Source organism: Dromaius novaehollandiae, chromosome 2 (genome assembly GCF_036370855.1).
Source record: "Dromaius novaehollandiae isolate bDroNov1 chromosome 2, bDroNov1.hap1, whole genome shotgun sequence".
Classification (NCBI taxonomy): Eukaryota; Metazoa; Chordata; class Aves; order Casuariiformes; family Dromaiidae; genus Dromaius; species Dromaius novaehollandiae.
This window is the reverse complement of record NC_088099.1, coordinates 126,227,140-126,299,228: the sequence shown is the minus strand read 5'-3', so window position 1 is coordinate 126,299,228 and position 72,089 is coordinate 126,227,140. Positions and strand designations below refer to the sequence as shown.

At 35.2% G+C, this 72,089-nt stretch overlaps 1 long non-coding RNA gene across 1 annotated transcript; it reads left to right on the top strand.

Annotated features, from left to right (window-relative positions):
- The first annotated feature begins 34,095 nt into the window (after positions 1-34,095).
- Positions 34,096-51,608, top strand: LOC135327349 (uncharacterized). The gene is made up of 3 exons (XR_010387464.1): positions 34,096-34,178; positions 34,453-34,598; positions 51,482-51,608. It is a non-coding gene; the product is annotated as an uncharacterized LOC135327349 (long non-coding RNA).
- Positions 51,609-72,089: the final 20,481 nt, after the last annotated feature.

Genomic DNA, 72,089 nt, shown 5'->3' with positions numbered 1-72,089 from the left:
ATAGCCCCACAACTGCACACAGATCTCTACTTCCTCCTGTTTGTTGCACATGCTTCAACATTTGTGTACCGGCACTTCAGAGAGGTGTCCGAGCATGCTGATTTCCCAGAAGGGGTGCAAGAGGTTTCCCCATACTCTTGTCTTGTAGGTACTTCCTTAGCTGCATGCAATTGCTTGAGGTATCCCCACCTGAGCTCTGTTTTGCTGACTGCGTGGTCTCTATAACTCTCCCCTTCCCCGTCTTTCCTGGTTTAAAGCCCTGCTTACCAGGTTAGCCAGCCTGTTGGCAAAGATGCATGTGCCTTGTTTAGTGACATGGATCCCACCTCTCCCAAGCAGTTGTCAATCTTCAAACAGAGTCCCATGGTCTTAGAAACCAAAACCCTGCTGCTGACAGGCCAGTTGTTTACTTGCAGTATCCGTCTACTCCTCCTCTCATCTTTCCCCCTCACTGGCAGGGTGAAGGAGAAAATGATCTGAGCCCCCACACCTCTGACCACTGTCTGCAGAGCTGCGTAATCCCATTTGATACTTTTCAGGTTGCCCTTGGCGGTATCATTGGTGCCCTTCCTAAAGTTTTCCAGTATTAGACAGAATCTAGTTTAGAGCCAGGTAAGCACTAAATACCTAAGTATGCAAAATGTTAAGTGCTAAGGCATGTCAGCACATAAAGCCTGAAGGGCTGAAATACTTAACTGATTCAGCTGTATGTCATTTTCTACTGATCCAAACTTAATGGAGCTGAATAGTGTGAGGGGCAGCTTTGTTATCTCAGTGCCTTGAAGATCTTTGTGATCCCAAAGCTAAATGGCTGCTTTGACTTCTTCATGTTCTGTATATTTACTAAATTCTGAGGTGCAGGGATGCACTAACTGAAGAATTATCATTTAGTTTTTATTTGCTTTGAAAAAACACACACCTATATTATTTACATTATTGTTATGTTTTAGGGGAGAAACTGGAGTGTGATGCTATTGAGTTCATTTCTGCAAAGTGCTGAATGCTTTTTGATGATGCCATCAAAGATTGAGGCCCTGACTAGAAAGTTAATTAAAGAATCTGAAGGTATGGCTTTCAGTTACTGATGAACACACTATCTGTAGAAGTTACTTATCTCTCTGATATAGATTAATGTTGAATGTTTTTGGATGGAGTAATATATGTTGCTTTTAGAACAATGTATTTCAAGCAGTCTTCAGAATAAGAATACATTTTTGTGAATTAAAAATATATAAAATATATTTTGTGAATTAAAATTTAAAAAATGCAGTTTTATGTTAAAAATGCTTCTTGAGTGAAGTTCTAATCAGAGTAACAGTAAATTCAAATTTCACTGTATCGTAGAATTTAAACATCCGGTGATTGGACTATATATGTCAGTTGTAGCATCTATACTTTGAAATCTTTAAATAGCTTCATGGGAATGAAAACTGCTTCCAATTTCTCATAAAATTATGGCAAATGAAATAAAACCCCTATGCATTTTGCAAATATTGAGCTGCATCATATGTATACATTCATGTGATATGTAGGTCTCTAATCATATAATTACTGAATGTATTCAGATGTAGAGATGCGCATATTAAAAGTATTCCAAAGTAACCACCCTAAGCTAGAAAACAATTCTCAGGAGAAACTTTTCACAGATTGAGGGTTTATCCTTTACATTCTTGATTATTATCTACTGTGTTGATAGGCTTCTGCTATAATAGAAAGTATAATTGCTGTGATTTTGATTGACATCTTGGATGCTCCTGTGAAATGCAAAATAGATAATGATGGTGATAGAGACCTTGGAAAAATTCTAACAGAATTAAGGCTAGAATTAAGTACTGAATCTTCAAGGATAATGGACTGTTTAACCACTTAAAGCTCAAGTTGTGATTTGATTTTATAAGTTTGAATACTGCAGTTTCTAGTGTAAGGTAAAAATATTCTGGTAGATGTTTCCTCCTTTTCTTTATACTGCTAAGCAAATTCTGACAGGGTTGACTTCGATCGCTAGCTCAGTTTTGTCTGTGAAATATCCCAGACCACATGGAAAGTAGTTCTGAAATTTTCCCCAATAGAGAAATACTCCTGGATCCACTTTGGTACACCTGGAAACCTCATTTCCTTCTTGTAATATTATGTAATATTTTCTGAGAGATTCCATAGACATTGTCTGGTTTGCTTGAACCTTGATTTAATAGCATAGAGTTTAAGGACTATGTAGTGAACAATTGCATTACAGACGGTTTGAATTGAGTTTGCAGCTATGAATCAAGTCTCATGAAAAAAGGAGCTTTATAAAAGGGAGTCAGGGTATTAAATAGAAGGAATATCATGAAATAAAATTGGTATGCTTATGCAAATGACCTAGCTATGACTTCATGATTTGTAATGGTATTCAGTTTGGCAGTGTTTACACTTGTTAATGACTTCCTTTATGAGTGATAATTGATCTGGCTCATTATCATATTAAATCCTTGATCATATGTCATTAGTTGGGAATGTAATAAATGGTCTATTTGATTTTTAGTGTAATGAACTAATTAGACTAATTAAAATCAATATGTGTGCCAATATTAGACTTTGAATCCAAGTGCTACTGCTGTCTGCTGGCTAAAAATCAGCAACTCAGTAAAAAAGTGGCCTAATGCTGATTTATGAGCACTTGATGAACATGAGGTAGAATAAATTGCTTGTAGTGGTAGAGACAGCATTAGTGAAGTGGAAGATACTAAGTGCATTGTAAGGTCAGCAATAAAGGCATACTTACATGTGTAGTTATGCGGCACCTTTAAACCTTCCTAGTAATTAGATCATCCTATAGAAATTATTCAGTTTAACTATTGTAAAGTGTACTAATCTATAATCATTTATAGATATAATATGCTATGCATGTGTCTGTATGTACACACAGTATGTTGGTGTCTGGGTGCGTGCATATGTGTTTATATATATTAACACATTTTGTAAATTTTACATTTTGTACTGCACTTTTATTTCTGTTGTAGTCTATAAATAAAACAAATAGGTAGCACCTTCCAATTTAGTAATCTGCTGTTACTACCATGTGTTATTCAACCACAGTATCACTTTTATCTGTATGAGGTTTGTATTTGTAAAACCTGTGAGAGACAGGAACACCTCCTATAACTCTGTAATGACCTTTTGGGGAAGAAGGGACTGACTACTGGGAAGGGAGAGGGAATATTATAAAATTCAGGATGTTGTTAGTTTAAGCAGCGAAAGATTAGTGGAAATCCTTTTTACTCCAAGAAGAGATGCAAGGTGATGGGAAGAAATATGCCACATTGTTATTTTCAATAAGAATACTGCTTAGAGGAAAATTTTTGTATGTCAAAGTTTTAAATATAAATTAATATATTTTGGAATGTCCATATTTTTAAAAGATCTGCTTAGATATTTCATAGGTTCTTTGTGAAGCTTCTGATATTTTCAAAATGAAATATAATATATCTGTTAATGGTATGTGTTAGACAGATGCATGCTTTATTTTGCCAGTCTTCCACTATTGATTTTGTAGTAATTGTATATTTATTTTGTCATCAAGAAAGCTGAAAGGATATTTGCTTCCTTTTTTATTTGTTGGTTTTGGTTTTGGTTTGGTTTTGGTGGGACACAAAGAGACATTCAGAATTAGGGAGGTCCTCATCCTTTTCTCCCACCTCTCCCACCACACCCTTGCTTGCACAGGATGGTACTGAAGAGAGTACAGAATGACAGAGGAGAATTTGGTACATTGATTCTTATGCCTTCAGGCTATTATTATTGAGTTGTCATTACCCCAATGAGTAAAGCATAATAAACGATATACACCTAATTTGTAACTAAATAATGCCAATGCTAAGTACAAAAATAATAATAATAATAATAATAATGCCAGTAAAATAGAGGAAATAGAACTCAGAATCTTATGGCTCCCAGGCCTAGACTTAATCTACTAGATTATGTGGCTTTCAAGCAAGTACAGCTTCCACTTAATTCACTGAAAATGTGGGTGTTCAGACACTAAATTTCAAGCTTTGTAGGAATAATCCCTTAATCATCTGACCTAATTTTGATGATGAATATTTTAAAATAGTGGTGACTTATTTATAAGGATTTCAGAAATGCATGATTTGGAATAGGTATCAACTCTAATTTAAACAAGTACTTGAAGAAAATCTACAGCATTAATGTAGACTTAAATTAATGGTAGCCATTGAAAGTTCATTTTTTTTCTTCAACTTATAGACAGAAGAGAAGGTTTCATATTCAGAATAAGTACTGTACAGTGAGAATTATATCTCTTAAAATGGTTCACCTTTTTAATGGTTGCTGTTAGACAAAGTTTTGGCACAATTCTTTAAGTGTTTAGTAAAGATAATTACTAATTGTCAGATACAGTAAAATCAGTAATTATTAATAGGAATTGCTTGACTAATCATCATTGCCCATGCTGTTTAAAATTCTAGTCTTTGGATGAGATCTGAAAAGAAGCTTGAAAATTTTATGTGGCAATCTACATATGGCAGACTGTAGGTTTTGATCAGCAACTTCTTTACCGTTAGAATTATGTACACTCTCTCAGATGCAGTGAACATACATTGCAACAACAGATTCTACTTCGGGGAGTATACGCAGCTTGAATCCCTGAGTAAGTACTTTGTTTTGTGCCTGAAGCAGTATACCCTGAGAACACAAACGAGATCCTTTATGTTTGTGATGCATTCAGTATGCATATTATCAACCCTCTGATCCAAAGCACATAACCAATGTCCTTGTTTTGTATAAATGTATTGATGCCCTGAGGAACAGTGTGAGTTTGAAACATCTGACAGTTGTTTATGAGGTGGCACGAATTCAAGTACCTTTGTTAGCAACAAAGGGGGAAAAAAAAACTTTTTCTAGGGTTTTCAAATCAATTTTTTGTCCTTCATTTACCAAAGTTGAGAAAGAAACTTGTTTAAAATGCAATGTCTCTCCATTACTTTGATAACGACTCCACCCTATCTTTCTTTTTGTATGATAGACAATAAAAAGACATCTTATGTACAGTTTAGTTGAATTTTGGCCCAATAGAAGACAACAGAAATTTAACCCTTTATTTAGTTTTGCTAGGCTATTAGCCAAGAGGTATATACGCTACTGAATCATTACTTGTGCTATTACAAAGTTAAATGTCTAATTCTGAACTTTGACTTTTTTAAAGTACTTTTGTAGATAAAAGGATACTATCTTTGATATTATTTTCTTTGCTATTACTTTTTGCTATGATAAAAAGAAATGTTTCTGAGAACTCTTTTTTTAATCAGGGTTACTTTAATTCCTTTTTTCTTTTAACGGTATTTCTACTCATCTGTGAAATAATAGTTCACTGACCTAAATCTCGAACCTAATGTGAGGATGTTTATCTAATTATAATAATTTCAGCATTTTTTTATTTCATATATATGGCATATATTGCCCTTGCATAATACCCTCCTTTTTGGAGAGATGGGGGATTTGCCTGGTCAAAATAAAAAGGATGGGAACAGGGGTAAGAGCTGTATCAAAATGAGTCAGTGCTGCTCCCTCTTTGGCTGGGGGAGCTAGCTGTGAGATTAATGTTTAAAGGGAAAAAGCAGGAGGGATTATTGTGTCCTGGCTCACCTGGGGACTAATTCATCTGGCCCCTGAAGCCATGCAAATCAGCAGTGACCAAATTAGTAGAAGGAAGTTAAAGGAAAGCAAGATGCTTGAAGTAACAGATGCTTTTTTTTCTTTTGGGGCAGGGGGGTGATTTGTCCAGTCAGAATTTCTGCCTTCATAGAATCAGGAAAACTAAATCCATCAGGTTCAAATACTAATCACATTTTGTCTCAGCTCAGGGAACGTGTTGACTGTGAAGTGAGCAAGTTAGCAAGTGAGTTAGTGCTTCCAAATATTAATCTCAACCAGATCTAAGAGTTATTGTATCAGTCAGATGAACCATGATTGAGGCCTGCCCATAACAGGATACATGCCGATGGACACAGAATTTTAGGAAGGACCTTTTGATAAAGTAGCTAGGTCTTTGTCCAGCTTGCATCAAAAATTGACAAGGGATTCGAGTGTTTCCAGCCATGGGATATAGAAAGCATCATATTTGGGAACATATTTTTATTAAAAACAGAGCTGTAGCCTGACACCTAAACTAGCATCATACATCTGTGTCATGCTTGTGTATATGAAGTAGTGAGAAGTCTTTGCTGAGTGTCTATTATGTTGTTTAAATCTTGGTCCTGGAGGATTAATTTGATATCTAAGAAAGTCTTACAAATACCTCAAAATATTCCTTCAATTATTTAACAAATACGTCAAAATATTCCTTCAATTATTTAACACTTTACATACAACAACAGCAAATTTGATCTACCATTATGCTACCTTGTACTGTCTCTCTGAAATTCCTCGGATTTTTTGGTAGTCGTCTTCTAATCCGGAGTTTGGAGCTAGATGGTACCTGAGCTGGTTATTGAATTCAGTTCTAACAAAACAGGCAACTTTCTTAAAGAGTACAGAATGTTATTTGCTGGTGCTGAAAAAATGAAGACCCCAAATGAACAACAAGAGATGCTGTTTTTGTGTCCAAGGCCAACTGGTGCTTCATCAGGGAAGCAGCCTAGGGGACATTAGTGCAGGTTGCCCTGCATTCGCAGTGTTCGATGCTAGTGCACTCTGGAATGGACTTTCTGCAGTGCACATTATTAAAGAACAAACCATAGCTCACTCACACACTACTCTAGCACTGTATGCATACCTTTTCCACCCTCTTGCCTGCTCCATAACTGTTATTTTGAATAATAATATAAACACAATTCCATACATATTAAAAGGAAGCAATGCTGCTGCACACCTCTAGACTGTCTAGAATTTTTTATAAGCAAAGATTTTTCTGTTCTTTTCACCTCTTTTTGCTGCTACTGCTACTTCTGCTCTTCAGCTAATGATGGCAGAGACACTGTAGGGAAAATCTTACACTGATGCATGGTTCCAGATGAGTACAGGTTTTAAGGAGGAGTTGTGCCTTTACTATTACTCCTATAGACCTTCAGTTCATGGTCCATTGCCTCAGCTTCCTGTTTCACAAATCAGTTTCACAGTCATAAATCAGGTTGATCTGATGAGGAGGCAGAAAAGACATTTAGGTGGCAACTGTTCACCACCACAGTTTTCTGCTGAGATCTGTTGCACCTACTTTGGCAGCAGCTCACAAAGATTGAGATGCTCATTTTTATGGAGCATGGCAGTACTAAACTCCCTCTAATCAGTTAGCAATCAATCAAAGATTGATCCACTATAAGTATTCTGGTCATAGAGATCTGCAGTGTTGTGTTGCGGATCTCCTACTGTCTGTAGGAGATGTGCCCAGACAGCACAAACAGGGACCTCAGAGGCTTTCAGCCGGATCGTGTACTCGTGCAGTGTAGTGGTGCTTTGTCAGCCTAGCATAGAACACAGGCTCTCAGACAGCCCAGTAAGCAAGAGGGTGTCAACACTGAGATCATGTAAGAGTCATTGCTATTTTACTAACAAAATCTCTGTAGGGAAGCTGCCAAACCTTTCATTCTGGATTTCTTGCAGTGTGCCTGGCTACTCCTGTGTCTAACAGAACTGTAGTCTGCAACAGAAGTAATATATAAAGATATATAAGTATACAATGCTATCTGCACATGCAGGTTAATCATAGCTTGACAAATAACATCTGAGCCTTCATGGCCACAGTGACAGCTACCTGCAAGCACCATGTACACCATATCAACAAGGTCTTCTACTAAATTCTTCTCATATCCACATAAAGCAGAAAGAAGAACTCCACCTATCTTAAACTCCCTTCTCACATTCCCAAAAGAAATAATACACCCTCAAAAATAATACTTGAGGACTCCAACAAACATCTCTCCTCACCAAATCTAGCACAGGCAATAGCTCAGTAAAGCTTCCTGACATGAAAAAGGGAGGTGAGTCAGGACTCCTCAGGTCTTTTGGCAAGGCTGAAGTGCTTTGGACTGATAGCTATCCTCAGATATAAATTGTACTGTGGTCACTGAAGACAAGTAATGCCTGTTGTAGAATGGTCTTGCAACTTTGGGCAGTTTATCCTTGATAGTTGTTAATAGTTTATAAAGCTGGAGTTCCTGTATCTGACAAGATTGTGGTGTACGTATTCTTATCAAAAACTGTTTTCTGCAGCACAAAGTGCCTCAGAACTTCTGAAATTTTAGTATATGTTTTCATCAGTAAAAAAAAGGGTTGAGCTGTCTCTAGCAAACTCCAATATTTCTGAAGAGATAGCAAAATAAAATCTGATAGTTTGCCCTTTGTATTAAAATAATACAATATGCTCTCCCCCTGAATAGTTCTAGCAACAAAAATATTGTCTTTTTAGTGCACATGAAGTCTACATGAAACTTCTGGCTCCAGAAGTGCAGTGAATGACTAGCAATCTGATGAAGTATATACAACATTTATTTCTTCCTAAGGTAACACCCTCCCAAAGTTTGTACACTACGTACTCACATGTGGAAAGTAAACTAATCTAAAACAGAAGGGATCTAATATTAAAATATGCAATCAATTAGTTTCTTGTTAACATAACATAAACTATATATGAATTCAAACAAATTAAAACAAAGGCATTTTTTTCCTTTATGCTAACAGCCTATACTAAATATAAACAACACAAATATTAACATATACCTGTCCTATGCACATGGACTGATAGGACAAGTAACTTGGATAGTGAATATGAATATATGAAATATATATTCAGAGAAAAAAGAAATTGATATAAGTGGACACATCTCACTGGATTAAACTGATTTTTATAATTTGTAATTTTTACATCTTACTTTTCTTAGTTCTAACCTTATATATCTCCTTTTTAACATACTTCATACAACAAGAACGTCCTTTTTTTAGCATTTGTTATCAACCATTGGGATTTAGTTTTAACAGTGGAGAATATTTGTTGCCGACATCAGTTAAAAGTCAGGCTAGATAACTGAAGTCCAAATGTGACATACTGCATTTTATATTGTTATTTTTTAACCAAGTTTAAGCCTGACTTTCAGTTTCTATAGAAATTGTAAGGACAATGTTTTATATCTTTGTGTACATTCAAGAAAAATTATGAATGTTGCTCATATTTCTATAAATCAAAAAGTTATGCTTTAGTATGATACCGAATAAATTTGCTATTTTTCCCTAGAAACTCCTAGGGAAGGCAAAGTTATTTGCTGCAGGTTTTCTAATTTGTGGACTGTTTTGTTTACAGGCATTAATATAACCATATTAACAAATTGTAAAGCAAATATATATTCAAGCTGTATATGTAATAGAATGCGATTCTTTTGTATTCGGTCATGATTACCTTTTTTATTGAAGAACATGTTCTTATCCTATAGCTGAACCATTCAGTTACATATCTAAGTATATCAGAAAAAATAACTTTCAATTTTTAGTTATTTCTAAAGAGTGGAGTTGTATTTTAATTGTCAAAATTTTTATGCGAGAATCTCCTAAAGAAATACTAAAAAAGTACTTATTTTATCTTTATGCATCTACAAAGAACATGAGAGATCATTTCTTACTGTGCAGAAATGTACCTTTCTTCTCATTGTATTTTTCAAATTTTTCAAAGATTGAAAGCCAAAGTGGATTTTCTAAAATCAAAGAGAGATTTAAGTAACGAAACTATAATTACAAGAGTTAAAATTTGCATGAGAAATTATGATTCACACCACAAAATGTGCTGGAATCTTTCATTCACATATTTCTGGTGTATAATGTTCTAGCTTTCCCAAAAGATGAAGTTTATACCCCATTAAATTGATAATTCAAAGTATTGGACCAGGCACTGAATGAATTTGGATACATTCTGATTTTTGAAACTTTATCTTAATTGCTTTGCCTCCCATAATACTAAAAAAAAAATCAACGAAATTGAAATATATTGGACAAATAATGTGTGAATATTGCTCATGCTATCTGGATTTGAAGCATTCAGTTCAAATCTTAGTTTTCTTCTACAAAAGCTTTCATATTCCAGTGTATGAATATCCAAAGTAACGCTTGCTAATATGATGTGTCATCATATAACATTACTTTAAATGTACCCTGAATCGAAAAAAAAAATAGATTTCAAAGAAAACATTAAGAAATGTTTTTCTCTTTCTTCTATTCTTTCTTTACAGTTGTACAGAATTGGCTAGTAAAGCAGTTTTACCTTTATTGACTTTTGTTATCGTTTTTAATTTGCAGCTTACTGCTTGATGGCCTCACTTGGTTGGTACAGTATGACAACAGGTAATAGATACAATAACAGTAAAACAGTCATCATCACTGCTGGGACTGGAAACCCCCACCACTGCTTTTTTAGCTTTCCTCAGCTGGAAAGTTTTGACATCTGCTGGTTTGGGACATAGCTGAACAGCTGTCAGCAGTGGGGTAGCTGCTTTCAGCAGCAGTTGGCAGGATGGCAGGGTGCCAGCTTGTACCATCTGTGCGCCTGACATTTCATTCTAATTAACAGTAGGGTTAATTGTTCTGGCAGGCTCAAATGTAGTGTCTAACATTACCCAAGGGAAACATGTACAAGTGCAGGAGTGGCTGGGAGCTGGGGACAATGTTGCTAACAAACCTATTGAGGGAGAATGGTTAACAACTACTGATGATTTTACTAGCTGGCCACATGCAATAAGGCTGAGGTATTTTTTTTATTCTGATGAATTATGCCAAGCCTGTAATGATGTAGAAGAAATCAAGCTTTGAAAGGCTGAGTCTGCTGCCTTGGGGCAATTGAGAGGGAACAATTTGCATGTTATTACTGCATATTCATACCTAATTGTGTTAGGCTTTGCTAATAGAGCAGAATGACAGTATGAAAAATCGAGCAACTGCTTTATAGCCAACAAAGCTAGTGTCTTTTTCCCTACACTGTGAGTGCTGAATGATCATTTAGACATTTAGTTGTTCAATATGACAAGTCTACCATTTGTTAGCTTGACATATAGTAATTTATAAAGTATTTTAATTTTACTTTTAGTTTATTCGCATTTTATACAGTATTGATGATAGCAATTTGAATGGAGATATTCATAGGTATTGTGAATAGTTGTGATTCAAATAAAACTATTTTGTATTAGGTATTTCTATTGTTTTATGATGTATTAATATTGTTTAAATAGCTTTATTAGATGTTAATATAACTTAAACCAGGAGTTGATGAGAAATCCCTATTATAATCATATTGATACATACTGATTTAGCTAATGTTTTTACATCCCATTATGACCCCTATTTCTAGAGTGTTGGGGGTTGTAGGTTGGGTTAAGAACTTGTCAAGCAATACTATGCCAAATCTCTAAATTATAAATACAAAAATACTGATATATTCAATTTAGGCTGAGTTACAATCCAGCGTGTAAGTGTAAATATCATAAAACATCAAATATAATGCATTTTTGTCATATATATATTTATGCACCAGTGCAGAATTTGCCTTTTAAAAATTAACTTAGCTCTTCAGGAGAATTGCACCCTAATTTCAGTTCCACCATGTGTTATTAATGGCTTACCCTTCAAATTTATACAGTCTTGTTTCTTACTCCCTTCTTTCATACTGTTCCATAGACATGACTTATACTCAACATTGTCATAGATTATGTGCATTACTTAAAAAACTTAGTGGCATCTGAATATTTGAAATCAACTAGCTAAATTGTAAAAAGTCCTGAAAAAGTTGATGCTAATACCAAACATGATATAAAACTCACAGAGAAAGGCCAGGAATAAAATTTTCAATAGCTTCTAATAATTTTGGAATTTAAATCTAAATGACTTGAACATTTAGGAGACCTAAGTTGCAATGTAAGTTGATGTGATGCACTTGAAGTTTTTCCGAGGAATCTGTCTTTAATTCATTTATATATTGGTTAATCTGAGAAACAATAGATGAGATTGTCAAACTTGGATACAACAGAGGGAATTAGAGACTCTGAGATGGAATTTCAGTTGGTTTTGTCCTTTAATATTGAGAAATTAAAAAGAATTTTGAATTTACTGGCTGAAACTTGAGACTCAAAACCGATTTATATTATTTGGCTAGCTGCTGAACGATGTATAGGTCTGTTTATCCAAGTGGAATGTTTTCTTCATGGGGGAACATTCTGCTGTGGATAGTTCATGCTTATTTTTGTATGTAGTCAATAGAAAAAAATTTACTCCATCTACTTTGTTTATATGCAAAATATTTCCTACAAATAGTGAGGTTATCTTAATAGTATTTATTTTTATGACTAATACTTACATATTTTATGCAAGTTATTATTTAAATCCTACAATCCGTGCAATTGAATCAATCACTGCATAGTTGAAGTTCATATGATATGATTACTAAAATTGTGGTTATCGATCAGTAATTTCTTTTTTAAAATTTAGACGTGGAACCTTACTGCCAAAACTGTTGTTGTTGTTGTTGTTATTATTATTATTATTATGTGGATAGTTTCTGATTTATAAAGAAATCAGATGAAAACATGAAAACTGGTGTTAAGTCTCTATGTTACTATTGCAGAAGGGGTAACGTGATTGCTGCAGTTGGAATGGCCTTAGCAAAGTCTCATGTGAAAAGACATATTAGTGGATGAGATTTATAACTTCTAACTTTTAAATAAGCCAAAAGTTAATGTTTGATTTCATTTCAGAAGCAAAAAAGTAAGAAAACTCAACTGGTTATATTTACCTGGTTATTACAAAGAATGTCACTGAATATATATGAACATCTTTAACAAATCAACATTCTGAAAATGCCTAGAGCTAATATAATTTATTATGCATGGAAGAAGATGCTAAATATATTGGCCTTCAGCAGAAAATAATAAAATGGTTTGATTAGGTTTAATTTAATTATTGTTGTAAATGAAAATCCTCTATTCCTGCCTTCACTGTCCTTCAAAGAATTCCTCCTGGAAGAAAAGCAGTAAAAATCCACTTACCATGTTGCAAAGAGGCATGTCAGTCAAGGCCATTATGAGGTCTTGTCCACTCATTTCCTTAAGTCTTCTTTTCTTTTTTTTTTTGTACTGTAACAGCTGAGCCCATATTTTAGTTCTGTGCCATCTGCACTTACAGTTTTTTATCTAATCTTGTGTCTTTGCCTTTCTTCCTGACTTTCTGGTAGAACAAAGTGGAGAAACTACCAAGACTTTACAAGATTAAAAAGACAAACTAACAAAATGTAATAATGGTTATGGCTAATTTTCGTCTTTCAGATCTCTCTTTAAAAGGAAGAATTTACCAAAAATGATTATTGTACAGTGTGGTCAATCTTAATTTGAAGCCTGGATATACTTAACTCCTCCTAATTCCTTTCTGTGGGTAGGTGGGCTTTCCATTATGCATTTCTTATATCAAATTCCACATCACGTAATCATAGGTATCTTTCTCATCAGTGTTGCTAAAGACCAAATATTTCTTGCCAACATTACTTGTTTTCCTCAACTCAATTAATCTCATATACTACAATTTTAAGTTCATAGGTAATCCATATGCTCGATTTCTTCTAAACAGATTTTTATCTGCATATTTTTTGTATTCCTTTCAGTAGGTTGCCTGCCTTTTTACTGCATAGCAGTTAGTGTCTTTTCATCATTTAAGGAACTTTCGATCATGTACTTACTTTCTGTCATTAAAAAAAGTGCGTTCTCAGAATGTAAATCACTTCTTTCTTTCAGATAGGAGCCATATACATATTTTCATAAAATATACTTCCTTTTTTGTGTTATCATTTCATAGTTATGGAAAATATTTGAGCCCTCATACTTTCAGATTTTTTTCTCAGTTTATATAGACTGTTCTAAATCTGTCTGAAAAGTGGAAAGAAAAGAGTACATATAATGGAATCCTACATCAAGAGGACTGAGAAATTTTTGTATCCAATATTTAGAGTTTGTAACTGCTACTAGCTGAATCTTGATTTCTACACAGCTTCTTTTGGAAAGAATGTATTCCAACCTACTTTGCACTGCGTTCTTCCTATTCATATGCAATTATTTTATATGTAAGGAATTCTGGTGAGCCAGTGACAGACATAAGAGGAAATATGCATTAGGGAAACATTCTCTACAAATTTTTCATTTATCCATCTTTATCTTTCCTGTCTTTTTTCTGTTTCCCTTTTTTTCCTACTAATTAGGTTGTTTAAAATGCATTTTCTGCTATGCTCATTTCTAGATATTTCTGTGCTTATTTCTAGATATTCACTCTGGAAAGAAGTGAGCAAGATACTGTCTTTATACTTGATTGGCAAGGCCTTTTGTTTTTGAGGAATTTTTGCTGTCCTGATTACTAGTGGGTGTAACAATAGAACTGTCTGTAAGAGATTCTATTGTGAATGATGATGAAGGGGGAACACTACAAATACCATTACTGATAATTTTTCTATCTCAGATTTTTCCTTATGTAGAAGTACAGTTAAATCTTTTCACACTGCCACATCAACACTACTGCAGTAAGGAGAAAAATCCTGTACTTTTTGGGTGAAGTTGATACAGTTTTGACAGATGAGAGTGCTTGGCATGTTCATCTTTAATTGCCATCTAGAATTATTTCAGATTTTTTTTAAGACAAGAAAGAGTAAAAACAAGCCTCAAAAAATAGTAAAAAGCTTTGACTGAAACTTACTGAAACAGAAGGTTATATTGATTTGGCTATTTCTGTTCCATATATTTGGTTGATCTGAACACAATTGTTATTTAATATCAATAATTGTATTATGTTATAGTTGGAAGGTATATTTTGAATTAATATTTCCCATTCTAGAGACCTGTGGATTTCATTATAAATTGCAAGAATATTTATTACTGGCTTGATGCCAACTATATATTTTTGTTAATATAATTATTAATATTAGTATAATATTAAGCATTCATACTGTAAGGAACATGATATTCAGCTGTGAATTTAAATCTCCCTGTTAACTTGCAAGTTTTTTGTAACTGTAATGTCAATTTTTTAGAATAATTTAAAAATATTTCTATCTTCTTTCACTTGAAACTAGTATGTTGGTTTGTCCTCTCTGTGAAGCTTCATGCCAATATGGAAAATTAGAGCAAGAAGGAAATGCTTTGCAGTATGAAGTTTATCTGAAAACTATTTCATAACTGCATTTGGTCAATACAAACTATTTTTCAGTATTGTCTCCTATTAAAGAGCCTTTACAAGAAACACCTATTCCTTTCATAACATTGTTCTGCAGTCATGACGATGGTAAACAAAAGTTTTATTGGCTAATGTGTATTGGAGTTCTAATATATTTAAATTATTCACCTCAACAATCCATGATGAGAACCTCATATTTGCTTTTAACTGTCAGATTTTTGCTGTCCCAACTAGCAGTGTCCTTAAGTGTTTTAAGGAATTCTACATTAGAAGCGGAGCTTGGCTTCTAACCTTACTGGTATTAAATGTGAAAGAGAAAATTGTTTTCATTGTAAAATTCTGTGATCTAATAGTCACTTTTCTTTTTCTGTGTAAACATTATTTCAGCCACTAAATAACATTCCTGTTTGTTTGCTTCTTCATAAGGCCAGGGACAACTTTTTATATCAAAATTTTAATATTTATTTCTTAATTAACCTTTCAATTTTTTTCATCTGATCCATGGCAACTGCTACTAGTACGTTTTTTATCTGAAAAAAAATATTATTTACTATTTGTATTATCGTAGAACATTGGTCATCAACCTGTGTTAAGCTAGTAACAGAAACACAAAAATGTAGAATGAAAAGGTGTTTGTCCTCAAGGTGTTTATAATCTAGTAGAAGAGACTAGAAATAGCTGGAAAGAACCAAGAGATGAAAGGCGACGTTGGTCAACGTGATAAGGAGGGACCTTAGCAGCAACCAGAAAATCACCACATTTTATGGAGGCACTGAGGCAAAGGAGACTATTAATTAGGAATCTGAAGGAGGAAAATTAGATATGTTGGTAGATATTTATGGGTAATTTCCCTCCCACATGAGCAGAGTGTAATCCTTGATCTTAGAAATAAAGTAAGATACTAATGAAAGATTTTTCTAAGGTTCTGAATCAGAGCGGTAGTGAGGATGCTGGCATTCTTTGTAATAATCAGGAAAGGAGATAGTAAAACAGATACGGAGGTGAAGTTAAAAGCTCTGTTTTAACAGAAATAACTGTATCTGTTCAGACTCATGTATACTATAATAAGTTAAATAATAAATAATAAAATTTTTATGATATTGTATTACTCAGTATCCTCTTTGCCCCTCATTCACAAATAAATGTTAAACTATTGAGAATGAGATGTGCTGTTATAAAATCAAATCTTGATCTTTGTGGAGCTTACACAACTAAGGTTTTCACTCACCGAATACACAAGCAAAACTTTTTTACTGCTTTTAGCTTTGTTAACCAAACTCAGGAATAAATAGCCTTAGCTTGCTGAATGGACAGCTTCCGGTAGCACAAATACTGGCAGCTGTCTTAGCAGGCTGAATATGTATAGATTAATAAAAAATGATGGATGTTACAGCTTTTTTTTTCCACGTTACAGCTTTTTTTTCACCTGGTGCAGGAACCCGTATCTTGTCTCTCCTGACTGTGCACTTCCAGCACTAAGCTAATTCATGCTTCCATTTTGGGTTAATACAAAGAAAAAGAAGTTTCATAAGTAATTAATAAGAAGTTTTATAATGTAATTAATAGCTAATTTTGAAGGTTGTGTGCTGTGAAACAGGAGGTTACCAGCATCATTTTCTGTTCTCGGTGCCATTTCCCTCCATTGTCTATGAAAATCTAGCAGCTAACACTGTTCCTGAAATTCTTACAATTGTATCCAAATGCTCTTGGAGTGAAGTTTAATCTTCACTTAAAAGTTGATAGTGTTAAAGGAGGGAAGAACTGTACTGTAATAAGAAACTGTCAGGGTTTTTTGTCATTGTCTCAGGTTCAAGCAGTTAAGATTAATTAAATTAATATACAGAACAACATAGGCAAAATAGGAAATTGTAGATATGAACAAAAATGTTTAATGAAACACACTTTCAGAAGTTGGCATCTTATTCTTTACATGCCTTCTATAGATTGTAGCTTTACTGCAGCTATTCTGTGGGAATGTTTAGAATTTACAATGACATTTTTTCCTATTTGCTGTTCTGAATAGGATTGGGTAGCCTGGTGCAGAGTCCTAGAAAATAAGGAAAGGCTGAGTTTACAAGTGAAAACAAGAGTTTCCTTTGGCATTCCTTGGGACATTGCAAAAAGCATCTTAGTCAAAAAAGGTCACCTTTGTCAGAGATTAATGCTGGAATGCTGTTATAAGAAATGGCCTTCTATGTGGAGAACTGGAATCAATATTGTAGTAAAAGTGTTGTGATGCAGGACATAGCTATACACTCTCAAGATAAGATTTGATACTATTGAAAAGTCTTTTTTTAGTGAGCTGCAGCATGTAACTTTTTGCTTTCCTTTTTGTGAGTAGCAGAAGATTGAAGTTTATGCATTGTACCAGCATTAAGTAGGAGACAGTTTTTTTATATATTTAAGAGCTTAAAATTTACATAAATAACACAGACAAAGTGTGGAGAATGAGACAGAAAATTAAAGAATGGTGGTTCATCTGTGACAGATTAGTTCCACAATAAGTGCATAGGTTTTCTTGCACTGATAAATAGAAGTTATCTGCTTGTATTTGTTTTTACCTTATTGTTACATCTATTATGTCCTGGTATTATCCTGGTACTTCACTTCCAGAAAAAATTTAGATATGCAGCTTTTCCAAAGTTCCCATAAATCACTGCACACATTATTTACAAAGAACAACTTTTACAAGAGAAAGGTTCTAGCCTCCTTCTGGCTGCAAATGTCCACATCTGGAATAAATCTAACTTAAATCAAGAAGTAAGAACTGATCTGTGCTTCTCACATATCTCTATGCATGTCATAGCTAAGCCACAATTTGACTGTGCCCATTGTCTTGCTTGCTTCTAATAAATGTCAGGAAAATTATTTGAAGTGTTTGTGTGAACACTGAATATTTTCCAAAGAACTTGGGAAAGTTTAAAAATGTATTTTAACTTCTATATGAACCCAGGAGATAGAATTCTTAAATATTGATAACACTAATAATTTAGAAGAATTTAATAAACTTTTTTAGTTACACATTGAGTATAGAATTGTAAGGAATATTTTTTTGTTTTCTGATTATCAATAAGTGGTCATGGATTCATTATTTCTTTGACACGTTTTCTTTAACATAAATAGTCATAATATAGCTTTGCTTGCATTTCCATTATGCAAATTACTTCTGTTTAAAGAGACTTTTGCTAGAGTAGACTTAATATTAAAAAGATATAGCTGTCTCTTTTCCTTTTTTTTATTCCTGTATCTCTTTTTAATTGATTAATGTTCATTTGGATGAATAATTTATAACTCATATAGCTCCTGGCTTATTAACTGTTTAATTTCAGAGAAAGTAACTGAGTACTAAGGAGAAGCAAGTTGTCGTTCAGAGTGGCACGTTAAATTTAAATACTCCATTGATGCATAGAGTAGCAGTGGTCAAAGTATATCAGATGTGCTTCTTACATCCAGTACTGTACTTGTAAAAAAGGATAATGGTAATGAAGATTAAAGTGTATTAGTTCTTTTTTTTCTTTTTCTGCTTTCTTTTTTAAGATAGGAGAGGCATTCGATAGCATCTGATTTAGCAAATTTCATGACCGTGTGCTGGTTCTGTTTTTCTCTGTACATCTTTTTTTGCATCATTGGTTTTCACTACAGTATGCCAAGCAGAAAGAGGAGAAAATCGAATAAACAGTGCTCACACTTAATATTAAACAAGATTAAATATGCAAATGATTAAATGATAAAATTAACCTTAAATTGTAGATAAGCCTTTTGCCTTTGGAATTGAAATTAATCTTGAGATATGTTTAGATAAAGGAAGAGAATCTGAATCAACATTGATCTTTTGATGAGGATATGCCATTGCATATCTGCTTCACTGGAGAGCCTATGACACTCATTAGACAGGACTTAATTTTAATGAGCTTGCTGTTTTTCAAAATCCATTTTAGGTAGATCGAGAAGAGAGGTTTCTGTTCCTTATAGAAAAGTAGCCAGCGCTGTTTCATATTTGGAGCTGAATAAGTGTTATGGTCGAAATGAATATGAAACATTTTTGAAAGATTTTATTTTTAGAATTGCTAAGAGGAACAACTTCTCAGTGGGTTTGAATGTTACCGTTTGACCTATGACTTAGCTAGCTTCACCTTGTACATTTATGGTACGGTATTTGTAGAAGGGTAATTAAAGAAAGACAGAAAGCAGTTCCAAGGATCTTGTGTCTTAGCTTTCTGTTATAGTTATTTTGCTGTCCTTTGAAATAACTGAGTTATTTTTATTTGTGTAGGGAAGAAAGTAAAAACAAAAGCCAAATAGCCTGCAGTTGAATTTCTTTGTTTTGAAATTGGCATTTAAGAACGGGGAAGTTATTATATATGATGGAAATCAGGTACATCTCCCCTCAAAAACCAAAGTGTTGTTAATAAGATGCAAATTTCCTTTTCTTTTTTCTTCTTAGAATGGATAGCATATTCTGTAAGCAGACCAAAAAGAAAAAAAATCCCCAAATAATTTGAATTTACCACATTCACAGAGCTGCATGCCTTACATTCAAGAGAAAAAAAAAAGACATTAGGAAAAACACATTCTTCTCTATAATACAATATTGTTGGAAGAAATAGAATACCTTGAATGTCCACTATCTTTACATTTCACCTATCTCTATGAGCACTGCAGGAATCTCTCTTTTACAGAAAAGAAAATGGATTGAGGAGGCAAATACTTTTGTGTTACTTACGGTCTCAAACAGCAGGGGATCTCCTATATAATCATATAATATGATACCTGAAGGCCATGAGCCATAAGTTCTGAGTCTATTACTAGATGGCTGTCCAACTTCTTTTCCAAGAAGTATGAGGTGTATACAATGGCTAGACTAGCAGGCATGATTGGTTCTCTGCACTCATCCTTCATAGCTCTGGCTATGAAGAAGAGGCACCAATTCTCAATAAACTCTTACAGAGAAAGGTTCCATAGATCCCAGCAGTTATCTCTAAAGAGAGAACTCCAGGGTGCAGGCTCATTACCATATCATCTAATCTCACAGTACTAACTTTTTTTTCCCCCCTCAGACCATTATTCTTTGCAGTACCAACTAATTCTCCAATTATCAAGTGTTCCATTAAACAATTGTAGGAGGACATCTCTTGAAGATACAGCAGCCTGTAGTCCAAATGTTGCATTCTTTAACCCTTCAATTTACGGTGAGAGCAGCCTGTATCGTTGGCACTTCCTTTCAATGTATAATAGATCTTTCTCAAACTGAAGACTCTCAGTTGCCTGAAACCTCAGCTATTGTGATTTCTGGGACTAATGAGGCTCTGCCAACTATAACACTACTTATATTTTCTGATGTAGGATGAAGTCAAAGTCAAGGAATCTTAAAATTTGGGGGGAAATTCAAAGCCGTGCCATGGAATTGGTATCTAACAGGTGCCTCACAGATTGGTATGTCTAAGAGAGGCTGCAAAAAAAGAGAAGTAACATAAAATAAAAATGAATATATTTTTAAAGAAAATCAAAGTAAATTTTATATCATATATATAACCTGATACCTTAACTAATGTTAAGCAGTCAAAAGTGGAGAAATACCTATTGAATTCAGGTAACATAGGCAAGAATAAGGTATTTCAGCAATAGCAAAAGTTTAAAAATTTGATTTAAGGCTCAGACTTCCTCTGGATATTTTTATTCCTTTCAAGTACCTTGCAATGTTAAGTAAAATAATATTGTTTCCTTCTCTAATAACGTTCACTGACTCCTACGTATATGACGTGGTGTTAGCATATATAATATTCTGGCATTTTCACAAATGTTTTCTCAGTTACAGGTTGTGTATTCTGTCTTTGAGATAGCAACATATTATGTATTCGTCATGTAAAAATAAGCAGTAGGTTATTTCTGAATAGTTTATGAAGGGAGTTACAGAAAAAAATACAAAATGGTTTGATGTAGTTTTTTGAAGGGGGATTAAATAATGTGTAAAGGCTTAAGTATAGTTCAAGAAAATGGCACAGTTCAGTGAAATAATGCTCTTCCCTTTTAGCTGTCCCCTAAATCCCATAAAAGATTTTTGTAGTTAGCTTTTAAAAGTATCACTAATATTTTTTCTTTAACTGCTTTATAAATGTTAACTCTTAAAGGGAGGATGGCAGCTGAAGGGTGGAAAGAAGCATGAGTCGTCTTGGGTATGTCTTGCTTCTGCTGTGAACAAGCAATGCTGGATACAGTTGTCCAGGCTGTCCCTTGAGCTTTGAGATTAACAACTTCTTGTAGTTAGATCCCTACTGTTCCAGGTTAATTGGTCTGCCTTTTCACATTCACACAGAAATCATGCTTCCCTGGAATGTCGGTTCAAACTACCTGACATTAAACAACATTTTCATGGGAGGAAAAAACAGGCATTTTCTTAAAGATCAAGAGATGGTAACCTTAGACAAATGTATAACCTTGAAAATTTCCTAGCTGTTTTTGTTTCCTTGCTATGATGTGAAAGAAATAATAATTCTCTTAAGAAAAAAAATGCAATTCCTGACAGCAGTTTGCATTTGACTGTAAGTCAAATTGTTATATAGCAAAAAGGCTGTATGGATATCTTGAGGTTCTGTCACAGTGTGGGGTAGTGAAGGGGTTTCTCACAAGATAATAAAAGACAATAGAATAGCATTCTCAGTTAATCTACCAGTAAAATGGATATGTTAAGATCATGTACTTCCTCTTTGGGAATGCAAGACATATGGATCAGTAGATCCTAGAAGTAATAGTAGAGAGGCCTGTACAAATGTGGAAAAAAATCAAATATAGCCCTGTGTTCAACCATGATACAAAATTTACAAAAAAAAAAAAAAAATCTTTAATCTAGCAAGCACCTATATGCCTGATGTCTATACTTCTAATCCTTATAAAATCATTTCTTTTCTCTTTTTATTTTTGTGAACAGTTTATATTTAATATGTTTGATTTTTTTTGTTTATACTATAAGGATATATTAATTTACTTAAGAGGCACCTACAAGTACACAGTCTAATAGAAGTCCCTTTTCTGTTTAAGGGCTATGCAAAGAGTAGTCTGACTTACAGACATAGGAGAACATAGAGACTAGCAGAAGGAGGGAGGATTGCAGTCTGTCTCTCTGTGATTTTTCTTTGTGCCCATCTTGATGTAGCTTGCAATTTCATGCTAAATATTTTTAGTTAATACTGGAACTTTTCTCAACCATAAGGGAATTCCAGCAATGTTCCACAATGAGGCAGAAAAGGAATAAGATAAAATGACTGCAAATGAAATTCATTCTGTTTTTCGGCTGAATCAAACAGGAGGCAGCCCTTTCCATGCATACAGTTGAGAAGGTGTTTGCTCTCCCCACCCCTGAAAAAAAATTATCTGAATTTTTTTTTCTAAAATAAAATGGGATTTGTGCTAGTGCTCTGACATCATGTGAGATGCCAACACTATAAAAAGACAGGAGAGTAGGTTTCTTCCATTACTGTGCTTTACATTGGAATACACCACCTGGATTTTGTACTACCAGTAACTGAAGGGCAAAAAGGCGCATTAGAGGAGCATTAGAAATGTTTTATACGTTTTCTGTTTGCTTTTTTACATTGTTAAAGGGTCCCATAGCTTAATAATAGTGCTTAGGTAAAACTGATTCCTTAAGTCTGCATGCAGATATCTTGCTGTGAATTTATTGTCATAAATAAGAAATTAAATTTTCTATAAAAGAAGGCAGAATACAAAATTCAAGATTTGAACTAGGACTCTTTTCAAGTTTCTGACTAGCAGCTGTCATTCCTCTCATAATGGCATTAATCCTGCTGAATGGAGTGTTTATCCACCACTTTATCACTTTTATACCTCTACATATAGATCCCCTGATAGCAGATCTGAGTTCTTAAGTTCAGCAGAAACACATGTTTCTGTGATCTTATAGAAACACTAAAGAAGAGTTTGCTAACTTCTGTTAAGTTATGAATACCATTAAAAGATATTTTTTGCTATATAAGGGGTGTTTGGTTTTTAGAAATCAATGTGAAAGCAGTGCCATCGGTGTCTTTTTGCTACTGGTGTTGAAAGATAAATCCGTGTGTATATTTCATACACACATGCTGGTGTATAAGTCTGTCATTTGGAGTCATGATTGTATCAACCTGACACAGATGCCAAAGAAGAAAAAGCCAGAAAAATTAGTACAAACTTAATGGAAGTAGACTGTTAAATGTTTTAAATTACAGTTTATAAGAAGTGTGACATTTTACAAAAGAATATTCAGAAGATATCAAGTTCCTCTGAGTGCATCTTTATTGTATAAAAAGTCCATTTGTTTTCAGCTGTTATAGTTGGAATTCAAAGGAGTAATTCACCAGAGAAAGCATCAGGTTTATGTATTCAATTCTATATCAAGATTACAGTGAACGTAAATAATAAAATGGAATAATAGCTAAAGGAGTCTGCTCATCTTTTTTTTTTTTTTTTTTTGTCTGATTATTTTCTGCAATATCTCACCTTTATATATTAATATAATTAAAATAAGAATGTCAGCTCCTGCTTTGGGCCTAACTTGGCCTTTATAAACTAGCATGACTTTTGGAATTTGTCAGTAGGAATAAAAGTTGGCTATTAATTTTAAAAACAATGTTAAATATTTATTTTTTCCAAGCTGCTGTTTTCTTCTTGCTCATGAAAGTAATTTAAAAGGGATGCTGTTTCGTGTTTGTTTAGGATGCATATCGGAAAAAGAATTGTTTTTTATTTTCGCAGGAAAATTCCTTCTCAACATCTGAAAAATATCAAGAATTTTAAAATACGAAGTGTATGCTTAAGTCTGTTGCGTACAGTTCCATCCATGCTCCTACATTACAGGGGTAGTTTAATCACCCATAAGAAATTACTAGCTTCTCTGTTCGTGAAGCATGACATTTCAATTGCACAGCCAATAAAAGAATTACATGAAGAGGGCTGAAATGATTTACTGTATGGAAAGCCACAGGACCAAGGTTACCATGGTGAACTATCTTTCTGTGCATACAAGGTCAAGTGAGAGTGACCTGTCAGTGGACAACCTTCAGCTCTAACATAGTAATATATTGTTCCAACAATGGTTTGTTGTTTTCCTTCTTAAATTATTATAAATATTTAAATATTTGATATTTTTCATTTTTGGATTTTTAAAATGTGAATTATAATGAGTACAGAAATCTTCATTTTATGCATCAGTAATAGTAGCTTAGGAGCATTAGATCAACGTGTGTTTAGCTAATTTTTATGAATCATAGTTATATACAGTAATGTTTCTTAGGATATGTTCAGAGGTTAAAAAAGCTTACCAAGGGTTCTGAGATATTTAATCCAGTGTATATGAGCTCTCAGTCTATGCTTTTCATATTTTCTGACTCTGCATTATTGTATATTGCAGAATTCTCTTTCAGTTCCAATGGGGATGGAAGTAGGGAAGCAGGGAGCATTGCAAATAGTCTGTGTACAAGTATTGTCAAAGAAAACATACAATTATAATTAAAATGTTCATAAAAAAGTCTGAAAACTGGGGAGTTCATCTAATGGTTTTCTGAAAAATATTTTGTTGATGCATAAAATGAGAACTATACTAATAAATGTCTCTTGAATTACATATGCTGTAAGAAAATGAAACCCTTTGGGTTATGAATCTTGGATTTAAAAAGGCAGTCATCAAATATTTAAGATGAAAATGCAGTAACACATGCTAGCTGTCATGTGTAAGTTTGGTGAATGTTATGACAAGGTTTTTAAAACATTCATAGTCAGAGTATTTTTATAAAAATGTTCATTAATTCAAACAGACATTCATATCTGGCAACCTGCATTACAATCGAGATTTTTAGATGCATGAGAAATCTTTGTAAAGCCAAGAAAATATGGGTGAAATATATAGCAATCATGTTTAAATTATACATTATAAGGCATACCTATCGGTATGTTGTCATATTATGCATTAAATTTAGTGCATAAATCAGTTTGTTATAATTCTGATGTTGCCAAAAGGCACAAAATATGACAAACAGGACTAGGCATGTAGATATTATCATACTCAATAATTCAATGAGCATTTGTTTTATGTAAATTAACTTCTGTTAATAAAAATTAGACTCATTTATTACACCACTTCCATATGATAATTAAAAAAATATCCTATTTCCGGAAAATCATTACAAAATGTGAATAATGCATTTGTTTAATATCTTTATAAACAAGATCTTACCATCAGATTAGTTCTGGAAATGAAAGCATTATTGATTTCTATAATAATTTCATAATACTGTTACATTGCAGTGCTGAAACTGCTAATCTCGTTTTTGTGGAGAACTCTATGCATTTAAAACAGTGCTTGAATTCTCATATAGAGCATATAAACAATATTAATTTGATACAGGCTGCTATTGTTGAATCTGTAGAAAATGTACCTTTCAAAATATTGAGAATAAAAAAACACAGACACTTTTAAACTGTAGCTTTTAGCATAATGAACACAACCAGCTATTAAAACAGTGTTGCAATGAGTATATTTCCTTTCAGTACATTCAAGCATATTGAGTGGTAATGAACCAGGATTTGGATATGGTCTCAAATGCTTAATTTATACTTGAAAAATATATGAAAAATATACTTGAGAAGTTTAGAGCTGTCTTCTTAATAAATTCATATAGTGCCATGATTATATCACCTACCTTGTGTCTACTTTCCTATAAAAAAAAAAAAGGAAGTTTATTATTGTCTGCTTTTAATTCCAGAATATCAGGGTTTGTTGGATTCTTTTTTTCCTATTTATTTATTACTTAGTAGGTATGGACATTCTTAAGATAATAGTTTGCCTACATCCATCCTTTTTTCCCACCATTGTCAAAAACTTTATTGCTCCTCTTCATCTGCTGATGTTACCAGAATAACAAAACACATACGTGAGTATGTGTGGGAGAAAAGATACATAGCAAGGCCTATGTCATGCCAAGGATATTTTGTCTAAGGGCTACTAATTGAATTAGTGAGCCAAATCATGTAGAACCTGTGGACATCTTGATAATGCAGAGCACACAGGGAAGGTGAAATTCTTGAACCTAACCTGCTTCCACCCTTCATCACTAGATCCAACAAGCCTCTAAGCAGGAAATAAAAAACTTTTTATCCTCTGTTCTTTATTAAAAATAGCTAAATAAGTGCTTTAAGGTACCAGGCTTAGTTGAAGTTGAGTATGCTGCTGTGAATGGCGGTCCCAACTGAGCATCATGTCAGAGCACTTCTATTCAGTTGATTGTTAGTGGCAGGCTGCTAGAGCCACCACTTAGCCCTGTAAAGTGGCAGAAATCAAAGGAGGTCTTGTTGCTGCACACAGAGAAACAGCAAATAATCCTGATGTGCATTTTCCAGCTCCCATGGAATGTTACAGGAACAGGTATTGAAAACTGCTGGGCCTGTATCTCCAGTGAAAACTCTCCTGTTCACTTTCAGGACATGCGAAGTGAAGTTGCCTTGCTTTTTCAAGGAGAGCCCATTAGACAGTCAATTGCATGCAGGCCGGACCTTTCTATTACTGGGACTGTTGTCTGTTTACCAAATAACTGTTAAGCAAGATTAGGCTTTGGATGGTACATAGATACTCAAAACCCAGAAACTAGAAATATACAGATTAAGAAATGTCAAAATTTTGGCCTACCTTGTGGCCACTGGCAATGGATAAAATAGGTGGCATTATATTTCATATAGTCTTTTTCATATTCATATAGTCTTATGTCATAAGTGGAATGGCAGTGAATGCATAAAATGTGGAAATCCATCTGGTAGTCATAAATACATAGGTCACATCTGTTGTTTACTCAAGAGTGAATTAAAGAAAACAATTTAATAGGTTTTTTTAAAGAGAAAATAAGCACAAGAAGACAGGTGAAGTGAACCTCCAGAAAGTTAACCCATATACAAGAATGCTAAGATTTTTTATTTTTTTCTCAGTTTTCAGGCCCCTTTGCTTATGAAGGTTTTAGACACTTAAACCCTCTATTTCAGGCATCTAAAACTAAGGCTTGTGAATCTTTTTGAGGTATCCTCATTTTTTCGTTCAGTGTATAAAAGGTCTTTTTTCCTGTCTTTGTTTCACTGAACTTCATCTTAACCAAGATATCTAAATAGTCCTCTATATATCTAATTAACATAAGACCAAGATTTTTTTTTCTTTTTCTCCACATTGTGATCTGGGAGGGTAAAGCATTATTTGAATTCTCCCTGAATTTGATTCAGATGTCAGCCTACTAACTGAAGAGTCAGGTATCACAAAATGTATTTATGTGTATCAAATAAACAGTAAAACTATAGAGTACTTTGTTACTGAGATTTTGCATCTTGATTACACTCTTCTTCAATTTAAATTATACAAAATTATTAGAGGGGACAGTAAGGTCAAATAAACTATAATGCTAATGGAACATCAAAGTCATTAAGCAGTCTTGTTTTTATACAGCAATCAGTTATCTAAATATGTAAGTAATTCAGGTATCCATATTAAACTGAACAGGCAGAGATACTGAGTAGGTAAGATTTAAATGATTTGGAGTGGACATTGAATCATATAGAAGAATATATGAAGGTGAATTCACCTTATAAATTTGGAGGGTCTGTTAACACTGCACCAAAAATGATTGGCAGTCTACTTTCAGTGATATGCATTACATATTATTATCTATAGATTCTCTTTTCACATTTGTAAGCAATCCAAAACACAGGTGATAATATTCAAGAGTGTATCTGTTTTTCTAAGAGAGATCTTCAACCATTAAATATATCTAAGGCTATTAAAATGTATGTTATTTTCCTGTTCCATGAGAGGATTCAGGTAGTATTTCTCTGGAAGGACCACGGTTGGGGAATTTTAGTTTCTTTTCTACCATTTCTGGGACTTGGTTTCTCCTAAAAGAATATGAAGGGATTATTACTCTAGTTTAGCTTTTAGGATATTTTACTGTTTATTTCACAGCTTGACTGTAAGCATACGACTGGTGGAAGCTGTGATTGTTTTATCTGACACGGTATCTTTTTGTGAATTGCTTATCCAATTAATACTTTAAAAGCATAAATAGTACCTAGCTAGTATGGGTGTATGTATCATATAAATTACTAACTAAATGTGGAGGGATTTTTCTCAGTAAGACTCTCTTTGATAATATAATTACATTTAATACTTAAGTGCATATAACTATGTGCTGATGGAAAAGAAACAAAACATAGGAACAGGCAATAACCTCTGTTCGGCAGGAGAGGTTATAAACCCAAATCAAAGCAAGTAACAAATGTAAAAACATTAGCAAACAAAAAAGCATTCTAAACTGAAAATAAATCTGTTCTTCTGTGCTGTAGGGAGATTTATAAGTCTCTAGAATTTCTACTTATATGGAGAGGAAGGGAAGACGAAGGAGAACACTGTGCAGTGAGGATTGCCTGCAACCTATTAATTTGCTAAAGGTGTGGCATATCTCCTGTCACAAGAGAAGAACTGTCTTTCAAGTTATATATGCAACATTTAGCATGTAAAGGCAAAAGCTGCAGCCATTTGATAATCATATATTCAAAGCAAGAAGGCATCCCATATAATTAGGGAAAGATGAAACTTTAACGTAGTAATGCCCACAAATAATCACAATGTTTAAACAAGCTATGAAGGAAAACATTTGGGAAATGTTCATTTTCTAAAGGCCTTGTCTCTCTCATACTCCTTCCCTCCTCTCCTTTCGTAATCTACGTTGTTGTGTTTTTCTCTGATTTTCTCTTTTTATTACAAAGCTGCTGAATTGTCACTGTTAGTCCATGTAACAGTAATTCATATAGATTCCAAAGATTTGACAGAGACTCCCAAATAAGAGTTTTCAAATAAATGTGTATGCTCTTTATAAGGTATATTGGTAGAGAAATGTTGCATTCTATAACAGTGTCTAATACTTACTACAAGAGTCTTTTAATTGTGAAAGTCATTGTTATTTTCAATATGAATAAAGACTGTCATATTTCCATGATTTTTTTTTTTTTTTTTTAAACAGAATGGTCCAGATGAAATGTCTCCTTTTGAATTCTCTTCTTTGGAAGGCTGCAGGTGCATGTTCATAATTTGACAGTGCTGCACTGTGGATTAGCTAGTGGAGGCTATTGTATGGTGAGCACTGCAGTCATCTCACTGACTTCCTTGAAGTCCAAGCATATAATCTCTGAGACAGCAACACTGCTGCCAAACATGTCTAAATGTTGTAGCCAACCAAATTTTTGAAAGAGTTGCATTTTTTAACAGTTGTAGAGAAGCTGGGGATTAGAATGGAAGAACAAAGGAAGCAAACTATAACCTAAAGAAATCAGACCTTTGAATACACCCTTGAGTGGCTGCAATATATTTCATGCCAACTCAAGCTCCTTTTGCACTGTTAATTTCTATCTATGTTGCATCTCCTCTTTGTCCAACTTTTCCATACTCTTCCTGCCTGTCAGTTTTCTCTGCCTTTCATTTTCTGAATTCCTCTTGAATCTCTGTCTCCTCTCTGCTCTACATATCTTTCTTTGCCTCTGTGAATGCCAATCATTTTTCTGGCTCAGTCTTCTACCTCTTGTTTAACTAGTACCTATTTTGCACCCCAGGTCACCTTGCTTTTCATTGCATTTTTTTTCTACACCAAATGCTTTGATTGTCCTGAGTGCTCACCTTTATATTTACCATCAAGATATTCAGATGCCCTGCTTGTACCCATTCATAAAAATAGAGATTTTTTTCATTGTTCAGTTTTAAGTGAGTTAAATTGTCCATGTTTGTGGAGTTTGCCATTGTCAGCTACAGAAAAATTTCATTGTTACTTTTGTATAAGTTTTATTCCTTCTCTGTTCTGTCTTATTCTTTTGGCTTTCTTTCTGGCTCATTCATCTTCAGTTTTTCTACCATTATTATTGGTATTTTTATCAATATTTATTCATTTCCCATCTCTTATTGACTTACAGATTGAGTTTAGTTGGTGCTTAGAGGTAACAGATCAGGACTCAATTTCTGGACAAGTGCTGTTACAAATATTGAAACTAATGGGTAAACTAGGGTATAGTTTAGGTCATGTTATTTAAACTAGTCTGGATTTTGGGATCCATTTGTATATTAGCAGCAAATTACAGATAATAAAAAAGGATTAACTAATAGAAGAGGCTGAACTAGTATATGTCTCATATACTTGAGTGATTTTCCTTTTTTCTTTCCTGTATTTGACTTGGTCTGCTTATCTTTACATTCAAGAATGTATGGATTTTGGAAAGCACACTTGAGTTAATGGCTTATCATTGGAATCCATGTTCCTTTCTTGGAAAAAGTTTCTTTGAATTACAACGAATTACATTCCTGGCATTGTGTGCTTAAGCAGTTCACATGTGATTACCCCCAGTGACATGCTTACTTCATTCCCATACACAGAATGACTTTCAGTCCAAGGAACATTTGTAAGACTACTCCTACCAAAATCAACACGATCGATTGTTTTCTACTGGTCCAGTTTTCAGCTTCATTTCTTTCTTCAAGTCAGCTAAGGGATATTTCTGCATTACCAGAAGATGCCATTTCAGTTTACATCTTAAACTATGCTTTGTCCCCAGATGACGTTGTAAAATGAATTGCATTCAGGCAGAGGCTTCTCAAGCACAACTGCTTCATTTAACAGTAGCATATAACCTATTCAACTCCCAGTCCCTGGAGTTCTCCCTTTGCTAACAGTTAAGAGCATCAGACTTAAACTGGCAGGGTATTTTGGAGAAGGCAGTTTTCTGAGACAATTAACTTGTATTGTGAAATGTACAATATAACAGTTTTCTCCTTTTTAAACAAGGCAGCAAAGAAATCTAAGGAAATCAGAAAAAGCATGAAGCTTCTTGTCAGCTTCTGAGATATGAGTTGAAAATAAAATTCAGGGTTTCACTGAGACTTTTAATAATATCAAATGGAGCAGGAACGCCTCTCTTCATCCTTTTGTCTTCAAGAAGTTGTCTAACAAGTTTAATCACATTTAATCTTTCAAATTCTGTAGACTACAGTAGAAAATAAATAGAAAATTCCATGCCGATGCAGACTTCTGTGACGTTCTCCTGTTACAGAAATCACAGTGTAAGGACTCAGACCTAACGCACACTACACTAAATTTTCAAGAAAGCAGACTGTCATTTACTTATTGTATCTAAATGTTTTCCAAGTTCTTATGGATAATATTACACAATAGCCCTTTCATCTAGAGGAATGCTGGCAGAAATTTATTGATAAGAAAGGCATAAAAGGGTTAATTACATGCTCAAGACCTCGTTTTCTGGAGCTCTGTGACAGAAGCAGGAACTGATCCCTGGGCTCCTGAATTTTGTGCCTTACGAGGCCCGGAGTTCCTGCCAGGGCTTGGCTGGATTTGTAATGAAGTGTATCTACATAGTTTTGCCAGCTTCTCATTTTTTTACATTTTATACCCTGAGAAGACTCAAGAAAGAGCATAGCCGAGCTGACTGTAGTAGTTAGTGATACCAGTCAGAATTATATTTGTCCTCTCAGAATGTTTTGAGATGGTAGGAAATAACTGGTAAGGAGGTGAAGACATTAAAAGAAGACATTCACTGGATCAAGGAAAGAGCATCTCTGAAAAATTAGAAGCTGCTGACAGCCATTAATTAAAAAATATCAATATTTCTTGAATCTGTAATTTTGTTTACCATTGGCTGATCTTGTACAGTATCTCCCTTACTTGTGAAAGTGCATTGAGAAGGGAAGCTTTCACCAATACCTCACAGCTTTTCAGGAAATCTCTTGATTTGGTTGTATCATGCATGTAGTGGGGATCTCATGGCTGATGGCTGATTTTTGTATTTTATAGCTTTTAGAAAAACAGAAAAAATCAGTGTCATCAATGGGTTGGTATGTTCTGGAGGATTATATTTTTAGGTTCTGAAAGAAAGAAAACTTCTGCTGAATACTTTTTCTTATTCTTTTTTTCTTTTTCTTTTTCTTTTTCTTTTTCTTTTTCTTTTTTTTTCTTTTTCTTTTTCTTTGAATCCCAGAATGTACCGATGAAGAAACTGACTATGTATTTTATGTATTTCTCTTCAGGGTTGGGTTCTCCCATCTGCTTTATTTGCTGTCATGTGCAAGAAGGTAATGTGCCTTCAGTATGACAGCATACCCCAGGCTATGCTATTTCCTTGTTGATCGTATGCAATACAGTGCCAATTCAGTGCTTGATATTGTTCCAAATTATAGACACCAGGATGAAATACAAGCAGCTAACACTCATTTTGGGCAGGAGAGAAGTGTTTGGAGGATTTGGACTTAGAGGATAGTAATTAATGGTTCAACTTCCACATGGCAGCCAATCAATATTATTATTCAGTCATCTTCATCGATGACCTGGATGATGAGATAGAATGGACCCTCAGCAAATTTGTAAAATGAAATGAAATTGGGAAGGGAAGATTAAGGGACAACCTGGACAGTAGAGCTTTTAGAAACCTGTGGACTGGGACAACAGAAACCTAACGAAGTTGAAAAGGAGAAGTGCCAAATTCTGCACTTTGGGCAGATTAGCTGGTGTGTCAGCACAACCTGGGAACTGACTGACTGAGTAGCAGCTCTGCTAGAAGCAGAGGCTATGTGGATTTCAAGTTGAATATGAACAAATAGTGTGCTCTCATCAGAAGTAAGGCAAACTGGGCTGCATTGGAAGAAGAATGGAGAGCAGATCAAAGGAAGTTGTTCCTTTAAACTTGGAAGTGAAGAGGCTATAACTGAGATACTTTGTTCCTTTTGGCCCTTCAGTTCAAAAGGATGTTGAGAAACTGGAGAGGATCCAAGAGGGCTGTCAAAGTTAGGGACCTGGAGCACATGATCTCCAAGGAGGTGTTGAGAGAGGGACTGGCTTAGCCTGGCAGAGAAGGCTGAGGAGAGCTTTAATAACAGCCTGTGAAATTTGAAGGGAAACTATAAAGATGATGGAGCCAACAAGTTTCAGCTTCAGACTGCACAGTAGAAAAACTACTTCACTGGGAGGGTCATGCAGCACTGGAACAGTTTACCAAGTTGGGTGATGGAGTCTCCATCCTTGGAAGGTTTTGAGACTTGTCTAGAGAAAGCCACAGCTGACCTGATCTAGTATTGGTTATGGTCCTGCTCTGAGTGGGAAGTTCAAGTAGATGACCTCTAGATGTTCCTTGTAATCAACATTTCTATAACTCTATGTCTTGTACTATTGGGTAATTGCATACTTCAGTTGCCTTTGTACTCCAGATTGGGTGAAGAAAATGTAGTCATGGACTGTGACGGCTGTGTATATTACATGGGTAGACATGATAGTATAGGAATTCAATGATTAATTAAATATATCCCTTTCTTCCCATGAGCATAGGAAGATTTACATATGGAGACAAGAAAAGCTTTACTGTCATAATCTCTAAACAGTAGCAAGAAACATGTTTTGTTATCTCTATTCCCTGGGATTCCTAATAATGTTTGTATAAATTAAAAACTGTTAATAGCAGAACACTGTAATTGATGAGCCTCTGTATGTTTACAGCTCATTTTAATTGCTTAAAAATGCCATTTGTCAGCTTCATGTTCTATTGACAATGTTATCGATTTATCCGATTTGGGCTTTGTCTTGTCCCTCGTACATAAAACTCACATACGCAGTTCAAATGGGAAATGACTCTATTGATTTCCTTAACTTGAGCCCAAATGCTAAAGATTTTTGGATAAGCTTTCTCATTACTTAAGCCAAAATCAATAAGAAAGAGCATCTTTTAATGAAAGAGCAGTTTGAGCAACGTACTTCAGAAATGGGGTCCTGTTCATCCTTTGCTTTACGAATCGATCTCCTTGGTTCCTTAAGTGAGGTCCAATTGGTTGACATTGTGGTTTGTCTTTGTGTGTAAACTTGCAGCCTCAGAAAAGAGAAGATGAGCTACAGAGACAGCAGAAGGAAACACTTTCTCTGCAACTGAAAAAAAGATATCTTACTGAGGTACTGCACTGTACACTGTGTGTTCTGCAAAATTCTTACCTTTTGTAGCCATTTTTCATTACATAATTTATGCTTTTCAGTTCTAACTGTTTGTCTGTGATTATTCCTTTGTGTGTTGTATTACATTATTTATATATGTTATATATTTAAATGTTACAATTAGTCTATTTGGAACTATCACCTTTTATGATTTTTCTGCATAAAATGCTCTCAGTGACAATACTCTGATCTTATTGCTTTGTTAACCCTTTAATTTGCTCTGGGTTTATTTCAGCTCTAGCCTCAAGAAATCAGAGTCACCAGCTCCAGACTGAACTGCATAAAATGAAATCTGAGATAAAAAATGAAGAGCTGAATTTGAAGAGCTACAGAATGAACTGGGTATATCCAGCTAGTTAAATGGGCAGGCCAAATGTTCAGGTACTGTACCAAGATATCAGTAACTGCCCTGAACTACATAAATTAAGCTGATTATGCCTTCACTTAATTAACTGAGAATGACCTATTGATCTATAGGCAGAATAAGATAGAGACTACATGCTGCACTGTACTAAATTTAAAGGTTTTCAATTAGTTCAACTATTGACTGCGACTACTTAAAAAAGAGTTTACTTTTATGTTTCATAGTAGGTTTTTAATTTAGTAAGTTATGTGAAAATGTTCTGTTTGTGTGCTCTGAATTATTTGAAAACTGATCTAGTGAAAAATATTTATTCAGCCAAATCCATAGTTTTTCCCCACGGCTGATTAACAGCATTAAGTATTCATATTTGAAACTGTTGTTATGACTTATTACAACTGTTGATTAATTATCTCCAAAATGTTAGTTTTCTCTAAATTTCAGTCACAATAATTTTGTTCGAAGGAAAATGTTGTATTGTCTTCTAATATGGGGGGGGGGTTGTTATGTAGAACTAGGGAGTGAAACAGTAAGTAGTTATAAAATAGTCTTTGCAGTAAACACACTTTCAGAAAATCATGCAGTTAGAAACTGAAGATAGCAAAGATTACAACGGTTAATAATACTACTGTGAATTTTGGAGAAAAGTAGTAAACCAAAAAGTGTTAGTGTACAATAGTAGAAGTATTGCATCACACTGATGAATCTTCAGTAGTGTTTCTTGAAGTGACACTCCCATCTGTTTTAAAAGAGAGATTATTTTAACCATAAAGAAAATAATAAAACATTCTACAGATAAGGAAATATCACATACGTTAAGCACAAAAATCCTCAAATACTCATGTTTGAGCCCTGGAACAAAATTTTCTTTAGCTCATTCTCAAGAGTAGATTTTTGAGGGTAATTTTACCATTCCACTTGTCCAAGATACATTTCTATGAAAAATGTTAAAGTAAAATATTTTTCAAAATGCATTTTCAAAAATTCAAAAATGCAATTTTAAAAAATGGTGCACTATATGGAAGGAGGGCATATAATGTCTTACCATACTTTTGGACTAGGTTACAATCATTATTCATGTAGTCTTGTAAACCCAGACACATTATTACAACATTTTATGTACACAACTTATAATGTGTACCTGCATATTTTTTTTAGTTTTTTAGCTTTTAAAATTGTAATGGTTCTTTGAGGTTTTCATCTTGATACATCTATGATATTCAGTTACCTTATGCCATGGCATCTATCTGAGGATTTATGATTAAACCTGCCCCTTGTAATTCAGTGATCACCTTATTAAAATATTCCCTGGGGTTTTCCCAGTCTGTGTTGAAGATGACTACACTGTCTACGTATGCAGCACTTATTTTTCCTTCAAATGTGGTCCATAAGCCTTTGATATGTTACTAGTCATACACAGAACACAAAAGGCATTGTAGTAAATTGATATAGGTCCCTAACTTCAGTACAGTTAGATCGTAGTGGCAGCCTCAACATCTGGTGCCCAGCTGCTGTCCAGCTGCTTTGACTATCACTGACTGACCAAGCCAGCTATCTGTTTTATCCCCCTTATTGACACTTATTAACTTGCAACTTGTTATTCTCCTGTAAGATAATTTCCATAGTTGTTTTGCTGACTTGCTTACTGATTCTTGCATTACTGATAATTAGCTTGTGAGTTTTACAGCTTGCCTAACACTTGTTTGGCTCTCAGTGTTTTACCTGCATTCTCCATTCAGTTAGTTTGTATTCACTCCTTACACCTCAGATCTTTAGCCCTTCCCCTCTTAGCCCATCTCCCTCTCCTTACCCTTCTTCTGCAAATATTTGCACGGGCCTATGTCTTTTTTCATCTTTCCTATTTCTCTTTGCCATTTCTAATTATCTGGCCCATTTTTAAGCCTCATATCTACCACTTAGATCTGTTTCTGTAGGAGGTCTTACTCTGTGGATTCTTCATATCCAGGATGGTCAGAAATAATGCTTTCAGCTATGTTAATTTTTCTCCTCCCTTTCTCTTTTCATCAGTTCAAAGCAGTTCATTCACTTCACCATCTTTTTTCTTTTCTCTGGCATCACAAACTTTAATCCACTCACTCACAGCCCTAAGTTATCCATGCTATTTATTTCTGCAACTTCTTTTCCCAAATTTCTGAGAAATTTCTCCAAATGCCTGTGACTGTGCCATCTGTTTTATTTTCTTCTTTATTAAGATAGTCTCACTGAGCAAACATTTCAAAATAAAGCACTAAGATCTTTTTTTCTTGTTCCATCATTTGGACCATGTCACTTTTAATTCTTCTCATTTTCTGTCTCATGAAATTCAAAATTTTTGCTGTGACTTTTGTGGGTTTTTCACATTTCTGTCACTTGTCATTTGCTGTGTCACTTTCTTTGTCACATATTTCAAATTCCTCCTTTCTTCCGGTGATGTAAAACTTAATTAGAAAAGTATTTGTCTCCTTCTTCATAGGCTGTCTCTCTATTTTTCCGTTATAATCTTGAAACATGCTGCGTTCTTCATGGATTCATTTTCCTTAAACTCATTCCTCTTAGCCCACTTTACTGTGATCTTTAAATAAATTGACCAGTCAGTGATTGCTAAATTTTGCAACAGTAGAAGAAAGCTGATAAATGACCCTCCCTTCTCCTTCTTGTCTCCCTGACAAGAATCCAGATCTTTGCATTGTGTTTGACCATCAAGTTTTACAGCTTGCATATTCATGTTGTCATATTTTAATTTGAGTGTTTTGCTCTCTCTTTCTCCTATTTATCACATTCACTTATGATTAACTTCAAATTGGATTACAGATTAATTTGGTCAGGAATCATGCCTACTTTTGTAATGTTTATATTAGCCCAGAATAAAAGGCTGCACCTATATTTTTTAATGTAACAGTAATAGGGAATCTCATGCTACCCGGGCACTCCCAAATATTTCTCAGGCTTGGTTCAGAAGTCTGTATGGGGAACGGCTCATTTCCAGTAGGCAGTCTACGTACCATGGACACAGCTGACCCATGACCATTGACCTTAGTGGCAAAGAACAGTTCCTGGCATGTTTAATTTACTGATATGGATGTAGCCAAAATGTCTTGATTCTGACTGACAGTTGATTGTTGCCTTAGCACAACCAATAGTAGTTCTACTAATAATTGCAACAATTTAGGTTGAGAGAGACAAGATAGAATTTGTAATATAATTTTGATAAACTAAGAGTAGCTATGAATGTAAGTCTTCCTAAATGATTAACAAATCATTTCCTTCTATGTAGCATGGGATGTAGTATATACTTTTCAGAAAATGATGCATAATTATTTCTGCCTAGATATTTGCATACCTATTAAAAATGGAGGGCTGCCACTAAAACCCCTTTTCTAGCACATTTTTGGCATGTAAGCTATCTGGTCATTGGAATTCCGAAGTCATTATCCTTGAAGGATATTTCAGCATTACAGGCAGTGACAGGTTTAGGCTTTAATACAGGTTTGCACACATATTTCCTCATTCTGACAAAATTCTTACAGCTGCATCACCCTTCATCCAAGGATATAATTCTTGGATTGTAGGTTTCTAGAAAAGGCACATTAAAGAAATTCAACTTTAGTGGTTACAGCTCATTACATCTGTTGTCTGTTCTTGAATGTTTCTGTTGGTTAGGCAAGAGAATAGGGAAATATGACAAAGAAGAACAGTTTGCCAGAAAATGTGACAAAGGAAACTATTTATGTCTTTTGCTTTAATACTTTCTTCATCTGTTGTCTGTCCTTATATCTTGCTTTCCCCCCACAGAGAGATGTGTTGCCATGTATTCTACCCTTTTATCACTGTATTTCTCTCTTTCTGAGAGTCTTTCTCTGTAGCTTTGGAAAGCTACTCTTCAGCCCAGAGCTTGCCTCAACAACAAAGTATTGTCAACACACCCAGGGCTTTATGATCTTCTTCCTAACCTCCCTTTGGAGCAGTTACTTCATCTTTAAGATGAGATGCCTAAGGCATCAGTTTATGCACTCCTGCACAACAAACTGTTTCTCTATTGCTGTTTTCTTTAGGTTTTATTCTCTTCTTTTTTATTTAATGTAGAGTATTTTCCAAGCAATTTTTTAAAATGAGATAATGCAGTTATAGTTGGACCTTGGCCCTAATGGGTATGTATGACTCGTTTATTCTCAAAGAAGTAGTAAATAGTTTGTCTGTGAGGTTTGCCCTCAGATACGCTGAACAGGTTCTCCTAGAATTCTTAAGAGTTCAGCAGGAAAAAGGCCTAGAAAAATGGAAAGATCTCCACTTAGTGAAAAGCTGAACTAAGATTCCACATTATCCTTGGAACTCTGAATTTGCATTTCACTGATGGGGGCTTTTCTACAGACTAACTGCTGAATGCTGTCTTGTAAGAGATCATGATTTTACATAAGCAAAGTCCTTTGAATGCTTGTCCATTTATATATTCACATTCTTGGAGTTTGCATTGCAGGCACGTTCTGACTTTGTATTAATAGCCACAGGTTGTGTCTAATCTTTCAAACTGTATGTAATAATAAAAAATTAATGAGTAATAGAAAATTTGTTCCTGGCAATTCGGAAGTATCTAAGAAAGAGATTCAGAAAAATAGAGGAAGAGAAAGGTTGGTAGTGAATTTATAAATGAGCAACACAATTGAAGAGCTGCAATAATTGATAAGTATCCTTTCTTTTTCAAGTGCTTCTTCATAGGTATGGAAGCACTTTTTTGCAAGTATGTGGCTTATTCTTAGCAGTATATTTCCTTTGTAGTGAAGGTTACCTGGAAATGAATCTTGAAATCTTCTTAGAAGAAAAGAATCATAGGACAGCTCTACCAAATGCATGCTTTGAATGTCTTGTCTTGGCAAAGTAATTGGTGGAAGTGAATATGCAGTTCCAAGTAGCCACTCTGCCAGTCTCAGTAGCACAGGTAATCTTCAGTGAAGATGCTAATATGGTTAACTCTCTGGCAGATTTCCCTTACAGCAAATCATCATGTTTTCTGTTATCACTTTGAACAATATCTTCCTAGAGATGTCCATGTCCTTTGATCTCTCTTTGGGAAAAACAGAAAACAAAGACATGGCTGTCCAAAGGATATATAGTCACTTTGGCTTTCGAGACAGGTCAAGTAGAGGGAACAAAAAGGTAAATTACTATCTTGACTCAAACTGAATTCTGATAAAATTGGGACAGAACTTCAGATGATTTTGGTATGCAGGGGAGAATATAAAAGTGATAGTCAAGAAGACATTTTCTTGGATAATTCATCAATGAGTAAGTGGTCAGTGGTTCAAAGACTGAACCACAAGCATACAGGAGATCATACTGAAATATGAGAGACCCTGTTAAGTATGAGGTATCAGACAAGAAAAAACAAATTAGGTAATTTAAAAATTGCAAGATGATAGAGGGAGGAAAGAAGTGAACAACTATGAATTACTAAGACGTGATTTAGCAGCTCCAAGTATCCTAACAGAGGAAATGGGAAAGCCCTTGCTCTTAAGAAAAAATATTGCACAAGGGAAGAAAGAGTATCATGTGCCCTAAAAATATACTTTTGGCAAAAAATCATTGTCTGAAGTACTTCGTAAACCAAGCACCAATGGTATAAGTCTATATAGAAACACTTGAAGAAAGGTCAGTAACTTTTCTTTAGTTACCTAATAGATAGATAACAATACCACTTTTGGATCCAGAAATAAATTTTGAATCTGTCCAGAATATTGATTTATATTTCCAATACAATATACAGTTTATGTGTCCAATAGTTATTTAACGCAGACAGTTTTTCCTGTATTCAGTATCTTCCATTGGGAGATTAAGTTTGTACATACTCTTAGAATGCTTAAAAACTTACTTTTAATTTAATAACTTTGCTTTCAGTTTTGTTTGTTAATCTTAGTAAAACTAAGATTTTTTCACAGTTTTAGCTCAACTTTTAGAGATCTAAATTTCTCCCACATGATTATTGAACATATTGCTTTTTGCTTTATTTGTCATTATGATGACTGAAGGACTAGTGTGGCAAAACTATTTCTGTGATCACTATGAAATACTTGTATTACAGATATAATTCCTTTTCCGAAGGACTGCTATAATTACAGACCCATAGGTAATGGCAATGATGTTATAGTTAAGACAAGTTACGTATTTATAAAAGTTTATTAAACTATTTGTATAATCATAACTTAACAAATGGTTATTCTGGGTTAGCCTAATCAGGATTTCATCTTCATACATGCTTTTTTTCCCCAGGGTTTTCACAATAGTAAAGAGTTATCAGAGAGAAGAATAATTATTTTAATTGTTTAATACAAGCTTTCAATAATATATGTTTTTCAATGTGCTAATATGTTGCTATACAAATCAAGATAGTTTATTGACAAATATATCAATTTTTAAAGTGAGTATTAAAACTGTATATGTTTGCATATAAAGGACTGTATACATGCAGCCATGAAGCTCACGTTACTACAACTTTTTGGATTCCTATTTATAAGCGTGCAGAAGAATCAGATACAAAATACTAATTTAGTTTGTCAGTCATATCCTGTGCTGATAAAATGTCATCTTGCAAAGAAAAAAAAAATATATCCTGCAAAAATACCCAACGCCCTGCATGTAAATAATGGAATTTTGAGTCTTTCCCAGATAAGACAGCTGTGTGGGTTTTCACTAGGGTTCTTCATTAATTCGCTTGACTAACTCCTAGGTTACACCATTGCAGATTGAAACACTGTACAGGCTATCAGATAGATGGAAATAAACTGTTAACCTAGGTCTCTGTTAACTGTCTAAGTTTTGGTCTAATTGCTGAATCAAAACCAAAAAGCGAAAACCATTTTTAATTTCCTTGCATAATTAAATAATACTGTAGGGGAAAGGAAACTTTTGCTGGACTTAAAAGAAATATTTTGTTTTTTTCCTATGGGCTTTTAAAATTTTATTTATTTTCAAAAGAGAAAAAATAAAGGGCTATATTGGCAAAATTGAAGAAGAGAATCCAATGATGTCTTTCCCTCCTTTGCATACACTGCAGAGGTTGTAGCAGTTATTGGGAGCTAAGGAGATGAGGTGTGACTGAAAGTGAACAGACTTGAAGTGGAATTGCTCCACCTTTTCTTTAAAATAAATCCACAGAAGATATCCTAAGTAGTCTAATACTCAGAGCTATGTCTTTATTTTTTTTTTTACCACACAAACTAATTAACTAAAACAAGATGACACTCTAAACAAGGAAAATACTAAACCTGTATGAATACTAACCTGTATGTAAACCTGTACGAAACCCTACCCTTTCCTTGCAGAGTAGGTTCTTTCCTCTAGGCTGGTTTCCAGTCCATCAGCTTTTGATGGCTTGTAGAATTCCCATGCTCAGATCTTCTCAGGAAAGTTGCAATCCCTTTGTCTTTCCTATGTTTCCACTTCCTTTTTCTTCACTTCTTCTCCAGAAAGGTCTCACTCGGAGTGCAGCAGTCAGGAGAGAATAGTTAGGCTACCTTATATGCTGTACAGCCAACAGCTTTTGAAATGAAGTGTAATATATGGTACAAATAAAGAAAATGAAAAATAAATGTTAGTTCTGCTACCTGCCATTGCACTAACTTTCTAATCCACCATCTGAAACAAGTACAGAAAGGATTTGCATTCAAGTCTCTTGCTGCACAGGCAAGTATTTTTGCCAGTGCAGAACATAAAGGAGAAGGTATTGTTCCTATTGTCCCTCACGTCTATAAATTAGACTTCAATTCTTTCCTGGAATCTGTCCTGAACAAATTAAATTAAATAGTTATGAGATTTCTGAACCTCTTCATAGTTGATGGCGAAACCCTTCACTGTATTAGAACTTAATTTATGAATTACTTTAGATACCTCCAAACTGCATTTTTTCATGAGTAAAAGATTTGCTGAAAAATTGACTTGCCCTAGTTTTCTGTTATGAGTTAAAAGAACTATCAAGATCAATCAGATTGGTATTAAGGGCTACAAAATACCCAAAGAAAAAGAAAAAAAAGTGTTTTAAAGATGAACTAAAAAAATAAAACTAATAAAAGAAAGTCTCTTTTTAAAGAGGATTTAGCACCATGTGGGATTACCCATATCATAGTATCTTTTTCTGTTCAGTTAGTATTCTCTTCTACACAAATTATATGTTAAAATCAGTTCTCAAATACACTTTGGTATGATATTAGCACACCTCTTCTCAGTGGGCTTTTCCAGAATTGACAGAAGTCAACTCGAGGGAACAGAGAAGCATAATAACATACATCACAGAAATACACGTGACAAGAGGAACTCAAGACTCTTAAAAGTAAACAAACACAACCTAAGGGAGCAGTAGGGTTTTGGAAGTAATGGATGGGGAAGGAGGGCTTGGGAGAGGTTAGTGAGAGCTGCGAGAGTGACAGGCTGGAAACAGCCAGAGGGGCTTTGGGGAACTGTGCAAGGATCAGAGAGAGATCTGCAGATGAGGACAAGAGTTTCTCTTCTCTTCCTCCAGGCCAGCAGTGCTCTTGGGTTATAGCTAGTTGAAGTAAGGTTACTATGGTCAGGGGGCAGGGAAGAAGCAGAGCTGCAAAGGAGAATAGGCCAGTATCACTAAATGTCAGGACTCATGACTTTTGCTGATGATGAAGTAAGTGGGTTAGAGAGGAGCACTGTCAGCTGTTTCCTACACGCTTTAGTCTTTTCTTGGGAAGCAGAAACAGCAAGCTATATGAAGTGGAGAATGGGATTGATTATTTGAGTGCTAGGAATTTGGGCTTATGCCTAAAGATAGCTTTGATGCATATAAAAATTGAATTGGAAATAAATGGCCAGTTCTGTTCTCCTCAAAGTTGAGTTGAGTTAGGCAAGACAAATGCTGGAATACTTTGCTTAAGAAAATAATCTCAAATTTCCCTAGAGATGTGACTATGTCAGTTCTCCTACCCATTTGTCTGAGAAAATTATAATGTATTGATACTATCTTCACTTCCCAAAACACACTTTGAATAATCATTCAGATTATTCAAAGTATGTTTTGGGAAGTGAGCATAGTAAGTAAATCATTTTGGAATAGAGATTGCAGAAATGGAACAGGACAGCATTGAAAGCGTCTTTCATAATTCAATGTTATAATCTTGCTTAAAGAAGTAGAAGTATTTTAGAGAGAATATGCTGAGATTACTTTAATCTCTGTTCTCAGATCATACTCAAAATGAGAATGTCTGGATATGTCTGAATATGTCTGAATACTCTGAATATGTTCATCAGATTCTAATATTTAGAGGATATATGTTAGGGTATATTCTAAATGGGAATCCTACATATATTTTTTATATCTATCTATCTATCTATTTATTTATTTAAATACTTATTACTTTTTCTGTAATATGACATTGACCTTTTTACATTTGTACTCCATAAGTGACACAACCTAATGGTATAAACAAAAAATACGTTGAGCAATGTATTGAATGTATTGAATGGATCCTCACCAAGTTTGCTGATGACAGCAAACTGGGAAAAGAGGTAGATACTTCAGATGGAAAAGCCAGCATACAGAGAGACCTGGGAATGAAGGAAGACTGGGCCAACAAGAATTGTTTAACTTCTAACAAAGATGAGCTGGAGTCTGGCTGGCTGGGGCACAGCTCTGTTGAAAAGGACCTGGGGTTTCAGGGGACAGCAAGCAAAATGTGAGCCAGCAGTGCACCCTTGCAGCAATAAAGGAAAACTATGTCCTGGGCTGCATCAGGGAGAGTTTGGCCAGAAGGTCAAAGGATGTGATTATTCCACTCTACTTGGATGCTTGTTAGGCCACACCTGGAAGAGGGTCCAGTTTTGGTTCTTCCCAGCTCCAGAGAGAAATTAGAAAATCGGAGAGGGTCCAGTGGAGGGCCACCAAGACGATTACTGTGTGGGAGAGCTTGACATACGAGGAAAGGTTGAAGTATTTGGGTTTGTTCAGCCTAGAGAAGAGAAGGCTCAGGGATGATCTAACCATAGTCTTTTGATATCTCAATGTTTAAGTGTAGGTAAGGAAGAGGGAGGTACTCTCTTTACAAAGATGCATGGTGACAGGAAAAGAAGCACAGAGCACAGACAGCTTCGGGGAAATTTCAGCTGATATAAGAAAAAAATTCTTCACCTTGAGAAAAATCAAACATTGCAGTACGTTGCCCAGAAAAGTGGTGGAATATTCTCATGGAAATATTCAAGATTTAGCTTGACAGGGCCCTTGATAATCTAATTTAAGGCTTTGCTTTTAACAGGTGTTTGGAACAGGTGATCTCTAAAGGTGCCTCCCAACGTAGACTTTTCTATGATTCTGAATAGTTCCTTTGACCAAATTAATGAGTTAAATTAAGTAACAAATGACAGCATGAATTCACTAGAAATGTCTTTCATTTTTTATGTTTAAAGTAAGATATGCCAGCATTCAAACTTTTTGTGATGATTACATTACCTTTTTTGTGTGGAGTTCTTTTGAGTTCATTTTCCAGTTTGTCACAGTGACTTGCCGTCTTTTAAGTGCTTTGCTAACTACAATATGATGAGGTCTGTACTCATTTACGGACAGTAAAAATTAATACTTCAGTAATTTGGTAAACACTGTGATAGTCTGTGTGAGAAAGCTGTAGATTTTCTGAAGGGTTCTTAGAGGCCCATTGGGCTTTAAAATGGGGCCAGTTTTGATTTCTTTTAAGTTCTTTCAGGCTTAAAGATTGGCACAGCTTTTTTTTTTTTAACCTTCTTTGTTTCTATTTGAGAGGTTTTTTCTTTTCTTGAACTATTCATATCGACTCTGATTTTAAGAATTCTGCTAAGTAATATTATATTTATTGACCATCTGTATCCAACAGCAACTACAAAACACATACAAATCATGATGTGAAATTCTAAGGTCTGTAATGAAGATCAGAGTAATTTTGGACAACATGATTGTAACAAACTTTTTCAATACTTATGGTTAGATGATACAGACTAGTACACTAAAAAAAAGTCTTTTTGCACTATTTTAACTAGTTGAGTTCCAGCAAAATCTAATCATGCTAGCTGTCTGTCATATCCCAGTTCCCTCATATTAAATTTATAACAATCTGCATATGAACTTGAGTTTGGAACTTATGTATACCATTGTTCAAAAAATTTTAGAAAACGGAGGTTAAATCTGGCATTCATGCCTGACAGCATGAAATGTGGTTGAGGAATTTGCAAATAACATAGATATTTGCATTTTTGCAGTAGAGAATGTAGGGAAAAAAGTTCACTTAAGTAGATGATTATCTATGTCAGCTCTTCATTTTAATCTGGGGAAATCTGATGTAGATAAAGTAGGTGCACATCAGAGACAAAGATCTTGAGGATCTTAAACCTTTACAGAAAATATTTTCTTTGTCACTTGTCCCGCTGAAGTGTAGTGCAGTCAATACCTAATTGTTTTATACAGGAAGATCACCATTTGCCCCTCTTACAATTTAAGACTTAAACTGTCCTACTGTGAAAAGGATGAGACACCTAGATCATAAAATGTTTGGTGTTGTAGAATATGCTTAATGTTATTTTTTCTTTGCATTTCTAAGTTCTTTTTAATTTTCTTTTGTCCATTGTTTTTGAGAATAACGTGGCAGTGCACATTTAACCCTGTTGCATGTTATTATTTAATCTCTTATTGAATTATAATTCTCGTGTTTATATCTTGTCAAGTTCTTCTTAAGAGATAGTAACAAGATAAGTAACAAGATAATTCTCTTCGTATACCTAGTTATCATCCTAACTGTCGTGATTAACACTTGGAGATTAGTTATAAATAAACTAGATGCAAATAATGACTGAAATAATACATGAAAAATTCCTGGCAGGCTTCCCTTGCTCATTTCACAACCTTTCATTTTGTCACTGTAAAAAATGACCAAGCTTTTGGGCATGAAGGAAATCAGGTTTTACAGCAAGTAAAGTTTTCAACAGATTTGAAAATCTAAGTTAACAAAACATGTGTAACTGCTATAAAATCTGACCTTATTCATGCTCAAAGCCTCTGTCATATGTGATCACATTTTCAATCCCTCCTCTAATAATTTCAAATTCAAAAGTTAGATACAAATCTGAAAGATAATTTGATCTTTATAAGTTTTGTGAAAAACAGCAGGTAGATAGCAGAAAGAAATTCAAAATGCAACTCCCTTTGAGAGAAAGGTAGCTGTTAGGTCATCTGAGTATGAGTAAGCAGATTAAACACAAAGACCTGATGAGGATCAGAGGAGCAATGAAATAGGTAGAGAAATCTTTGTAAATCAGTGGAGCCCAGTGAACCGGCTGCTCCTCAAAGCATCAGAAGAGAACGATTTTCCCACTGTCCCTTGGTGACATCCACCAAGATGACTTAACAAAGATAATCTCCCTGGAGTGCCATGCACTACAGGGGTGTAGGACTTGTGATATGCAAGAGGAACATAATTTTGGAACAGAGGAAAGACAATTTGGAGACTGTGTAAAACTTATAATGGGATGTGTTGAGAAAGAGCAACAACAAGGAAAGGAAGGCATCAAGGTAGATTTGGCAGGAACAACTTTTAGAGTGGAGGGAAGGGGAGGAAGAAGAAGCTGGTTGATGTGTAAGGAAGTACTGTCCATCATCCTTGTCTGACTGAGCCCTGCATTTGGTCACCTCAGTCGATCCTGTGTTTGTATTAAATCCTATTTCTAACTGTCCTGTGTAGGCGCACTCTCTATCCTGAGCCTGTGCATGTGAATGCCAGCAAACTCCAAGCTGGACTAGCTGATTAGTAGGAAGAGGTCTTAGTGCCAGCCACTAGAGAAAGACACTGTGAATCTGAGGGACCCAGGGGTCTGGGTGCCAGCAAGTGGAGAGATCAGGGTCTAGGGACTCAGCTTAGACTGTGCGTCTAAGGCTGTTTACTGGAGAGACCTGTAATGTGTGTGCATGTGTGTGTGTGAGAGAACTAGCAAACGTAAGTCAGACCAGCTGAGAAGTAGGAATAGAGGTCTGAGTGCCAGCCACTGGAGTGAGACCATGAATCCAAGGGAGCTGGAGGCCAAGCAACTGGAAGAAACCAGGATCTAGGGGCCAGCTATAGGATAGACTGATGCTGCATGTGTGATCCCACTGATGGACTTCAGCCCTGATAAGACAGAGAGGAGGAACAGGCTTGGGCTGTTGGTGGAGTTTATGCTTACGTGAGGGCTGCTTGTGTTGAAGTGGGTGCCAAAAAAGGCCCCCACCATGGTGTACCTGTGTAGCTGGCCAGGTGTGTATTGTTTGCAGTGTGTGTGTGTGTGTGTGTGTGTGTGTGTGTGTGTGTGCGTGCGTGTGTGCTGGGGATGCTTTCTGGGAATACCTGCTCCTGCTTGGACCTGAGGACACGGAGCTGTGGCAGCCTCGCCTGTGTCAGGATCAGACAAGAGAAATTCCCAACGTCCACTGGATTCGGCTACCCCTAACTGAGCTGTTACGTGTCCCATTTAGCAGCACCTGGCTGGCTTGCCTGTCAACATGGCAGTGATAGACTTCATCTGGCAGTAGTTGCTCCCACTCAGTGGAGTTGAAGAAATGAAGTAGGTAACAAATGATAAAACTTTATAGGAAATTAGGTTTCATTAATATTTCTGCTTATGAAACCAGTAGTTTATATGGCTAATCTGCCTGAATATACATATATATACACATATATACATATATATGTGTGTGTGTATGTAGCTTTTTTTTTTTTTTTTTTTTTTTTTTTTTTTTTTTTTACCAGAAGGAAGGTATCATGCTCTGTCTGGATAACAAAAAGTATTTTACCAGCATTTCATGAGTTGCATCAGAATCAAAGGAACTTTGGACTGAACATAGCTTTTCTTCTTCTGTCACTTTCATTGTGTCCTGATATCTTGAGTTCAAGTAAAAAGTGTGCAATACGCATTGTTTAAGCATTCTGACATTTTTGTTTCAGATCTTTAAACTTTATTTCAGATCTATAAATATAAATAAGCCAATATCTATGCTTCAACTAATTTTAAAGCTGTATATGACTTGGAAAATTTTTTAGCAAGGTAAACATTGCTACTATCTCTGAAATTCTACTGACTTGAAAAGAAGTCAGTATTTGTGTTTTAGATTTTACAAAGGTTTTTCAAAGGCCTATTTAGAGCAAGTTAAAATAAGTTTTCCAATAGAGCCTGTTGCAAAATGTTGCTAATTGACTTGCCATTTACCAGTCTTTTAATTTTTTTTTAGAAATGGTCATGGTACTCACAGTCTCCTTTTCTTGATTGGTTGTGGTTTTTAGTGTGCTCAAATGTCTTAGAAAAAAACAATTAAAACTGTAAAATTAGCCTTTGTTAGAAAACTCCATTGAGAAAAACCCTCTTCATGAGAAAAGGAAATTGAAGCACTGAGTTCTTATTTTGAGACAATGTCAACAGAGTTGAAAAATGTAGCTTTTAATGCACAAAATTTAATATTGCTTAAAGATTATATTCAGAAATGTGTTTGTTAGTGATAACTATAATGTATTATTTTGCTAGAAGTCATTTTCAGAAAATTTTTGTTTGAAAAGTGTTTGTATTTCTTAAACTCGGATGCATAAACCTAGGTTCTCAAGTATATTTTAGCTACATAAAACCTGATTATGAACAATAGTGCTTTACACAAGACAGTGCTTAAGATTGTGCACCTTTTCTTTTTTTTTCTTTTTTTTTTTAAGAAGGTAAACTACTGTTTTGAAGCCAGTAGTTAAGTATATGTTTAAATGTTATGCTGGATAAGTCACCATGTCAGCATCTTCCCATGATGGACTCCTGAGATAAACACAATTTTAGTTATAACCTTGCCAGTTGCGAATGCATATTCTCCTAGAGATAACTTCTTACAGCTTCTACACAGACACAACCCACTCTCTGAAAGTGACAGTAAAATTCACACTCAAAGTAGCAAAGAGAAATTATTGAAAAAAATTAATAGATTATTTTCTTGTAGTAATACTAATTCAAGGAATAATTACTAGAGTTCTTAAAAGATCAGTAAATACCAGAGGAATGGTTAATCAGGCTGATGGCAAAAAGAAACGTTAAAAATATTGGTTTTGCCAAATAGTGCATTTAATCATAATGTTATCGTAACATATTTTACATACAACATGTATGGACTGCGTTTTTTTTTTTTGTCTGTGGAATTTTATTGTAGAGCTAGAATGAAATTCTTTTTGCTCTTTGCATTATTTGTCACTTTTAATATCTTTAGTGATTCTTGAAATATTTGGTGCTGCAAATATGGCCTGTCATTTCAACAAATGGACTGATTGAATCTGTCACACTGGTGGAATTTACAGTAAATTCACTGCAGCACAAGTGAAACCATGAGAAGTTTTATTGTGTGAAATGGCTGAATATAAGATTCATCTCATTTCATCAAAATGCTATCTTTTCATATGCTCTTTAAGTGATAGTACAAAAGAAGAAAATTCATTTATCCACAATCTGCGCAGTAGATTCATTAAGAATACTTACATCAGTATTGATCTATTTTTAAATATCCAAATAAAAGCAGAAATACTTTTAACCAAAACTGAAGCACTTTTAAAATGTTTGGCTGTAAATCCTTTTTCAAGCAGTATCTGTTGAATGTTTTTCTGACCTACAGAAAAACAAGATTTTATTCCAGGAAGTCCAAATGACTTTTTAATTTTGGTTTTGCTCTTAATTCCAACTTACTTGAAGACTGACTATCAACTATTGACTTGAACGTTAGTGGTTAAATCCAAGATGTTTAAAACAAAAGCTGTTACACAGAAACAAAGCTTATTGCTATATTAGGCAAAGGTTTATTAATTGGTCTAATACAACATTTAGAATAAATAATTGTCAATTTTTGGTCACTGTCTTAGTTAAAACACATGGACAATTTTTTCCCAATAAAACAGAGTTAAAGATGACATTTTTTCTGAGTTATATTACAATAAATGATTGTTTTACATAGATAGATATTGCTTTCTTTGTAATGAATTTTGTTATACTTTGTTCCTTACCACTGTTTGACTGAGGATATTTTCCTTGTGCAAGCAGACATGTTTCAGTGCTTATTTTGCTTTGTTAAGCCTAATAGTTAACTTTGTTATTCTGCCTATATGAATACTAACACTGTAATAAAAATCATTTTAATAGTCCTGTAAAGCAGACCACATAAACCAAGAACATTTATTTTCAGTGAAGACATGTGCTAATTTTTTATTAAGAGATACATTAAACATTGATATATCCAACCTCTGATTGAACCTTCAGAGTTGTCATATATAGGGGTAGCTGAAGATTTATTATGCAATATAAAATTAGGCGTATACAGTAAGCTTCATAATAAATGACCTTTGCAGACTGGAGAGTGCCACAAAGAATAGTTCTTTTGTTGCACAATAGAAAGGAATTTGAAAAAAACAAATGTAAAAATATTTAAAAATGAATTTAAGGTATTAAAAGTTGGAAAACAAAAATAGGAAATTTTTTTAAAGAAAAAACCAAATTGTTTCCTGAAGAGAAAATATATACTATTAAAGTCTGTCTTTCAGTGATGGAAAAATCTAAATATAGTAGTTAGCCAAATATCTTTTGGCAACACTTTTTTGATATGCTATAGGTAAGAATACTGCTAAATGATGAGATAATAACTCTGACCAGTTTAAATTTTATAATATATCAGGAAATGTTTATTAAAAATATATTAGAAAGCTCACTACAAAATGATTTCTTTGGTGCACATGATGTGTAAGTTAATGGAACAATAAGACTTTGGTAGAAGTAAATATGTATTAAAAGGTAAAGCAGCTATAGAGAAGGGCAGAAAGGTTAACTTTATTGTAGCATACTTAGATCATTACTTATTCTTACATCTGTCTTTTCTGTTTATTTAAATACACAGCTGGCAGACCTAAAGACGATTGTTCAGCAGCACAGGCAGCCTTCATTGGACAATCAGAATGTGCCTAAGCTGAAGAAGCTTGCTGGCATGACGCCTTTGTCACTCTTAAATCTGATTTCACAGAACTTGAAAAGAAGGTACGTAAAAGCTTTAATACAGCTTAGCCACAAAATAGGACTGACAAAAGATTTCATAGCAAAATTATCACAAGCAATATGCAAGGTATTTTTAATATAATGTTGTCTCTGAAGCCTGAATAATTCTGATTTTATTTAGTTTTGACTATAGAAACACCACTAATTACACTATAGTAGATCTATAAATGGGGTGGAAGAAGGTTTAAATAAAAACACTGCTTTTTCCTGATTAATTTGGTGTAGATACCTAGAATTATTATAAAGAAAGATATGCCATTGTGTAGCTTATGTTTTTATTGAACAAAATTGGTAGACCTAGGTGCAGACCTTTTTTACTTTTTAAGAATAGAAAATGTGGCAGCATTGTGAGAATGAAACTTTTTTCTCTATATAAACTCACACTCTTTAAAAGTAGGTCTACAAGTTTACTGTTAAGGACCATACTTTCATTACAGAGCATGCAGGTCCTAATCCATAACTAACACTTTATGTATACCATAATTTATATCAGAATAAACAAAATTAAAAATACAATTAAAAAGATTAAGCTGGGACTATTTTTCAGAAGAGAGTTAGTAAAGACTCTTTACCCTTTGTGAAATGAGTTGGTAATGTCTAAGCTGTAAGTAAAGAGTTAGCGTTGTGTCACTGGAATTGTGTAAAGTGTTGTGTATGGTTTTTGACAATTTCACCCAAAAGAAAAACCATTATTCTACAATAAGCTAGTGGCATATTATCTAAATAATGGTTATAGTTTGCATTATTCCTACCTGTGATGCACCTGGCCAAAGCACAGAGGCTTCACTGCAAGTTAGTAATTTTGTTTTGTTTCATAAAACTGAAAATAACCTACTTGCTGCAGTCTAGCAACTGGATAGATGAAATGGATGTCCTAAATACTATTAAAAATACCTTTAACTAGTTAACAATACCAAAAAACTCTAGAAAATCTGGAAAAATATAATTTTAATTAATAAAATCTACAGGGACTTGGTTTATTAAATTGATGGGCATCTGTCTCCAGTACATATAGTATGCATAGACTGCACCCTTCAAGATTATCAGCTTCCTGGTAGCTTTTCTCAGGAAGCAGGGAAAGGGAGTGCATATACATCTCCAGAACAATTTCTCAGCTTGGGTTGGGTTACATCTATATACAATGTGCATGTCGTACAATCTAGGTCATAATGTCCCTGCATTTTCATTTTCTGTAAAGAATGTCCATTGTGGAAAGTATAAATTCATTGACTTTAGTCTTCAGCTCGTATAAATGTCACTTTAAAACTTGCACTTATTTATAGCAGGTGAAAAATGTCAGCTATTTTTTAAATATATTCGGAACATTTCTAGTGTTGCAAGGTCAGTTCCCTTGTGCCTCACGAGAAAAATCTGAAGTGACTGCTTCTTGTCTACTGAACAGGCTCTGGATACACATTTACAGAAATCTGTTGGCTTGACTGAGCCATGGTAGAAACAGCCACTGTGAATGGTTGCAGTTTTAACACTGTGCACCACTTAGGTTTCCATTTGGAATTGATAGCAGTCATTTATTTTATTTTTTTCCTATGTGCTGCTTTATTGATAAGAAATGATAACATCTATTTGATGTGTGGAAAACCCCCACTGCTTTGCTTTTTTCAGGCAAGTCTGTATTGTTAGAGTGACCCAAAATATTTAAGTAGACCAAAAGACTTTGTTGTCCATTGTAATGTAATAAGATAGATGAGGGTAAAAGAAAAATAATACAGTTGTGAAACCAGGTGAGTTAACTAGCTACCTTGTAAGTGAGAATTTAGTGTACTGGCTTGCTTCTTATCAATGTCCTGCCACTTTAGTAAGTGGTGTTCTTTCCTCTGGTCATGTTTTTGAATGGTCTGAGCAGTGACAACTGAGAATACTAGGATCATTTTGAAATGCGATGTAAGAACTCTTAAATATTTTGTACATTCAGTTATTTTATGAAATTTACTTGTAATATCCTATATGCATCAAAATTCAAGATACATTTTGTGTGAGAGTACAGAATTTTGAATGGTACATGACTTGCAGGTGACTATTATCTCCACGTTAAAGCCTGATTCATGATTTTTCTCTAGTGTTGCAGAACTTTGTCATCTGATTACGAAATATAGATTTATTGGGAAAGGAATTCATATCTTGTGATATAGCCAGTCAAATGAGTCTTTTCTATTCTATTCTTAGAGCAGGAAACTTTTATTCAGTCCTTAAATTTTTTGTTATTGCTTTTATATACTTCAATTATTATTGGGGAAGCAAAGATAGAGTGGCTGTATGGATCTGCACACAGGGCACATTCCCCACATGTCTGTGGGGAGAAAATAACCATGTCTCGGTTCTACAATGGAGGTCATTTCCTACCTCTGGGTCACACAATATAAATAAAATGATAGTCACAAGTCTGTGTCCACATGCATGTCTCAGCAGTTTCCCAGCTCTGTATCAGGACAGGATTGCATGCCATTGCCCTTCCACATAAAGAAAGCAAAGTAACTGGTTTGGATTGTTGAGGAAATTAGAACTGCAAAACATGCTACCAACTGCACTTTCTCCACACGGTCAACTTGACAGATATCAGTCAAGGTCAATATGCGGATATAAACATTTTTGCTTTTCCATCTCCTCATTAAGAAGCAGATTACAGTCGTAATTCCTAGCTTTCATATAGTCTTTCTCCTCCCTTTTTTTCTTCCTTGCTCCTGGATCCATTTAATATCTTTCATCGTAAATGTCATGGCTATTATGTATTGCAGACAAAATAGATGAATGTGAAGAATGATTTCAGAAGTGCTCATACCTCTCTAATGCTATGCCTGCTGCTGGACTCTTCACTTTACTCTTTTTGGACAGTTTGCTTTAGAAGGAAGAACAGAATGATGCCTCAATTTGAGCCACCTAAGTTAGTAACTATGAAGAAAAGGGAGCCTACATTTCTGTTTTTTTTCTTTTCCTTTAACACTTATTTTACCTACTATTAGAACAGTTTGCATCCAAGATGACAACAAAATCACCCCAATGGCAATGTCTGTGATCTCTTAAGCCCAAGATTTTGGAAATGGATGCATCCTCATGGATTTGGGATATCAGAAGGTTAGCATTCTTTCCCATTTCATAACTAACTGCAGAGTCCTTGAAAAAAGATTGAATAGAGCAGGGTGGAAATTGCCTTGCTGTAACTTAGACTCCATACACACACATGCACATAGAACAGAGACTCCTTTCACCCAGGAGAATAGTTAGCAATGGAGTTTAACGAGAAGACAAGACAGGTTGCGGTGATCAGGTGCAGGGCACGGCCAAACAAGTGTACTGACCAGCCACCTGTTTATGCACAGGACCAGCCCTGTTTATCCCCTTATCCCTTTATTTTCTCACACTTGTTTCTCCCCAGACCACTTTGATCCCTTGCTTTCCCTGCCTTTGGTCTTTCCTCCAAACATCCCATCAGTCTTATACAATCCCCAAATGCTCTACCCAGCATCCCATAATGTCTTGTACGTTCCCACAACCCCCCCCCTTCCCCCCCCCCAGTAAGTGCTACTTGATCTCCAAATCTTCTTCCCCTGTATCCCATAAAAAGTCCCATAGTCTTTAGGCAATCGTCCTCTTCTGGCATCCTAATGAGTTGCTCCCTGTTTCTTATCAAGGGTGATGCATGAATTGTTCTCTTTGCGTGGGCTTAGGGAGCAGCCAATTCCATGTGCTGGCTTTCACTAATTGACTTAGTAGGTTTCTCTGCCTATCAGTGTGCTTGTGATCCTCAGTGATCAGACTTTAAATAGATGACCTAACACGTTGTTTCGTATTGAGTACCATTCTCAACTGGAGCTGGGATAATTTTTCTGATAAAAATAATTTTGATCATTCTTAAGATAGTGAAGTTCTTCCACATAAAAATTTCTTGAAGAAGACTGGAACGGATTTTTTGTTTTAATGTAATTTTATTGTTTTACTTGGGTTGTATCACACCTACTTTTTTGAAGCAGAAGAGGCTTTCAGTGTGTCAGTTAAGTTCTCATTTAATGTAGCTTGTGTATAAGTTACAGAGCATTTTCATTACTTGAAGGGTCAAACTGAAAAGGGCAGAAGTGGAACTCTTTTGGAGTTTCTTTATTATGAAATGCTTTAGTAGTCGTATCCAAAACCTGCTTCTAGCTTTCTTACAATGTAAGAGTGTGCATTTACAATTTGTAAAAATGCAGCCCTGTATTCAAGCAAGAACCAACATGCCTACATGCAGACAGTGTGTCATATATGTCCTACCATTTGAGATGAGAACTTTTTCAGTGTGCTCAGAGAGAACATGTTCGCAGCTTGCCTTTTGTTATGCTCTGTGCTCTGTTCCTTTCAGATACCTGATGCTCTGTTGTAGCACTTTTGTAAATATCTTCTGCGTAGCTGAAATGTTTGTTCACCAGCCAGGAATGTCTGTAAGGCTCCTCAGTATTTTTCAAGAATTCCCTTTTGCCTGTTACTTGTGAGCACTGTCTTCCAAACTAGAGTGTTTTGTCTGCAGTGGAATGCAGCAGGTTTTTGAGAAAAGCATTATCTTTCATTCTTTTAAACTTAGCAGGTGGAAAAACTGAGAACTTAAATTGTCTGCCTGTGCATTTGGCATGAGGGAGGAAATATGTCATATCATGTAAGCTTATAGAACTTTTGACTTGGAGGATGGATAAAGGATGTGCTCATTCCTTGCTCTTGCTCTACAAATGGGTATATAAAGTAGAACACAAGTTTCTATAATATACACCACTTCTTTCAGTACTGTTTTTTTGGTTTTAGAGAGAAAGAGAAGCTGACTGATTCTTCTGTACTTCAAACTGAAATTTTATGCCTGAGTGTTCAGATTCAAAATGATGACAGTCAAGTTCAGAATGGCCAACTTTCTGGGATTCTTCAGGAAAGAGATCACTCTGTAATTCTTGATTTCCCGAGGGCATGTCTTTTACATTGACAGAAGATAAATTTAATGTTGTTATCTCTGTTTTGCATTTTGAGTGGATAATTACCAGTTCAAGCTTCCACATGATCTTTCCATGATTCTTCTTTTTTTTTTTTTCCTAGTAATTTATTTATTCTCAGAATGAACGATCAGTCTCTGAGGAAAACCCAGACTCTGTTCAAGCATCTCTGTCTCAGTGAACACTGAAAAATTTAACCTGTACTATCATAGACCAAGGAAGCCCGTAGAATGATTTTTGCCCTAGTGATGAGGACTTTCCTAGATGCTGGCAGAATCCAGTTTATGTGTTATCTAACCACCGCAACAAAGTAGTGTCTGGCTCTCTTAGGACCAATAGACTCTCATAAATAGTGAGAGTGTCATGCTTTGCTTTGGTTGTCTCCAAATGTGATTACACTGAGTGTACTCTAACCTAGCAGCAGGTTGCTGTTCTTCAGGCTGTTACATTCCTCCGCTTTGGTACTCAACGTTCACAAGAGATGTCCCTCCACCTACCCTGGCTTCCTAAAACAGTGATATCAGGTGTATCTCTGTTAGGATATTAAGCTCATTTGGGCATCTTTATTTTATGTGGGCTTTGGTTTCAAGAGGAACAGAAGCAGTATTCTAGAGGTCCAGCTTTGGAGTTCAGGCAAAGCATTCCTTTTTCACAGCCATAATTGGCACGCACATTCAATGACAGCTAATTCAATAACTATTTAATAGATCATTACTTATGTGAAGTTTTGTTTTCTCTGCCAGGAAATTATTTCCCTACAGATTTTTCCCTTGCACAAAGGAAAAACTCCTCTGTTAGTAGTTCATTTATATTTTGCCTCATGTTCTGTAGCAAACTGATGCACGGAGATGTGCTCCAAAGTGTTCTTGGAGATCCTGGGGAGTATGATCAACCTGATTTAGATCTCCTTGCTTCCCACCATGAAGAGAAGGTATCAGTTCTTCTACTCTCATTTGCCTGAGCACACAGGGTCCTTCTAAGGCGCAGTCCTCCTTCCATCATCAGATTGGTGAATATATTTCTGCTGTTTTCACTGTGATCAAATGTTCTGGTTAAGACAGAAGAGGAATCTGCCTTGCTGTGGCAGCATAGCAATAAGACACCCTGTAATTGATTCTTGATAAGGTCTCTGACATCACTACAGTTGCTTTCAGACCTGTATACACCACAGACTGAGCACTTGACAGATTTCAGCCTCAGAATATTCCATCTCACAGGAGGATGCTGCATAGCTCTTTTATTAGAGTACTCCTGTCCTTAATAAAAGATTGTCTTGGAACATAGTCTGCTCTCCCATAGAGTTTCCCATAGCTCTGCTAAGGTCCACTTAGAATTTGTTTTTGACCCATCACTCTCTTGTGCACTCGTTATGATGTTTTCTCCTTGTGTTTCTCATATTTCTGACAGGAATAGTTGGTAAGCTTATTCTTTTCAAGGGCTCTCTCAGATCTTAACCTAAGTGGACACAGGAATCTCACTTTGAATACTCTTGGAGTCATGTGCTGTAATTGTTGACTATCACTCAAAGATCAATGGAGAGGTTACTTTCCACTAACTGAAACTTTTTGAAGTGTACAGTGCAGCTGTAGTCCAACTTCAGTTCTTCTTCAAAGTCTTCCAGTGTTTCTAGGTTGTTGTTGTTTTGTTGTCTTTTGTTTTGGTTTTTTTTTTTTTTGCTGTGGTTGAAAAACTGGAACAATGCCAAATGTATTCCATATTATGCTTCTTTATACTGAGCAAGAGAGTGGTTAGGAGTGTTCTACAAGCACTGCAGTAGATCTCAAGAGATAGGGCATATTTATGAATGTATGTATGCTCTTTCACTTGCAGAATTGCAACTACTGGTAAGTAAACTCTCTGCCTTTGTTTTTTGTAAGTTGTGAAGTAACTTAATTTTGTTAAATTGATTTTAATACCCTATTTTCACCATCTATTTAGTTTTGGTGTTTATATGATCAAATATCCAACAGAAACCTATCTTCAACTTGCATAAGATTGTTGCGTAATAATACTAGGTGCTGTGTGTGTCTACATAAGAGCATTGATTTAAAGTATCACCTCAAAGAATCTTATCCTGCAAACTGAAGTCCAACATTTTACACTTCAGAATTGTGAAGATTTAAAGCTTCATTATGAATAGTAAATTCATATTTAGTTTTGTGATTTAATTCTCTGAAGAATGAAACTCTTCTAAAACCTGCACTGAATAATGCAAAACAGCAGCCACTCTTCCCACATTCCATAGATATCTTTTTTTGTTTTTGTTTAGGTTCACTCTGTTTCTGAAGTGATGACAGCATACGTGTCAAATATTTCCAGAGTGGCGTGAGCCACTTTTCCTTTACCCAATACAGTCAAAGAGGATATACATGCAAAAAGAGAAAGTTAATTTCGTAAGTCTTTGATGACAGAGTAACCACTGAGTAGCATAACAAAACAGAGCAACAAGTCAGTTATATGTTGTCATCACTAATATGTCAAAATACCTTCTTAATTCTCCCTCTTCCGTCCAGGACCATGTTCTTATTTACAGCACAGAAGATTTGCTCTATAATTCAGTGTGTCACTTCAGGGAATTTGTAGGATGAAAGTAAACAGAGACAGAAATTTAACATTCACTAGAATCTGAAATAGACCTTTTCCATTTTACAGGAACTACTCTTCTATACATGTATATTCAAATTACAGTGAATTACAATTTGAATTAATGCAAGAACAAGGAAGCAAGATTTTTTTTTTTTAGGTTTAGTTTCAATTGAGTTTTAACTTCTGTCATCAAGAAATCAGAAACTAGTTGCATCCACAAGTGAATGAAGTTTATGAGGAGTAAACTGTAATTATATTAAATATTTATAGTGTGGTGACTGGATGGCTATGACCGGTAATAGAATACAGAACCTTTAACCTTTAAGTGACCAGTTGCAGTCTGACCTCAGTCAGTTGTGACTGAAAGTTGTTACCATATGACAGTTATCGGTGGCCTATGTGAAATGTGTTGATGGTCTTAGCCTAACTCCAAGTGAATAGATGGTGATCCCTGTGGGCCAGGATTGAATCATATTGGCAGGAGAATACAGGGAAAATTTCTCTGAAGCAGCTATGCTTTTACTGTCCAGAATTAGATACCTGAGCATCTGCAAGCACCACTTTGCCTTCTTTTACAAATGTATGTTACAGCAAATCTACATCTAAGTGACAATTATTGCTTTAAAATTGACTCTTGCTATTTTTCACATATATTTTTCATGTACATTTATTTGCACATATTCTCTTGCTATTTTTCTGTTCGCGTCTGTGATTTATGTGGTTTAAAATTCCATGCATTCATTTGTTTGATTGTTTACTTTAATATCTATACGCATATACAGGTGTTGGTGGGTGGATGAAACTTGTACAATAGTATGGCTATATCTAGATCTTTGGATAAAGACAGTTGTTTGGAGGAGTTCACAGAAACTCATTGTTTAACCATTAATCTGCTCCTTTTAATAGTCAACTATGCTCTTTCATACTAGAAAAGCAATACTTATTTCTTATGGAAATGCGAGGACAGCATTTTACTTACAAGATTTCTTTGGTGACAAAGACACGGTACAATAGCTTTATATTTTTTAAGATTTAACTACTGTAGGGAGTATTGAAGTACTTTGTGAGTTTTAACCATTTTATGTAAACCATTCCTTATCATCAAAGGGTTATCTTCTGACATTGCACAGGGATAGAACTATACAGTAAATAATGAATTGTGGGATGCAGCCAGGCTTGCAGAAAATAACTATTTGAGGGATGGTGCATGAACAGAAAGCTGTAATTTTGACAGGTGGCAAGGTGTCGTGTCACCAAGCCCTTCTAAAGCCTCATATCTCATACCTATTGATTAATGGCTCTAATTAAGGAATGAAATCAAGCATGTGAAGACAGTGGATCGCTTTAGGTCCTTGTTTGGTAGTTTTCTCTTCCTGGCGCACAACTCATCCATCTAAATATCACTGCTCTTTCATTTATTACAGCTGGATGATACCAAAAGGAACTGGAGGAGGTGCATGCTGATCTTGTCATGGTCCTGCAGGAACTTGATTTGGCAAAAGCTGAGGTAAGGCAACATGTTTGAGCACTGTCTGAATGAGTGCTGCAATACCAGTTGGTTGTTTGTCCCCTTTGTGGTGGTGGTTAGTGAATGCTTCTTGTCATTTTATCCTTTTTTTTAATAGAATAAGGAAATTTTATCCTTAAAGTCCACATTTCTATCTGCCAAAATAGACTAGCTGATTTCAGTGGTCCTATTGTATACTTGCATAAATGTAAGGTCAGGATATAGCTCCTGATGGGTAAACTTGCAAACTCCATTTATTCATGCTAATTTTATTTAAATTCAAAGTTTTTCAGTTTCAAATTCAAAAAAAAAAAAAAAAAAAAAAAAGGAAAACCACTGTAATAACGTGAATCTTAATATTATGAGAAGGCAAAAGGAGATGGAAGAGTTTTCTTCATAAACTCAGTAAAACAGGTTCCATTCATTAATGCTGTGGCATAACACCTGTATGTCAAGTCTGCTTTATCAGGGAAAGGTGAATATTTTTTTTCAACATTATTATGTGTTCCAATTTAATTTTAAATACTCTGTAGATATATCAACTGCTTTGGCTAGTTGCAGGAAGCCACTAGTAGGAGCACTAGTAGGAGAAAAAAATCATTTTTTAATAAAATTTGCAGAGAATTAAAACATTCATATAATTAAACACAAATAAAAATAATTCTAGAGTACTGAATGTTTATAGGAAAAATAGTTATTGAATGAAAAATCAGATTTTTTTTCCTCTTTCATTGCTAGTTATAACCAATATATTAATTTTTTTTTCAGTTCTATGGAAAATTTCCTTTTAATGTGTTCTAGCTGCACTAAAAATACATGTACTTAACTTGCTCCAGTATCTATTTTTGTTGGTATAGAAATCAGTCAGTGTTTGGAGACTTCTACCTTATGTAGGTAGAAGAAAATAATGCAGACATGTCTGTATTAGTTTATTCAAAAATTCAGTTAGGCCTGATTCTTTAGCTTACTGATTTTTTATTCAAGGGCTAGAGTACAATGTTCTCAAACTTTTCTAATGAAGTAATAGATATGCAGCCTAACAAAATAAATCATAAGACTGACATATGGCTGACATACAGCTTTTTAATTTGTCCAAGGAATACTCTGATTTGTGATAATTGCCAATCTGCAATTTAAAAAGCAATTAAATGTATTGAAGGTACAAAAGTTTGCATAGAAATATATTTGTAATTTTAGGCAGATATAAATACTTGTCTCTAAGTACACAAATTTGTGCAAATCCTAGCATTATAATAAAAATGTCCTAATGACTTAATTGTATCAAGCAAATGTCATCTACTGTAATTTCATTTAAAAATAAATTTTATTGTTTTGTATTCTACTACTGTAACACCAATGTGTAATATTCAGTACTCCCCAAAGATACACTGTAGGATGCTGTCTGTAAGATATAACAGGAATTCTTGGATTCAGATTTTGTCAGAACAGTGTGTTATACAGTGTATTTTATCATCTAGAGAAATTATGCTATGCTAAGGAACTTAAAAAAAAAAGTTTCTTTCCCCTCATTTGTTTCATTAGCTTTTCTATAATGTTTTTTATAAATTAATTTTACATATTGCCTCATCTTCTTTATTTATATTTTAAGAGCCTTTTTTTTAAAATTTAGGAACAGAGATAAAATCATTGCTTACTGAAGCAAGTAGACTTTGAATCCAGCTATGCACATTAGAAGGATGTTACACACTGCATACTTTTAATAATGATCATTTAGAAGATAATTTTAGCATCCACACAAGGGAAAAATGGATTTTTGATGAGTTCTTATATGACCGTATGTGGTATTAGTCAGTGTGAGGTATTGCTAGCGAGCTCATTGCTTTCAAAAATCAAAGTTAAATGGTTCATCTATCATCAGAATTTGTGTCTGGGTGACTTGTCTGAACATCAGTATGATTTATGGTTTGAATTGGAGGAGTCAACCATGCATGTTTCTTAGTTTATCGTTTTATGCTGTCTTCAATTAAATGTCTATAAACACAGTGATGACTTTATGACATTCTCCATCAATAAAGACTATCAGATTTTGCATGAGAATATGTAATTTTCAGAAAAAATAATGACCTTTTGACTTCTATATGCCCTGTTGTACACATGATGTATATAGCATGTTTAGACTTCAGTTTTTATCCCAGATCCATTTGATTTTAATCTTCCAGACTAATTAAGACAGTGACCATATTTTATTTAACCTAATTCAGATAGACTACCATCTAGAATTTTTTGATGAAACTATCAAATAGTAATATATCCTGTAGTAATGGTAAGATATAACAGGTGCATGTCTCTAAAAGTATTTAGACAATATATTATTTTAATTGTACTAAAACAAACAGAAAGTGATATCAGAACATTTATTGCATATTGGTTCTGTATTTGATTATTTTACCATTTCAAGCTTTTTTCATAAGAAAAAATAATGCATACATTAAAATTAAATTAAAGAATTCTGCAAAATGGATGAATGTTAAAAAAACATAGGCTTTCATTTTCTTCAGGGACATTGAATAATGATACTTTCACTCTTCATATTTATGAATTATGGTATAGCATACACAGTGGCAGCATATGGAGGTTGAATCATTTTCTGTGCAGCTGTGCCCTGATATTGCTGTTGACAGCTATGCATTGTAAAAAAAAAAAAGAAAAAAATTAGTATTCCAGTTCTTAAGGCTATATTGAATATCTTTTCAATATGTTTTTATTGGAAAAGTGTATATTATGTGATTTTTTTCTTATGTCATGAAAGCTGAAGGTGGTTAAAGTACCATTTATCTGAAATGTAGCTAGTATAGTTTTTAAGTAAAATTTGGGCTGAAGAAGGAAATCTTTCATGTGTAAAATCTAGTTAAAACCAGCTTCCATGTTCCTGCATATTCTGACAGAGGCCTGAGACATGGGTAAATACATGTTAGGTATATGTTCAACGTTTCACTAGCACAGGTTGTTGAAAATTATAAACATAATGTATGCTCGTTCCAGCCTGCCTAATATTCTTCTGAGCCTTTGTGGAGATGCCTGCTGTAAATATTTCTGTCTCATGAGGCGATGAGCTGAATTCATTTTGCATTTGGTGTATTCTCACAAGTTACGAGTTGGCAGACACCAGATGGTGCTAGGGAGACAACTGTCAAAAACCTCTGCAAACCTGAGTCAAGCTGAAGTTAATAGTGTCTGAGGTTTTGCTGTTGAGTAGGTGTCCTCTGTTAAGTAGGGTAATCCTCCTTTTGTTGTAATGATTAATATTTTTCAAGTATGTCTTCTCAGATTCTTTCACCCCTTCAATGCAACTTGAATTGCATCTCATGTAGGCCATGTATAACAATAATATGTCCATGTGATTGTAACAGGTGTTTTTAAAGCTTTCTTACAAAATTGCTATCTATGACTGCATTATATTCCTTCTATGGCAGTGACAGGTAATGGAAAGATTAATATTTCTTAGAAGAAAAAAAGAAGAAAAGAAGAAGGCCTGCTACACTGGATATATAGCTTTTCATAAGACGACTTTGAAGACATCAAATATGCAGCATTTCTACTCTGGAGTTTTGAGCATCTTACATGCACCAGAAGAGGTTTCTCAGTAGCCTGCATCACAGTAGTTGTACGTTATATGCCACCTCACTTAGGGTACCTTCGTCTTGACAAAACTGTTCCATATTATTCCTTTTAATGACAGAACCCACCTGAAAATAAGCATGTCCTGAAAATAAACAAACACTTGCTGGGTGAGGGTTTTTTTTCCTAAATTCTACACCTTATGAATCAGGCTATCAGATTTAGTTTGTGCATAGTATGTTGGGTCAGGCTATTCCTTCCACCAGTTTTGCCATACATTATGGTCTGATTTTTGGAGAGCTTTTGGAGATATATAAAATATTTCACCCTTCATTTGAGGATATGAATCCTTCCACCCAACAGTATATGCAGCCATCTGTACCACAGGACTTTGCACCTGTAGTATGTGATTACATCTGAGACTGGATTTAGTGGTGCTTCTAGACTTCTCTGGGATTTCCATTGCTAGAAACAGCAGTAACCTCATTTTGTTGTAAAATATTACTTTCTGGCTAAACATCTAAGGGAGTTATGGAAGGGAAATATCATCTGGGCATTTTTGTGTCTCTTTGTTAGTTCCCGTTTGCTATCTGGGATGTTGTGTGACTGGCAGAAAAGCACACGCCAGGAAAACTCATGCTGTGAATGTTCATTCTAGTATCATCAAAAGGATATTTGTAATATCTATAACATATCTCCAGTTTGGTAATTTCAGTAAACCAAGAGAGTCCAGGTAATGTAAGCCATTTTGGGGTCTTGATACAACAGAGAGTGGATGAAGTAATACAGTAAGATCTTTGACATGGTGGCAGTCCATGAACCATCTTTATTTAGGACTAGACATCAAAATTTAATCACCTCGTGTGTGGAATGTCTGTCAGTGTTGGCAATGACAGTAGTTATCCATATGTTTGGTACCTCGGGGAGCTGATATCTCAGCATATGGGCCTAATTTAAACAGACAGTCAAGTAACCATGTTTTACATTAACAAACAGCCTGTACCTGAGAACAGCCTTCTGTTTAGGGAATCTTTGTAAAGTGATAGGAAGCTCTACTGTATAAGTCATCCTTGTTTTGCCATATTAAAAAGTCAGCACTTTCTAATGGATACCACATGGTGCTATGGTTATTTTGTTATCTTAGGCAGAGAAAAGAATCACAATATGTGCTGACAAATGTGAACTTTTCAACACTAGTATATCTGACAACCACAAGAAGACCATAACTTAAACAAAATTGAATGGTAAAGAATCATAGGAACATATGAAAATTCAAACTGGAAGGACCTCAGGAGGTATCTGGTCCAACCTCCTGCTCAAAGCAGGCTCAGCTTTGAGGTCAAACTAAGCTGCTCAGGGCTTTATCCACTCTGATATAATCTCTTCCAGTACTTGGCTCTCCTCATGGAGACTTTCCAGTCTGAACCTGCCCTGTTTCAAGGTCCACTTGCCTCTCATCCTTTCACTGTGCACCAATGCAAAGACCCTGGCTCCATCTTCTTGATAACCTCCCCTGGCAGGCTCTAGCCCCCTCACTGTGGCCCTATGGTGAACTTGCTCCAGTTTATCAGGGTCTTCCTTGTACTGCGAGGACCAAAACTGGATGCAGTATTCTAGAGGCCATCTGACAAGTGCTGAGCAGAGAGGGGCTAATCACTTCTCTCAGTCTACTAGCTGTGCTCCTCTTAATACAGCCAGGATGCTCTTGGCTGCCAGGGCTCGCTGCTGGCTCACGCTCAGTTCAATGTTTGCCAAGAACCCCATGTCCTTTCCAGCAGAGCTGCTCCCCAGGAAGTCACTCCCCAGCCTGTATCAGTGCAGGAGCAGGACTTGGCAATGTCCTTGCTGAACATCATAAAGTTCATGTTGATCCATTCCTCCATCCTTTTCAGGCCCCTCTGTTTAGCAGCCCTGCCCCCATGTGTATTGACTTGCCTGTCTGATTTGGGATTATCTGCAAACTTGCTAAGAGTGCCCTCTGTCAGCTCCTCTGAGTCTTTGATTAAGATACTAGAGAGGAGAGGTCCCAATATAGACTGCTGTGGTAGTCCATTTGTTACTGGCTTCCAGATAGAGTTTGACCCATTTACCACTACCCTCTGAGCCTGACTATCCAAACAGTTTTTTAGCCATCTGGTTGAACATCCATTCAGTTGTACAGATCATAATGACTTAATTTTGATATTGTGGGAGATAGTGTTGAAAGCCTTGCTAAAGTTGGGGCAAATGATGGTATTATACAAGGGTTTTATACAGGAATGGCAAAACATTGTTGCTGGACATTTGAAGAAAAAAACTACTAAAATACAAAAGATTTTTAGACAAGAAATTAGACTGACAGTTCGCAGGTTGTTATTTAAAAAAACACTGAAGAATAAAGATGAGTGTGGAAGAGTTCTGAAGGAGATAGGCATGCAGGGTGCGTAACTGAAGGAAAAAGGCCTTGCTGCTTAAAAGATATAAATCATTCAACTAATTTTAGAACCTTCTGAATTCATGTTAGGTGGGATTAAGCACTAAATTCATCTCTAAATTTGGCAGTCTACCTTTAGTTGTCAACATACAGGGAATGTGTTTGTGCCCCTATTAGACAAAACAGTTAATGGAGATTGCATAAATATTTTGCTCATTCTTAAACAGTTTGGTTAGTTGAAGAGCTCTTTAGAATATTTCAGTTCAATGTACTGGCTAGGTCTCTCTCCAATGGCTGTGAAGCTTAGACATCTAATTCAATTGTTGATACTTACATGGGAAGTATAAACTAAAATAAATATAAAAGTAAATGATAAAACGATTTTTCAAAGATTAAAATATGGAATTTAAGAACAATATTTTAGTAAATTTATTCAGAGTGTAAAATAGTCTGCTACTGACACACTTATCAGCATGCTGAAAACGTTAATTGTTAATTCATATTTGAAGAGTGCACTGCCTATCAAGTAATGGACACTTTATTGTCTCTTCCTTTTTTTCCAGGTGTTTGCTTCCTCAATCAGTTTAACGACAACTTTCCAGCTTTCCATTCCATTAAACATTGTAATATGCAACACACTGATATTAAGGTGGATGACATTTGCCCAGATGTTTCAGCATTGATGAAATGCTAAATAGTATTGATTTACTGTACTTTAAAAGAATTCAGGAATTATATTTTCCCAGAAGATTTTGTTAGAGTGAACTAATTTTCAGTGTTAATCACACAATAATTAAAGATATGTATGATGATTTCTGGGCATGATTTGTTAACTTATGATGCTTGTAAAAAATGGTGGTTCCCCCAGTCACATTGGAAAGATGAAGGATTGCATGAATCAAAGATTCATAAACCTAGTTATAAAGTGTCATCAGAAAATTAAGGACAGAATAAAAGATTATCTGTGATGGTTCAGAAGAAAAAGCAATGAAAGGAAGGGCAAACAGGACTATATTAAATTCATCACTACTTTTAGTTATGTGATGGTGTCACGTGTCTTTGCATCTGCTCCACTACAGTACATACTATAGACAAAGCATTATGGTTCTGCTTACCAGAACAAAACAATCCTATTTAGCACTTCTTTATATTTGTGAATAATATAGTCAATGCATAGTATTGTAAACTGTTACAATGTTCTGAGTTTTTTTATTTGTATCACATAAATTCACATAATCATGAGCAAATAATTGATATCTTACCGATATTTGGATCCAACGTATGAAATTGTCTCTCTGTGTGTGTTGAATATACCTATCTTTATAAAGTTTCAGATTTATGAATGATATCTCTTTCTGTACTTAGACCCATTTATTCTCAGAATGACAAATATATCTGTTATACCTCAAAAGTCCTAAAATGTCTTAGATATTTTTCCAGAGTTTTTGTACAATTTCAAGTCTATCTTTTCATGAGATAGTCAGACACTCATAAAGGCAGCCCTATTTTATTTTTACAGGATAAATTTGGAAGGTTAACATATGACTTGACTTGATTACTTCTAGTTGCTTATATTAAAAAGAGAAAAAAAACCAAAATTCATAAAAGTCTTGAAGAGTCTCTTTGCCTTGGGATAAAAGTAAGTTAGCTGTTTAACATTTCTTATCTATTTATGTGCGCAATGGTTGTTAGCTGCTGTGGCTATTATCAGCATGTGTGAATACCCTAGAGTTTTCAACTCTTTTTAACATGGATTCTTTTTTCAGTTGCATACTCCCTTGAATTTTACAGCATATGCATGTTGAAATCTTAAGAGCTGCTTTATACCTATTTTCAAAAGTCTTAAAATACTACAGTCTCATGATAGAAGTTACAAGATTCATTTCAGTGGCATTTTGGCTTTATTGGGCGAAGACATGGGAAACCTGTAATTAACATTATGTCTGAGTGTATGCTGTATTGTCTTCTAGTAATGTCTGAATTGATCCTTTATCTTTTTCCCTTTTGAAGAGAGAAAAGAGTGTAAAATACCAACTTAGTATCAAAAGAGAAAATTAGCTGATTAGACCTACACAAGTCCATATAAACAGGTAGGATGCACCTGAGGGTGCTGGCTGATGTCATTGTGAGGCCTCTTCAAAAGGTCATGGCAGTCTGTGGGAGGTTCTTGATGACTGGAAGAAGGTAAATATTATACTCATCTTCAAGAAGGAAGGTCCAGGGGACTACAAGCTGGTCAGTCTCACCTCAGTCACTGGGAAGATGATGGAAGATATCCTCTTGGAAGCTACTTCCAAGCACATGAAGGCCCAATAAGGTGTTTGGGAACAGTCAACATAGATTTAGCAAGGGCAAATCGTGCCTGACCAACCTGATTGCTTTGTATGATGAGGCAACTTGTGCTGTGGACAAAGGGAGGGCAATATCTTGACTTTAACAATGCCTTTGACATACTCTCACAAAGTCTCCTTATCACCAAAATGGTGAGATACATGCTGGATAAATGGACAATAATGAGGGTGGAAAATTGACTGGACTGCCAGGCTCAAAGAGCTGTGATTAGTGGTGCAAAGTCTAGCTGGTTGCCAGTAACAAGTAACATCCTTCAGGGATGGAGAAATGGGTTAACAGGAACCTCATGAAGTTCAACAGATGCAAATTCAAAGTCCTGCCCCTGCCAGTGCAGCAGTACAGGTTGGGAGCCAACTGGATAAAAGCTTTGCAGAAAAGCATCTGGGGGTCCTCGTGGACAACAAGTTGAATGTAAGCTAGTAGCAAAGATGTTCAATTACAGTTTGAACTCTATTAGCAAGAAAGTGGTCAGCAGGTCCAGGAGAGTGATCATTCCCATCCGTTTGGCACTAGTGATATATATACCAAAGGAGGCATCATCTTACCAACTTGGTATAACTATGAAAGGTGAACAGAGTATAACAACAGAATGTTTTCTGCAACATTAAGCAGTGTGAAACCATAATTTGCACCAAGCACATTCAAATTAAGTCTGAATGTCTCCCAAAATGGACATCTTCATTTAGTTAAATTCATCTGCTACTATCTAAAATCCATTTTTGCCATGGGATACACTTCTACAGCTTTTGGCTTTAGCTAGAGTCATTCTGTTCCCCAGAGATCTATATGCCTGCTTAAAGGCAGGCACAACTCAGTACACTGAAAGCCTTTTCATAATTCTGTATACATTCTCATTCCATCCTAACCACCACAGTCTGCACACTCTGCCTAACAAAATTGTATAAAATAAGGTGCCACAGAAAACAGTAGGGATGGTCTTTACAGACAGCAAAAGTGTATTCCCAGTTAAATAGCACTAAAACCAGAAACATATGTTTCTATTTCATTGACATATTCCTAGCCTATTTTGCAGTCAGCTGTAAAGGAGACAAGGCTGACCAGTGCTGCACATCATGGCACCAAATACCACATCCACTGACAAACAGTTTTGCCTTCAGTTCTATATGCTGCCTCCTCATAAGATGTCCGCTCTAGAAAAAAATAGGACAGCAACAATTATTGCTTTCTCTTATCAAGAAAAAACATGTTCACCCAGCTGCCCCACATGCCTCCATGATCAGGCTCTCTCTCATTGCTAAAATGCTTTCCAAGGCTGAAGTTTTACCCTTTTTGGCTCCTGACAAACCGGCTACCTCTCCAGAAATGTGGTCATTTCATTCACTGATCTGGTAGAATTGTCCCACTCCACAAACTGTAACTATAAAGAGACAGGCCATGGCCATGGCCACCACCCCGAGCCACTGCTTCACCGGGATGAAGTTTCTCATCAACATAATCTAAGCTGGTTGTTAGCTCTGCTTTGAGCAGGAGGTTGGACTAGGTGATTTGCAGAGGTTCCTTCCAGCCATTTTTTTTCTGTGAATTGATGATTCTACACCTGGGTTAACTAGCCCACATAACAGTGCCTTGCATATTCCTCAGCACTGGCTATCTCCATGCCTGCAGTTGCACTGGCTATCTCCATGCCTGCAGTCTGCTGCTCTGCTACATGGGTCTGCCAGTATGAATGAGTGGTGCCATCTTGTTTCAGCTCCAGAACACTTCCTGGAAGCTTGCTCTACAGACAGCTCCTCCTAGAACTTCTTCAGAAGGAGGTGCACCTCCTAATCATTAGCCCCAGATGGTGCCTCAGGGGCTGCTGTGCATTGCGAAGGATGGAGCATGCCATAAAGAGGGTCTTGGCAGTCTGTGGGACATATTATGACATCCAAGGGCTATGCAGGCAACACCATGACACTTTCAGGATGCTAAAAGCGGACTTTATTGCAAAGTGCATCTAACAGTGAGTACAGCTGTAAGACTGCTCTAAAGGAGCAGCTAAAGGGAGTGAGAAGCCAGAGTCAGAAGAGAGAGACTGTCTGCTAGGAAGAGAGGAGTAAGAAGACAAGGGGAAAGATAGAGGGGCCATGGTCAGAATCTACAACATCTAGTGGCATTTGAAATCAGTCTGGGCATACTGCCTTTGTGGTTTGTCCTTGAAATCCAGGTCGAGAAGACATAATAATAATAATGAGCATGGCTAGGAATGTAGACAGCTTGAGTTTGCAACATTCCTCTCCAACATTGCTTGCTGATATGATAGCTGAGTCCAAACTGAGACCACTTGTAGATGTCAAAAAATTGAACTGATGGCTAAAATAGATCAGGTTACTTCAGAGTCTTTCTGTATCTGAACTGTGAACACAACACACGAGTCCTTTCTTGTCCTCAGTCATTCCCTCACTGCATTACCTTAAACAATTCTGTTGATTTTTCATCTGGAAAATGGACAATAATAAAACCAAGTTACCATATATGGCAACTGTTAAAATTAATTAGTTAATGTAGGGGAGCTCATTTCCCCAGATGCTTCCTATGGCCTACAACAGAGGCATATAGAAACCAGAAAAGGGAATTGCATGTTTAAACTAGACAGTTTCATCATTCAGAGAGAAAGAAAGAATAGGCATAGGCTGTCTGAAATTTCAGTTTCCTTTTCTTTTTACACTTATGTCTGCATTTGGAAGACTAATGCTCTAATAATACTTGGTACTGATTTGGAAATTTAGATGACACATTTGGGTTTCTTAAGTAGTTAGACTTAAGCTATCTCATTAATAAATGATGACTTAAAAAAATCCTTCTACCTTTCATCTTATTATAGAAAGAAGGGCTGGAAACCCTCCAGGGTGTTACTGTACCAGTCCTTCAATGTGTATGTAATATTATCATGTGATTTAACCAGCCCAGTCTTTAATAAATCAATTGATAGGGCTGTTCCTTGGCCTCAGAAACATTATTTTGTATATTTTTGTATTCATTTTGAGGGTTTTTTGTGTGTGTATGTATGTATATAAAAGTATAAGTACATATATATATATGCCCATATATA